Source organism: Macrosteles quadrilineatus, unplaced genomic scaffold (genome assembly GCF_028750875.1).
Source record: "Macrosteles quadrilineatus isolate MER2022 unplaced genomic scaffold, UCM_ALF_1.0 Scaffold_9__3_contigs__length_116548681, whole genome shotgun sequence".
NCBI classification, from domain to species: domain Eukaryota; kingdom Metazoa; phylum Arthropoda; class Insecta; order Hemiptera; family Cicadellidae; genus Macrosteles; species Macrosteles quadrilineatus.
This window is the reverse complement of record NW_026542602.1, coordinates 25,921,027-25,993,115: the sequence shown is the minus strand read 5'-3', so window position 1 is coordinate 25,993,115 and position 72,089 is coordinate 25,921,027. Positions and strand designations below refer to the sequence as shown.

Below are 72,089 nucleotides of genomic sequence, written 5' to 3'. Positions count from 1 at the left end.
CTTCGTTTTATAGCTATTAACCTGATCTACATTGTCTGAATAGGCTATGTTGTATAACGAATACTCATTTTTACACTCTGGCTCATCATCCGGGGAGTCGTCATGACTATTATCCGACTCCTCATCACACATGTATACCCTACCGCTAGGCCTAGGCTTATACTTATTCGCTGACCTACTCCTACACATTCTTGAAAGGTGACCCGTCTTTTTACAAGTATGACAACTATACTCCTTATACGGACAACTGCTGAACCCATGTCCCTGTCCACAACATGTACATTGGCGCGTAGGATTTACATATGCAGGTCGCTGGCCTGTTTCATTATATCTAGGTCTATACAAGTTTTTAGGCTTACCATTGTTACTGCCACTTAATATATTGACTTCACCAGAAGTCCAACCCCCTGTGTTTTGTGGATGGAGGCTTTTAGCATTCCTGTTTGCATCCTCCAACAATAAGGCAAGTTGAAGGGCTTTATCAAAGGTTAAAGAATCTCCCTCCGCCAGTAGCCTACTCTGTACATCACTAGATTTTATACCACACAAAAATTTATCCCTCAACGCATCATCCAAGAATGTTTTAAACTCACATGTGGACGCTAGGTTTTTCAATTGTATAGCAAATTCAGAGATGGATTCACCCTCTTGTTGAGTCCGTTTATTAAACATGAACCTTTCGTAAGTCACATTTTTCTTAGGAATGAAATGATCCCTCAAAGTTTTTATGATTACCTCATACGTTTTATCAGCCGGTTTATCCGGTAGTAGCAAATTCTTTAACACTGAATATAGGTCAGGTCCCATAATAGACATAAATAAGGGGACTCTAGCATTATCTTTTATATCATTAGCTTTCATGAAAAATTCAAGCCTCTCAATATAATTTTCAAAAGGTTCCAAGTCCTTGTTAAATTCTTGAATTTTACCAATAACTTGTTTAGCAGCCATCTCTGACAGTAAGTCTCTGAATAGAGATTATTATAATATATATACAACTTACGGTTTCTAGATCCAGTAGGTAGGCTACCCACGGTAGGGCTAGGCTAGGCCTAACATAGGCCTAGGATGACAAAGTACCTAACCTGCCAATCTAGGTATATCCTTAATATTTTACAGCTCAAATGTTTCCATAACATCTTCCATAATCATATTTCCAGGCTTTTCTTTAACTCAATTTCAAATTTCATATGAAAAATTTTAATATTTGCAAAATGTTTGCATGATTCGACAAACTTTCAGGAACAGACAAACTTTCATGAAAACGATGCCACGTTTTCATCAACTCCTAAATTGTGTAATATTCTCAACTCCACTAACATAAAATATCAATATGCTGAAAACGAAAAGAAAAAATAACTTTTTTAAACTCCGCACCAACAAAATAATGAAACTTTTCAATGCACGCGTATCGAAATTCAGGTTCGGTTAACTTGGCCTCGTCGCCATTATTGCAGTTATACTTAGACAAGAGAAGACACTTAACAACTTGCTTACTAACCTGCTGCATTACTTGAACTGTCGATCTCCTCGTTCAGTCCCATTGGTGACGTCATGGTTCTAGGCCTTCTAAATATAGTTACTTCGCAACATTTGGATGTAAGACGTATATAACAAAATCATAACTAACATAAATAACTTCTTGATCTATAACAAGTAACTAAACCTTTTGTCTTACACTTCACAATGATTACTACTCACATGTATTAATTTCACTTTTTTTTATTAAAAGCAAAGTTAAAATTTTATCATGGAGATTTTATGTTTAAAAGAGCTAAACTAAATAATGTTTAAAATTTAAAATAGAAAAATCCCAAGAAGTAACTTTAATTTAGTACATTAATCAGATTTTGTTCAGCTATTTGTATATTACTGATTCATGAACATTCTGCTTTATAGCAGCGATTTGGACCCAAGCCATCATTTTAGCACACCATTAAAAGTGCTGTGATAGGCTGAGAAGCAGTGAAGTCCAAGGGATCGCTAGCGAGTATTTGCTTGTGTAATTAAAAGAACAGATTGTGGTTTGGGAGAAGCGAACGTGAGCCTTGGATTGCTGATGTGATGAAAGTCACGATGAAAACAGAACTTTCTAGCGTTTTAACAATTATGACTAAGTAAATTATCGTAAATGTACACTTAATATACATTGATCTTAAAAGACATTATAGTACTACACGATACGTAATTATTTATAAATATAACATAGAAAAAAGTTTGAAATTAGTACCGTAAAACATATGATTTACCGCAATAAAAATCATAATATAAGTTTTAATGTATAAGAATAAAACAATTCTGATTGTCTTGTAAACGTAGTTGTAAAAAAATGTCTTATGACTGTAGGTCTTTTCCCAATTAACTAGCTTACACATAGCTAAATTGGTTAGATAGTTTCTTACATTTTGTATTTTTCTTAACTAAAAGTAAAAGCTACCTTATGCACGATTTTAAAAACCTGATAGGGTTAAAAACATATTTACGTAAACAAATTGAAGTCGGTACATACTTATTAATACTATACAGTATAAATATTTTTCTTATAAATGCTTTATACTTTGATAGTGTAATTTCTAATGTAAAAATATTTTTAAATTTCTTACAGAACTAACAAATGCATATACTAGCAAAATATGCTCAGTATAAAAGGTAAAAAGTGAAATGAGCTTATGGAATTGAGATCAAATAAACCCACCCGATAACATTATATTACCTTAAAAGCCTAAGCAGGCAACGAGACTCGTGTGGGGAAAATTGAATTGTTTCAACAAGAGACTGTTTCATTTTACCAAAACCTTTTTCAAACTCTAATTCATAACTGTATTTAAAAGTACAAAATCTCCAAATGAATGAGTAGAGACCTAATACCGATCGGATTTAAATGATGTTTCATTTTTTTTATAATGATTTTTATCATCGGAGATTTTTTGGGAGTTTAATGAAAAGCAAGATTGTAAATGCCACAATGTATTTAAAACAATGGTTAATTTTGTGAATGACGTTTTATAATTTAAATATGCGTATACATAATAAATTTTACGACTTTCATTGCCAATTTGATGAGAGTAGTTTTGTAAAAAATCTATTCCTATTTTAAAATAGTAGCTGTAATAAACATGGTTTAGTCTGCTTTTAAGTAAGTCTGCAGTAGTAGCCTAAGCAATTGAAACAACTGTTTCATGGTGGAAGAATAAGTATGATATTTCTGTAATACCAGTGTTGTATGAGGCCATGATTATGCAATTTAACTTATTACAAAACTAAATGTTTAGGCATTGCTTTACAAAGATAGTTTTTTAATAAATCTTGATTTAATTTAAAAATAAATTTTAAGCATTTATTTTATAATAAATGCTAATATGTTAGGTACATTGTGTAGGTAGACATTGTTTTAGAAACAATACGTCCACTATCAATATGTATCTAAACATTGCCAAACACAACATGAACAATGGAATAAGAAATGTAGAATATCGGAATGAAGATGATTTCCGTATTGAATAATCTTATCTGAATAGTAAATATATTTACGGGTTGAATCCAACTTTAACCTAATACTTTTACAAAACTTCAATTTTAAGTACTATAGAGATCCTGGATGTTGTACAATAAAGGTGAGAATCCCGGCCTTGACGACACGACCTACAATCTGACATGTTTAGCACACTTGAAGTAACTGTTTAGTATTCTACCGCAGCCTTTCGTGTTGTAAACAGCTTGCTGTCTCAATATGCATGCACATTGGAAAAATGCGATACCCAAAATCATCTCATAAATACACTGCTAACATCTCAAGGTTAAAGCTAGTTTGAAAACCTTCATATAACTTTCAAAAACCTAAATAATTATATTCTAATTTAACAGCACTTACGATTTATTTATTGACTACAGTGTTCATAATATAAACTTATCAATAAGTTTATAAAAGTCTTATTTAAAATATGACTAGCAGATAAAGTTCTTCACAAATAAGAGTATACAGTATAACATATTAATATTTTAAATTTATGATAGTAATGTATTCTAGAACCAGTCATCTTTATTTATTTACCAAACAATTTACGTAAATAGGCTAGTGAAACAAGGTATATTAATTTTAACATTTGCTTGTAAAAAAAAAGGTTTTAAGTGACATAACAACCACCTATACTACCACCCTTCACAAATTAGGTAATTATTCTTGTAAGTAAGATAGAAATGGAGTGAGAGTGATGGACAAAGACAAAGCGACTCTTGATGAAAAAACCCGATCAGCAAAGACACCTGAGCGTTATTTCCTTAGTCAATGGTTTAATGTAGAAAGGTAAAGTCATTGACTAAGGAAATAAAAGCCTTTTGTTTCCCTTGTCTGTGGTAAAGTTTAGTTGTATGTTGAATGTTTTAGGTTGTACGTTCTGTCTTTTTTTTCTACTGTTATACTACAACTATTTGTTATTGATATGAATAAATATAAAAAGAAAATGTTTTTTGAAGCTGGACTCTTATATTCATCCAAGTTTACCGAGCAAAACTTAGGATATTTTTACTTGGACTTGGTGTGTTTTAGGTATAAAGAAAAAACTAGAAAAACGTCTTGAGGTAGAAAAACTTTAAAAAATAAGAATAGGATGGGTATTATTCTATAAAATTATAGTTAGGTCAAAACTTAGTCATACTTATTTTAGTAATACAACGGTTAGTAAATATTTATTTACAGGTATATTAATATAAAAATAATGCTAGTTTTTGATAATATTGTAGAAAAAGCTAATGCAACAGTTATGTGAAATGTTTCTTTAGCAGTAGGCCTAGCTTTACGAACTTCCAAATGTATTATTTCAAGAAAACCTCGCTCATTTAAATATAACTTAAATACCGCACTTGTTTTACTTGTTGAAACCTTTTATTTATAAATGTTTTCCAACAGCAATAACATGATACTTGGTACATGGTAAACATGGTGGGGTTGATAACTTGACTACCCTGAACACAGCTGACTTGTATCAGGTATTATGACGGACAATCTTAATATTAGTTTTTTGGCTTAACTATTGGAAGTTGTATTCATTGACTTTTGAAATGTTCTATCGTTCTACTAAGCAAGTGATAAAAGGGAAATCATCAGTAGAAACTCGACGTCCACATACGAGGATACATCTATTTGTACTAAATTATAATCCAAAATATAAAGATTGCAACAAATGAAACTACCCTAACACTTATTTGCATTTTAAGTATACAATTGTTCCTATATTTGCGAGAGGTTATTGATTTTTACGCCTACGTCAAGCTTTTTACAAATACTCTTAGTATGAAGTTATATATTACTAAACCAAAACAAATTTAAGACATTCATATTTCTCAGTAAATCCTGTTCTAGAAGCGAATGAGATATTTTCATACACTTATCACAGTACTTCAGAAGCAACTTTATGTTCCAAGAAAACATTTCTTAACTCTCTTCTCCATGAACTTTTAAATGTGTGCATTTATCGTCTTTTATATATCTATCTGGGGTTTAATTGAATTTGTTATTGTGTATTGTTTTTGTAAAATAGAATTTTGTTCTTTGGAGTTGAAATGTTTTTGGATACCTAGTTAAAACGTATTTAAACCTCTGGTATTGTGTCATACTGATGTTCGTTGTAAAAAAATGTATATTACTGTTAATTACTATCTTTTTTGTAAACCAAGATGATTCAAACATTTTAAGCTTCGTTTCCAACGAAAATAAATATCAACGTTTATAGTTTAAGTAAATAATTGAAATAAATCAATAATAAATGTTGTGCATCATCTGGTAAAGATGTTAAATTACACGATTTAAGTTTATGTGGCCCTTAAAGAGTATATCACTAAGAAGTTGGTTAAATTTATCTCATATATGTTTTGTCAGAGTGATTGGTAAATTCCCAAATGATAAATATATGAACATAAAACCTTAGATACCCTGGGGATCATGATACAATCCTCACGATACGGTACATCTTGTGTTTTGTCCACAAAAAGACGTATATATCGTCATAACTTCAAACTGCAAGATAAAAACAAATATGTTCTACATTTGGGATAATTTTTAGTGGTAGGCCCTAAACGTTTTTTTTCTATAGTGATTTAATTAAAAACATCTTAGGAACTACGACAATTTAATGTTTACTAGAATATACAAGATCGGAAAAGAATATCAATTTAATAGCTTAATGTTGTTTAAAGGTTTATTGCGGCATTAGATTTATTGACATTTAATCACCATCATTAACAATGAATTTCAAACAAAGAATTAATAGCTTACATCCAATGAAAAAACTCATAGATTTTTAAAAGTCCATTTAACATTCATGGAGGCCATATGCATGTTAAATGGTTAGTTGAAATGCAGTAAATCTCTTTTGTTTAAAATAAGTCCCCAAACTCTGAAACGAGGCCTTAATCCAATATGTGGCGTTTGAACAATGTAGAGGACCACTAAAACCTAATGGTAACTTGAATACAATATAGGATTTGCTCATCCTAGCCTTAGAGAACAAAATTATAACAAATAAAAACCTACATAATTTGAAGAATTCTACGAATTTCAATTTTTATTCGAGAAAATATGATAGAAGAAAATTATATTTAAGGAAATAACATGTTTTTAACAACAAAAGCTTTTTTCAAACAATGTAAAAATTCACAATTACATTACTATTTTATCATGGATGACTGCTTCAACTTTAGAAGCCGATAGTTGGTTGTAAACCTTATGTAAATCTCTTAGGACTGTACACTACTCATCATCAGTAAATCATGACTTACATAATGAATACTTGGCATTCCAAGTACAGTTCCGTGGCATTAAGTGCATTAGGAGGTCCAAAGACTGCACCAACACTAACTTGGTTACGTTTAATTTATTCAAAACATCATACTCCTACGCTTAGATAAAGGAAAGCCGGTTTCGATAACTAATGTAAGAGGAGTCTTAGAACACCTATGCCTTCTTAAGTTAATCAAGTTGGCTTAATAGTAGTGATGGTTTTTAGTGGCAGCAATGTATAGTATTGCTGTGGCAATGTGTTTAACTGCCAACATATAATTTTACTAGAGTGCTACTCTCCCATAATCAGCGTTATTGATAATGTAATTATTATCATCTTTTTAGAATAAAATGATTAATTTTAAGGGTTTCATTAGAGACCTATAATTCGTAATGATATTTTTTCACTTGAAACATATTTTATTAAGTTACAGTTGATTTTTTTTAAATACAAACTACAAAAGTGTAAGTAGTTAGTTATTTTAACTTTGAACCTTTTTATATCAAACTTGAAATGAGGACTTTTTCTAGTGAAGAAAAAAGTAGCAATAAAATAGTATGCATATTAAACTACAATTCGTTTTATCGTAAAAATATATTATGATTTTTTTTCAAACGATCGTATTGTTCCAATAACAACAGCTAATAAAATAAAGCCACTTCTTTCTCTGCAGGAGGATTGTGTGTCTCCAGTTATTGCATTCTTCTGTTTACATTGTAACACCTGGATCTAATATAGCTTCGTACACTCGACTCTCATTTACACTTAGGTATTGTTTTAGTTCTTCTACAATTAATTGAAAACAAAAAGTTTTAAATATTCGCATTTATTAAAACGCAAAGAGATGTATTTGCACAAAAATTCTGAATCAAACACTTGAATTATTTTAAGGAATATTCTTTTGAATGAAAGATAATTTTAAGAGATAGGATATGTTAAACCAATAACAGTTCATTGGTTTTAAATGTAATTTGATTTAGTTAAAAGTGTAGCAGCCGTCACTTAAATTTAATTTAATCCATTTAATTTAACTAACAGCTGGTTATTTTTATTCAAATAGATCTTAGTTCAATGACATAGTAATTTGATCTTATGTTAAGGAAATGCTTAATTAATACATCATTGCTCCATTTTTCATGTAATGAAAAGTGTTTAACGTGTTGGTAGTTTGTTTTTCTTTACGTTTGAATGTGTGTTTGTCAGAATACCAAAATGTTGATTAATACAGAAAATTTCAACCCATACGGTTTGCAACAGAAGGTGCTATGTAGGTATTTTAACAAATTTGGAAATTAACCTCCAAATTCAATAAAGTTTACTTAGTATTCTTAGTTAAAGGATAACGCATAAGTAGAATTCACGTATACATTGTTCAAACGAATTGTCACACAAATTTAAAAACTGAGTTCGATAAAACAAACATATATTTATTCGAAAAACGGGTTTGAAAGGTTTTAGAACTCGTGAAATCGGAAAGGGAGTTATAAGGACTGGTGTAATTAGAGTAATTTAGCATAATGCACCATATGATTAAAAATATATGACATGCCTACAGGCCACACTACCATTTATTTTAGTTTAACTAATGGCGATAGAAAATGTTTCAGTAATCATTTAATTCATAATATCAAATATAAAAAAAAATTATTTATTTTATTGGGCTTTAAATGACGCAATACATATTGCATAGCTATATAAACATCTCTTTGTCCTTTTAATTGGAGTGATGATTTTTTTATTATTGAAATTCAATGTTGAATTGTTTGATAACAGTTACGTCCTATGTGACAAATTATTTTTCTTGACATAATAAACTATTTTAATTTTAAATGGGGCTAACAACTACTAAATTCAAATCTTAAATTATTATCTGAAAGTATACGTGTTTAGCTAAATAGGCATGATAATATTGTTAAAAAAGGTGGAAATCCAAAACATAATGGTACGTTTTTAACAGTTTGACATGTTTAGCACGATATGGTACTGTAACTGTTTAGTATTCTACCGCAGCGCAGCCTTTCGTGTGGATGCACAACTTGATACCTCAATATTCTTACTTTGCACAATATAAGGCTTACTTATACTCAATATACTGTAGGCCTGATTGCAGAGTACTGCATACACTACTATATGTTAAAGATGTAGACTACTTTAAAAACAACTGCTGTATTTAACGTACGATTTAATTATATTATAACTCAAATCTTAATTACATTTTAGACAACAGTCACTCATTTAAAACCACTAAAAATTGTAAATGCATATGCTAATTTTCACTCAGTCATTGAAGGATTGAGTGTTAGGAGGGCCTATAGTACGCAGTTCTAGTATTCTAAAAAAAAAAACACGGTCAGAACGAGGAGGTTTATAAACTCTGGATTATACATTATTTCAACTTTCCTCTAACTTATAAGTTTCAGAAACCAAACCTTTACAATATGTTCGTATTCAAAATAAAAGTAATTAACTATAAATAACAGCCATAGTGACATTAAAATGGCAGGCAGTTCATAACCTAAAACTCTGTAAGTACTTCTACTATGTTGTAAGCCAACGACAGATTGTGCTGACCGTAAAACAAAGATTTCTGTCCTACACAAACCTTTTTTGCCGAACCAAACTGATTGAATAACTGTGAGCTATAGCAATGGCTATCAACCATCTACTGCCATCAACTATTTTTTGACACTACTGTATTCTGTGTATCGATGTCACAGCTATGTCTTTTCAAATAAAACAGCTAGTCCATAGGCATGGGATGTATACTTCAGTATCCAGTAGTCAATTGTATTGCAGCTTATGTTCTTGAAGTTTTGTTTTAAACTTGTATATAAAAACATATGATCCCTCTTTTGCAATGTTATAAATTCCAATATTTGTGTGCACTACAGAAAGCACTGATATTTAAGTGTGTGCTGTTATTTTACTGTACAATATTTCTGTACAACTAATTTCCATTAAATATTACAGAAGTATCAAATTTTACCGAGAATGTCCCAAGTGTTTGCGGTTAAAGGATTCCGATATTGCTCGTAAGTTACAGAACAGGACATTATAGTCCCCAGAGTATCGGAATATCTGAAGGGCGAGCAAGTTGGATAACCGTCTCTGTTAAAGAATTATAGCAAACAAAATAATCTTATAAAATTTTGTTCAGGGGACGTTTTTCATAGATAGCTAAAAAGTTCCACGCAAACAAATGTAAAACGCTGCATGCGTATTACATAGATCGAGTTTACTTTATAAGTTAACAATTATAAGGACATTTTATTATTGCAATAATAAACGATAAAAATACTCTTTAAAACAATGGACAATGGAAATTAATATATTTGCAAGAATGATCCTGGTATGTGCATTTTTTGAGAATATTGGAATAAACTTTTTTTAAACCAAGGGGTTAAGGCTGGTACTAACCCCACGCCACGCCGTACTAAATCTGTATAATGATAGCGCTATCTAAATGTTTATTGTGTAATCGTACCACTTTAATCAGCAAAGACACCTGATAATATGATGTGTTTTTAAATTGTTAAATGATTAACCTAAAATAGTTACACTTAATGTGAAATTACGTTACATCCGTGAAAATATTAACGGAGTTCGTTCATTTTTAATTTTCAAAACACGGTTAGTAAGAAAATCAACAACTTGAATGGCAAAAATAAACAAAATAATACTTACTCCATATGTTATGTATAGGTAGAGAAAGTAAAAAGCGCCTCTAAATATGTTTTGTAGTACAGTACAGTCTGGCTGTTAGTCAAGTTCCTATGTTCGCAGCTGGAGTATTCCGGTCTGAAATGAAGCTCATGCGAGGACTGAAAGAACACTCTGGAGTAGAATCATTAGAACGTAATATGGTGAAATCATTTTTTGTCTTTAGGCGTGGTTTAAAATAAATAATATTTTCACAATATGTTACAAAACCAAGACTCGTGTAGATTATATTTTTAAATAATCATTATTAAAATCACAAGATATTTAACATCATTCAGCTCTTAGATAACTTCCTCATCTTACATTCATCAAATCCCAAAACTGATTACGATATTATAAAAAAACAAGAATTGGATTTTCATCCAACAATGTTTAGGCCCTATTTTATCGTAAACAGCCAGCGTTTTTTGTTTACTTTAAATCATGCGAAACGTTTACGTACCACGTATAGCGTAGTCAATTATTTCAACTAAAACCCCTAAATTGACCACTTTATCATGTTCATCAATTAGTTCTATTTATAAAACGTTATTTTCACAATCTTGTCATAGCAAGTCTGTAAAAACCAATGTAAACAAACACGTGTTACAGACTCAACAATGAACAATTAATAAATAATCTGCATTTGAACAAAGCATACAAATAGAATGTCATTAGGACTGCTGTTATGATAGTTAATCTCATCCTGTATTTTAAAGTGTACTATCCTACATTTGATATCGTGTTACATCTGTCAATATACTGACCAATTCCATAGACGCATCGTACAGTTTTATGCTAGGCTTACAGAAAATATTATTTGTATTCTAAACTAATAGATTCAACTGATAAACATACTTTTAGAAGTATATTAAAATTTACTTTAGGTGATAAAAAACAACATATTATGCTTAATTTATTAAAAGATAAAAAAAAAACCGGTAAAAATATTATAGACTTAAAGCATCACATTGGTTATGCCTTTTGTGGATTTTCCCTTTACAAATATGCAGTTTTTTTAGGAGTTTTATTAATGGAGTTAACATTCCAATAAAACCCGAAAGAGGTCGAGAAGCAGTGAAATCCAAGGGATCGGACAAGAGTAATTGCTTGTGTGATTAAAAGAACGGATTGTGGTTTGGGAGAAACGAACGTGAGCATAAGAGCGCTGAAGTAATGAAAGGGCGCGTAATTAAACGAAAGTTTTATTCATACAACTGGATGATATTCATAGTATTGAATAGTATGTAATTAGTCAAACTTATGCTTTATAGATTTATTAAACAAATATACTAAATAAACTATACAAATATATTATTAAAAAAATAATTAAGATGTAGAGTGCGAATTTGACTTTAACTTTTATCTCTTATAAATCCTAGTAGATTATAAAGGGTAGTGCTCTTGGAGGTTTTGGACGGAAGGTGAAAATCCCAGCTTTAACGACACGACTACGATATGTTTAGTCTGATATGTTTAGCACGCTTCAGGAGATTGTTTAGTATTCTACCACAACCTTTCTTGGGGATAAACAAACTGCTCTTATGCATGCATACTTTGTACACCATAGAACGCTATAGAATCAATTTCATAGCACTAGAAGAGTGTGTGGGCACGTCATTTAAACATGCCTACAAACGTGCCGGCTTTGTCATGGGATCATTGTTTGAACCGAAATCTTTTTAAGCTCAATAGCAAGTATACTGAAAAGTGTCGAGTCTCGACACATAAAATGCATGCGTTGCTTCTTTGTTGTCTCTCCTTTTCAATTCCTAGTAAATAGTTTATTCGTAGTCATTCAATGTTTTGTGACTGTGTTTAAAAACAGTGACGTGACATTATAAAGACGTTTAATGTGTTGCGCGTATCAAACTCTGCTTACAATTTAGGATTCACTTTTGACTCCTAGTGACACAAACGCTAGTGGTTACTTCACGTCATTCTGAAGAGGCAGTGTATTACTCAATAATAAGTCAAAATAAATTTTATGACAAATGTCACACAACCACCATGTCATACAACAAAAAATCGTAATGTCATGTCATAAAATTGTGTTGGTGTACAAATGCCCTCCTTACAAGCCTTAAAAGTCTATATTTGTATATATATTTTAAATATTAAACCACCGGGACTTTTTCCCACCATATTAAGTTCACATAATATAGATAACAGCAGATCGTAACATGTTTTTGTGGTAAAGGATTCCGATAAAGCTTTCTGGTTATAGGAAAAGAGCATTACAGCTCCAAGTATCGGGATATCTGAGGGGGGCTTGGAAATCACCTGCTGGGCTTGAGAAATGTAACAAACCAAAAAGATCTCATGAACAGTCTTTTAAAATATAAACCTACATCTTATTTTTATTATAGTAGGTTCGGGTGCATAGTTTTTTTTTACTTTTAATTATCATTTATATGAAAGTCATATATTATTAAATATAAAATTCCTCCTATTTTAGTCCAAAAGATTAACTGAGTGCAAATTCATTCTTGGAAAAAAATTATATTTAAATAATAAAAAAACTTAAGTTTAACTTTTAAGTCATATTATAATATTATTGCTGGAATAGTTTATAGACTACTTTTAATACACACACACTTTTGCTTTAAATAGGTTCTCAAATATTAAATATTTGAATTAAATGGCTAAGTACATTCCACCATAAAGCATATACATTACATTTAAAATATAGTGTTTTTAAGGTAAATCATTTATTTAGATTTATCATATCGGTGTTTATATATAAAAATTGCATTAGCATTATCAAATAAATACAAAATCTACGGCCAACGCATTATATACAAACTAAGTAAGTGTCAAATTAGTAAGTTGTGTTCGTTGAAGCATATAAACTATCAAAGAATGTAATACAAACACATTTTGATTAAACTTTAGTTTTTACAGTGAAAGTAATATTCACAAGCTTGAAATCTCAAAGTAAATTACATCCAGGTGGGAACCGCAGCTTTGGCGACAAGACTTTCACAGCGTAACCTGTTTATTTCGCTTGAGAGACGCTTGTTTAGTATTCTCCCGCAGTCTCTCATCTTTTGAGACAACAGGAGTATAAAACATATACAAAAACCCTGGTAATCAAGCATAGTTGAATGGATTGTGATGATAAATTACTTATAATATTTGTACGTATTACGATAAAAATATTATGAAGTGCGTGATGATTTTGACAGCTCTGGAAAATAGATTGTTGATATTGCTTTTACTATGATCACAGACTATAGATTAAGGTTCATTATGTGACAATTATGTTCTACAAATTAAAATTTAAACGCTATATATTTAACTAACCTATGTCAAAAGAAAAATCAATTAAAACTCTAAAACCTTTCCTAATGAAAAGGGTCCATCCATAAGTTATTTAAGAGTTTTTTACTTTAACTGAACTGTACTGAACCGGTAGGCCTTTTGAACGCTTTATTAATATGTGTAAGATATATATCGAAGGTACTAAAACAGGCATTCATTAAAACACTATTTACTATCCTTATGCACATTTATATTTGATTTGTTACTCTTATAATAAATACAAATAAAAGGAAATCAGTAGCGATTAGTAATAAACTAAGAAGGACCTAATAAGATGCGGATCCACCTGGTATCCGTTAGAAATGTTTTCATTTTGTTAGAAGTTAAATATATAGGTAGTTGTAATAAATGACATCATAAAGTATTAATTAATTGTTCTTTTAAATACATAATAGTCAATATTAGCAGTTACAATTATCCTACTGTTGTTGAAATAGAATAAAAATAATTTTAAATTCAAACCCGCTTTAGTTACTAATGATTATTCAATTACGTATAGCACTCTTAAATTAAGCCAAGTCACTAAAGAATAAATAGCTCCATGAGCAAGAGGTAACTCCTTACTGACGAGGCAAAACAATATTCGTCTTATTAAAAGGTAAAGAACGGTCTCTTCTAAAATTACTCTTATTCCCTAATTAAAAGTAACCAGAAAACAACAAAGAGTTCATGTTTGCACCCACATTAGCATAATGAACATGGACACTTCTATAAAAACCAGTGTCTTGCACACATTTTCATTCACTGTACTGTGACGTTTGTTGATGGCACCTGGGCATAAGAGGCTGATTTATCTTTGAAATAAGTGTGCAGTTATTTTAAAATAGAAAATATATATTTCAGCTAATTATTTACGATGTCGCTCTAATATTTAGTATATGGGAACTTTCAAATATGTTACGAGATGATGAGTTGTGTAGATTCATCTTATGCTGGCTTTGTTTAAAATCTTAGATAAAAAATCCTAAGATTATAGCTACAACAAAGTTTTTTTTTTTATTTCGTATTATTTCTGCTTAAAAACTTAAAGTTCTCTATAACCAACTATATTAAACAATGCCATAAAACCAACGCCTAAAGTACCCATCTGTAAAATGCTCCTTTAACACTATCAAAACCTAATACACCGGACTCTTGAAATTAAATATTCAAGATGAAACAGAGATGGAAAATTGCAATCAGTCAGTTAGACGAGATAATTCTGAAGCTAAACGGAAACTGCACTCCAAATGATCAGTAGACAAATTCCATTAACAAGGAGGTGGCATGGTCGGGAGGAGATGGGAGGTGGTGGGAGAAGTTGGGAGGGATTGCTAGCGACGCAAGCGTGCGTCCACACAAGAGACGGGGCTTAGTTACTGATGATCTGTCGACTGGGTAGGAGTGTAGTGCTGGTGGTGTGCTAGGAGGGTGTGTGCCATCTGTGTACTGCTCGGAGGTATATATACCAGGTACTTACATATATACTTGGTTTTGTTTAGATGTGTGTAGAGATTACAATTGTTTCTAGAGTGGTGTATTGTATGGTTGAGAAATAAAAGTTTAAATAATATAATTAAAATTAATGATTAAATTTTTTGTACACGATTATAAAATTAAAACACTAAGAAATATCTTATTGGTACGTGTAATCCATAAAAATCAAATCTGATGGTAGATATACTGGTAAATTACATATGTACCAGTGTTAAAATGTGGTGGGTTTTACAATTACTTGGGATTTGATGATGATAATATCTTTTTGCAATAAAAGGAAAATCTTAAAAAAAATATCTCATTAGTTTATGTTATCTATAAAAATTAAATGGGGTGGTATAAACAAAGGTACAATTAATACATACAGCCAAACCTGTTAGGTCTATACAATGCAAGCGTCTCTAGGGTATGATTGACAAATTATATATTTTCAACAAACACTAGCTGGTTTGTAATGATAATATTTTTGGGGTTTTCCGTTATAAACTGAAATTATTTTTAAATTGGAGTTTTGTATAGATAGCAGTTTAGAACTACTTTTTTTAAATATATAAAGAGCATTTTAATGATATAACAAGATAGGTCTATTAAAATTTTGTGCAAGTATATAGAAACCAATATTGAATGCTCGGTTACAATCCTTTAACCTAACGTACCGAAATGAAAGTAATATATTTCTGTATACTTCTGAAACTAATCAATTTTATTAATGTAAATATAAATAAAATTTGTATTATAAAGTTTATTGTTACCGTAATTTAACTTTATCCAAAATATCACGATTAATATATCGATAGTAGTATGGTAAGAGGTGTTTAATGTTCAAAAGATTATTGTGAAATTTGATAAATTTCGTGATGTTATCTCTATACTATGACTTGCCATAGTAGTCAATCCTAAGTTAAAATAAAAATGTTAATCCTAAGTAAAAAGATACCCCCGCCGCAGCACACTGCACTCTAATGGAATGTCCATTTACCTCGCTGGACATTAATTTTAGTGATAACTTAGGTTTGCTGCTACAGGGAAGGTGTTGAGGTTTGTTTTTTTTTTTATTGAATGGGTGATAGCTTAGTATGAAATAAACAAAACTTCCAAATTCGATTCAAATATATCATTAAACAAGCCAACTACAGGAGTTTATTTATACTTTATAAGAATGACACGGGAATTTAAAATTTCCGTTTTTAAAATTACCTCTGTAACCGTTAGGCATACAACAAAAACGCTTCAATATATATATATATATATATTGTAAGACCTACGATAATAGCTCATTCCCTATATAGTACATTTGCTAATATGCAATAATTACTTTAGAACAAAACAAATATAACATTGAGTCTTATATTTGCTTAGAAGTGGGGGCATTAATTCTGTGGCAGTTAGTTTTCAATTCCTAGCACATGCCTTGTGCTAATGATTTGTTCTAAAAGTGGTAATGAGTTTTAGTTGTCAATGAACAACAAGAAATAGTTGTCTGAACTTTTAATACGTCTCACAACTGTCCTCACAGTCCCCCATATTCCAAAAATGTCCTCACAGATTAACATTTTAATAGTTTACCAATAATTTCATATAATGGATTTCTGATTTCTACTTTGCTTTAGTTAAATGAGCTTACCACAGATATAAAAATGGGATGTTATAAGTAAAACTTACCTATGAAAATTATTATAAGGATAAATAAATATGATGCCCAGCATAAAGGAACTTAATGTCTCTTTTTGGCAAGTGTTAATATTATTTTAGTATTATTATTGTAACTCATACCTAGTCAAGAGCTAGTTTTAACGGTCGACTGATGTCAGAATCATTCTGATCCAAAACATCATTCTTATTGAGTAGAACCATAACAGAAACCATGTGTGGAATTGGTTGGCATCATATAATAGTATATTCAAATTTGTTGAATTTGTACACATATTGTAAGGGATTTGCATTTTATAATAGTGAATTCTAATTCTTTAGTTTTGGTAGATGGGGATTTAAGTATGTCACAATATGTAATGTACATTGAGACATACTTGAGCTTTTTGTAATATGAAGAAGTTGGTAATATTGCAATGTATATTATGTTTATTATATGTATATTATGTATATTATGCAACACGAAATTGCAACATACAAACAAAATAGTTCAACAAGTTTAATATTTAAAATGGATCTTACTCAGAAAATCATATAGCGTTTAGATCGGTGATGGTTACTTCATAAAAAACGAGAAACATTATTAAAATATCTTTTGGTTTAATATTGTGATCAAGGAATATTATAAGTTACAACATTGTTTTAAGAAAAGAGCTTTTCTAACTGCAAGCTACTATGTGAGTCTACATATTTTTTCCTATTTGTTTGTTCGTGTCAATATGAAACCATATCACAATGATCTCAGAAGATTTAGTTTAAGAACTGTATATTGGTACTTTTTCTCTCATATATCTACAGGTCAGTTTTCCTTCAAATAAACAGCCTTGTCAGTTGGTCTGTGTATACAGCGACTGTCACTGACAGTGGGGTCAAGGTAAACATTTCAATGTGGTCTTACCTTACATACCCAGCAGCTCTTATGAAATACGATACTCCATAGTTGTGGAGTGTTGTGGAGTCTGAACTCGACAAAATAGTTACAGAGTTACGTTGAAACGAGTTTATATGAAGTTAATATTTGGAATGTCAAGTAGACTCTACCATTAAATATTTAAAATTAATAGCTGTTGAAATTTTCTTGAAAGATACAATGTTTGGTAACAAATATTTGGGGACAAACGTTTTACAGACTATTATCCTTCTATAATTAGACATTTAAAGTTACAACTATTTGACGCACAAAAAAATAAAAACGACTACAATACGCGTAATGTAGTCGCAATACTGCCAAACAAATTATTAACTTGATTTAAATATGCAAAATATCTAATTAGTGTATTGATAATAAATTCTTGGGTTATTCCGTAGGCTATCATTCCGTAAATCATTATAATATAACATATTGTGTAAGAGAAAGATGTATTTTAAGTCATAACTCATCGAATATCAAGAATCTAAACGATTGTGATATTGTTTTTATCTTAAGCAGTCTATCATAGACAGTGTTTAAAACAATATTTAATGTGTATATATATTTATTTTTATTTTTAATTCGAACGATCATTGCTTTGTAAAATACAGAATGTAAACCTATGCATAAATTTATTTTGAATTTAAAAAATAAACTTTACACATAAAACTTAACATTTATTAGTGATTCGATGTAATTATAATGAAGTATTTTTCCATCATTCCCATTGTTTGAGCTATAAATGAACAGATTACACCTAGTTTTCAACTAGACGTTAAAAAATAAACTTTACACATAAAACTTAACATTTATTAGTGATTCGATGTAATTATAATGAAGTATTTTTCCATCATTCCCATTGTTTGAGCTATAAATGAACAGATTACACCTAGTTTTCAACTAGACGTTAACGAGGGAAGAGCATTGACACATTGATGTTATGAATAAATAAATAATAAAATATGAATTAACATTTAAATTCATAAATTTCTCAGAAACAGCCATTATAGAGTCATCAAATCTTACTACGTAAATTTAAGGGAATAGAGGCTTGTGTTTTCTATTGTCAACAAAATACTATCTTAAAGTAAATAATAATGTACCTTTGACAAAACTGAATTTAATTCCATAAACTATATTCGCACCGAAACTAGTTTGGTTAAATATAGAAATATATAATTTTTTTTACTCACAAACGCCTTATTTTTGCTTTGATATAATAGTAGCCTATATTTATCAGTTTAAATTTAAAAATTGCAATAAAGCAGGAGATAAAGTGAGCGAATTAATCTTTAATTACAACGGAAGTTGGTTTTAATCTGACTTAGCCGTTGAGCAGCTTTTGCAAGTGACGTGGCAATAATTTAGTTTTGCAACTGAAAGTTGTCTTTCTGTTGCTGTCCTGACTTCATTATAAAAGTTGTTGCAGATGTTTTACTCGAAAAATAAGTTCCCATTTTATATTAAACCTAGAGATGCATTAATCTTGAATTGATGTGACTTTTCGCCGTTTCAGATAACCTAGATACATTTCATTAGGGAGTTTAGTCAGCATCGCACCGTATCTGAAAAATGATAATAATGTTTTAGTGTTTTCTTCATTTAATTTTAAGATAACAAAGTTTGTATACCGTTAGCCAAAATCTCATTATTAGGCACAGAAGGTTGAAGACGCAATCGTCCTCACTATTTGGGAAATGTTTCTTGAATAATAAAAATACGATGGAATTGCCATTAAGATAATGATCGCTTTCGGTAACAGTTTTTGTTATCATCAATAGCATCCCATTTGAATTTATGTTTTTCCATCGCAATCCAAACAAATATTCATATTTACCTAGTTTTTTGTATTTCCCTTACCTAGCCTATTCTATTCAATTTGTAGAAGACTATTGTTTCCCCTGGTGACTTGTTTTTTATGAATTAAACATTACAAGAGAAACTGACAACTAAGTAACACTTTCAAAACTGTTCTTCAGACCACTGACTTCGTAAAACAACATTTTTTTATGAAATATAATAGCTAGTTTTAGGTTGATAAGATAAATAGATTAGAGTTTAAGTTTTAATCAACTTTCGTTCTTTCTTTTTTCTAGCTGTTGTACCCGTGCTTTGCAACGGGAAGAGGACACAAAATAGAAACATTTCAATCTTTACATATGTTGCATATAACAGTTACACATCCGCCTACGCTTTTACAAACAAAACTCAATTTTATAGCCTTAATAGAAACGTTTAAGTTATGACTTTTAAATCTGGTAAGTAGTGGATACGATACCACCATTTTGGTTTTGATTAATTTTAAATCTTGTGTAGGCTGATATGAGAAAAACTGACCAAATCTTTGAATTAAACTTTGACATACATGATTTACCTTCATCTCCCTTAATTACATATCTTTTAATTTATTATTAAAGAGTACTAAAACTTAAAGCTCTACTTTAAAACCCAGTAAAACCGTCTTTAGAGCCTTGTATTTCTTGGATGGTTACATTTTTATGAGAATGAACTACTGTATGTATATAAATGTGATAACGAATGCTTGTATCATCAGGTGCTATAACACCAATATGCGGTTGTCATATATGCATGTACTGTATGTAATGTAACAGACACTTTTTAGGATTAACGTCTTACTGCGTGAAAAGGTGAAATGAGCCAAAAACTGATATTGCTGTAATATTACTAAGTAATATCCACTCGGACAACGCTTATGTCGCGTTGACTTTTCGTACACAATGCCTATATCAAACATACAATCAATATTTAAATAAACAATGGGGAATAAATTATACCGTTCACTAGTGATTCAATGACATGTTGTTTTTTTGAAAGGGTGGGTGTACGTGTATTATCCGTGTCACAAGGTAAATTTTCTACAACAGATTCTAGCATATTTTTGGTAGGTTTCGATTGGTGTAATTCATATAGGTGCGTATTAGAGTAAAAAGATATATTTTTTTTTAATTCTTTTTTGGGAAGACACTTCTATTTTCCTATTTAATGTATCGTTTTCTCTCTCTTTAGAAGAAATATTATGTTAAAAATGTGTTACAGTGTGGAAAATATTTCTCCCACATATATATGGAAGTGTTTTAATGTAAAATTAGGATAAAAAAGATTTAGGAATATTGAGATTTCAATATTTAATACGCATGTTGTAATGTGGTGTTGATTAATTTCAAAGCGTACGGGTTTTTAGGTTTAGTTCAAAATGCTATGTTAAATTTATAAATGTAATAAAATACTATTTAAGAACTATGTAAAGCATACAATATATTATGGGCATCCAATAATATTAGTCCTAATTGCTAGTCCAATTGGAGTGGGCCTAATTGCTAATATACGTCCCTTCCTATTGGACTCAATATATCATTCGGTACTAGAGTGTTTCTAAGATTAAACTACTTTGTAACTATAATATCCAAATGCATAATACTATTTAATTTTATGCAGTCAAATATTTAGTAGTAAGAATGGATAATGTAAAGGTGAACAATACTTTGTGTATACTGCAGAAACAGTAGGCCTACTGTAACAATAACTGCAGTGCAGTACATGTATATGGTCGCATGACTGTAGGTCATCTGTGTTAAAAGAGCATTAACAAAATTGAAAGACAGCTCTGATGGCGTATGGTAGATGAATGTGATTGGTTTATATCATCCGCTCACCAGGTGTTCACGGACGGTAAATAACGCCGATGGTCCATCAAACACTAATCAGCTGTAAAAGATGTACTGCAGAGAGGTATTTTCTTATTTATCACTAAAATAAACAAGGTGAAAGTTCGCGTTTTTAGGCTTTAGGCTACAATGCGTAACATAATTATATTTAATCTACAGAAAGGTACTTCTCATTTGCCGTTCACAACGTTTTTAATCACCATACTTATCTGAAATATAAACGTAAAATCATTACAAAGAACTTTAAATCTTTAGTTTTATTATCGTCAGCACACAACATGCTTGGGGTGATGTAAAATTATTTCTCTCAGTTATAAGTTTCGTACGGTTCCCAAACGTTTTTGCTGCTCATACAACTTTACAATAAAACGCATTTGCCTAGGAATAAACCAAAATGTTTACTAGTAATGATGCCGGATGAAATATTGTTTTGAGATAATAAAAAAAAAAACAATCCTTGATATATTAAAACAGTTTTATTCACAATAAAATCAATGATCCTAATCGAGTAGTTTACACACAAATAACAGATAAAGAGAAGGTAGAAAAAACAAAACTCACAAACAATAAAAACGTCTCACCCTTAAAATTAAACAAACTCTAACTCATAGTAAAGATTTATTTCCATTCTTGCATGGTTTAGTTAAGCTACACATGTCCTAGTCGCAGCAATAAAAAAATTAAATTCACATTTTAACTTATTTAATTAACAACAAAAGAGGTCCATCAAGAATAATCCAATTACAATGTTAAATAGAGATGTCTCTATCTTAAAATAACTGTTGTTTCTTAAAACGACGCGGTGTTGAATAAATAATTAAGTCTAAAAGAATATACCTGTGGTCTGAAGGTTATTAATTGCGCTACAGTTGCACCGGCCTTGATTTATCCGTTGAGAATAGTTTTTTAAGTATATTCTGATAATGTATAAACGTGATGCTGCTTAAATATTTAAAGAATAACGAACAAATAAGGAAATTGGGTTACTGACTAATTTTTCTAATATGACCTTCCGTACAATAATTAAATGAGCAACAAAAAAGGGTAAACAGTTCATTCTATTTAGAATATAAGGACTTCAACAAACACATTGTTAGATTCAACACCTCATACTGCATAGTTCAATTTAAATGGTAATTGATAGTAAATAGTAGTAATAAACTAGCATTTGTTAACCAATTGAAATAAGAGGGTTCTCTATAAGACTCTGATAAGTATGTTGTTTTTCTCCCTAAATAACTTACAAAACTGTGTACAAACATATTGATAATTACAATTTTTCAATCACGCCGTTGTTTAATCCTTGTCACACGTTACCACAGAGTGCTGCATGGCTGAGCAGATGTTTAACACCAGCTGTGTAAAGATAGTTGTCGCTCAGACAACGTGCGATTTATTAATATACTATGACTCTTAATTTTAGTTTTCACCTAGGACCCATTTTTATATTTTTGTGTCGAAACCTCTCCAGCAAAGACAATGGGCAATATCAGAAGAATGGTTATTTTGGCATAGAAATGTATTACTTCTGAAAACACGTATTAATATAACGTAACAAGCCAATTTAAGCGGAAACTTAAGACAGGAGTAAATTTCTTTCACATCCCCGTTGTGTCACTCACTCGGATACCAGTCGTTCAAAACCTGTCGTATACTTATCTTTCAACTTTTATTGAACATCTCTAGCCGTTCTCGGCCACAATAACACCCCTCTTACTATTACTCTTACTCTTAAATAAGACTCATCTCCTTGGTAGAATGAATGTAAAACTTTAAGCATGGCAGGATTCAAAGAAAATTGAACTACTATACGGCCTCCTTTTATTACGATTCTAGTTGGATGGTTATTATGTTATGGACAAAGCTATACGAAATCAAACACGGCAAAACGTGGATAGGATGAGCATTAATTTGGTAAGTAATTTATTAAAAAACGAAAATAAATATTAATATTAGGGAGTTCATTACGAGACACAAAATTTACGAATCTACGGTACACGTCCGAGTATTTCTAATCTACGAGCATAATGAAAGGAGGTATAATTATATTAGGCCTATATAAGAATATACAATGGTCATTCAGTTAACTATGATTTTGAGATACGGATGAGATTCGACCCGGGCTCTAAACATCTCATCAGTGTACATACCGTAAACATATGTTCAGGGACACTCCCATATTGCTGAAGGAAAGATAAATACTCCCGCCGCAGCAAACCTGCCGTCTAAGCGAATTTCCATTTGGCTGAATTGATTTTCAATTGATCTATTTAAATAACATTAGGTTTATCGAGTATCTAGGTTTGCTGCCACAAGGAAACTAATAAAGTGTGTGTTTTAAGTAAAATAATTATTGCTTATTATAAAATATATATTTGCCAAGTTCGATAAAAAGATATCCATAAACAAGCAAACTACAACATTTTACAATATTCTCCTTAAGAGTATCATGGGAATTTTAAATTTACCATTTTTTTAGTTTTCTCCGTAGCCAATTAACTGTACAAAAACACTTTGATATACTGAATTGTTTGTTTTTTAAAGCTCTTTAAGAAGGTTTAGAGAACAATTGGGAAATTTTGTGTATTGAGGGTCAAAAGTGAGAAAAACCAATTTTTACCCCGTAAAACCCCCCATAAAACCGTGTTCCCATGATCCGATCATACTGGTTCGCGAACTCATTCAAGTTTATACCGCCTTACAATATATAAATTTAATAAATATATAATTTAATAATTTTATAAATATATATAAATTTGGACGAATGGTGTTTTTGGCCTCTGGGGACACCAAAATGAAAAAGAAAAATCGGTCCCGGGCATAAGTCTTACTATGAGACCCACGGTAATAGCTACTTCCCTGTAGGAAAATTCGCTAATAGCTACTTCCCTATAGGGAAATTCGCTAAAAGTAAAAATAATTCTGTTAGTTGGTACGATTTTATTATAATTACTTTGGAAGGCAAAACATAAAAATCAATCGGTAATGTATCTAGCATAAGTAATATGATCTAAAGTTCTGTAGGGTTGACAACGGGCCACTGTTTAATCTAACCGACTTTCAGTTACCAATAAGATATAAAAAATTACGTGGTAATAACAATACCCCCGCCGCAGCAAACCTGCAGACTAAGCGAATTTCCATTTGACTGATTGGACTTACACTGAAATGTCTACTTAAAAATATAACATTTATTCTTGATTTAAATAGAATTAGTTTAACAAGTACTTAGGTTTGCTGCATCAGGGAGAATAAAACTGTTTTTTTTATAAAATGTGAATAGTTAGTAAGAAATAAAAACATTTTCCAAATTTGATCAAAATATGTTCACAAACAAGCAAACTACAACAGTTTACTTATTCTCCATAAGAATAACATAGGAATTTTAAATTTACAATTTTTTGGAATTTTCTCCGTAACCATTAGGCGCATAATAACGCTTCAATATACTAAATTATTTGTTTTTTTAAGCTCTACAAAATGGTTTGGAAAGAAATTGCTAAATTTTATGTTTTTTGGGTCAAAAATGGGAAAAACCTATTTTTACCCCATAAAACCCCCCGTAAACCCCCGTTCCCATGGTCCGATCATGCTGGATTGCGAACTCGGTCGAATAAACGTAGGTTTACACGTTTGTACCGAATTTCATCAAAATCGGATAATTTTTGCTCGAGTTATCGTGCTGACGGACACATATATATATATATATATATATATATATATATATATAAATATATATATATATATATATATATATATGAATTTGAACGGATAGTGTTTTTGGCCTCTAGGGACCTCAAAACGAAAAAAAAAATCGGTCCCGCGTCCAGGTCTTACCATGAGTACTACGGTAATAGCTTATTCCCTATATGGGAAATTCGCTAAAAGCACTGTTTTCCAATTTTGATTTTGTTATTTGCTATTTATTTTTACAAGTATTGTCTCAACCAGTTTTAATAATACCAAAAAGCAACTTACCAACGCTAAGGGTCAACAGTTAAATTTATTCATTTCATTAGGTGGTGTAAGAGTAATTGCTATACCAACATCACTGCCTTTAGCAACCAAATGATAGAATCTTTGCTCTAAATAATGCCTGGCTAAATTGGCTAAATATTGCCTTGGTGCTAAATAAACATATGGCTACCCTTATTTTATAATATTAATAATGATTGTTAAATATTTAGTAATTCAACTAAGGACATTTAATAAAATATTTATTTAATAACATATGAACTATATACAGTCAAATATAAACAATTAATCAAGTAGTATTAACATTCAAGTCAAGTTTTTAGTTCAGTTATTGAAAGGATACAACAGCTGATATGATGACATCACTGTCCAAAGTTCACTACAGCACTTCGTACTAGTCAGTTCAGTTTAGACTCACCTCTCTCACAGTACACAGTGCTTACCTTTTGGTTTAGTTCATATTAAATATTTTAATCTCTCTTTTTCTCTTACCGCTCCAAGTGCATTATTTCATCATTTCTCATTTAAATATGGATTCCAAATTTATAGTACCAAGTGTCAAGCTAGGATCCAAGAAGATATTTTTATTTAAAGTAAATGTGTTGTAAATTTTCGTGTACAGTCCAGAATATTCATGAGTAGTGAATTGCTTTCTTTTTATTAATGAAGAAGAGTTTTAATTTAAATCAGTGAAGAATTACATACTACACAACAATAGTCATTTCTCAACATCATCTTTCATCTGTGGTCCTTCGATTCTCGTCACTCTGGCCAGAGCCATCGCTTCTCTGCTCATCTTGTTCCTGTTCTACCAAAACCCTAATGGATCTTCAGTTTTAGGATCTAAAGGTATTTCTCACAATTTTACCTCTTAATACCATATTTAACATGGTCCTTCGAGCCGGAAGTTTCCCAGCCTATGGAAAATAATCTACTGTGACTATTAAGTTTTGTATTTATTTGAACTGAATAAATTAATTGAATAAATCTGTCATCAACATTAAGTATCATTAACAAGAGGATTAAATATTTTTGATCACATTATTATCAATTTATTAAATTGTTGCAGTAATTTGTGAAATAACACATAAAGTTTTGTTGTCCCAGACAGAAAATTTTGTTCTCAGACTGTACTGTCTACAACTCCTGTATTTTCATGCATAGTTTGTCTATTCTCTATTGTGCATTATCGGGCTGCATCCTGTCTGCCCCCCTCTCTCCCCCCTGTAATGTGAAACAAGTTTCTCTCTTGTTGCTGAATATTCAGAAAATCATGGAAGTCATACCAACTTCACAGCTGATCAACACTAGCACTGCTGATGGATAGAAATGAAAACTTAAATGTCATTATGCAAGACTTTGTTTATGTTTTCATAACCTCAATTGTTTGCTTACACTTTTAAATTAAAGTGACAGAAGAATGTTTATTAATACGGATTGAACATTTAATTACAGTTTGTGTTTGAAATAACATGTTTTATTGAATTTCAAATTTATTATCTGGAAATAATTGCAGGTAGATATTTTCTGGGACTTAAACTTTTTATAGGCCTATACTATGGCTGAATATTTCTCTCTGATTTCAAGTTGACTAATATTAATATTTAATACAATGAATCCTGGCTGTCTTTAAATAAGTTTTGCTCATTATAAACTTATTTTAATCTGCATTTATTTTTATTTTGGAATTTTGAATTTAAGACTTATTCAAAATGAGGTTCTCAACTTTTGTGAAGCAATCTGAGCTTGTGCTAGCCAGGCTTAAGTCAATTGAAGCAAAAGTGCTTGCTATCGAAAAGGAACCTATCACTCCTCAACTTATAACAAAGCTCACTCTTTTGGATTCCACCGCTACAGCCAAAAATAATGATTTTGACAAATTAGTGAATAAGTTGTTCGGCACTGTGCCTTTCCCTGAGGAATTAGATGAAAGTGAAAATATCACTACAATTTCAACATTACAAGATGAAATAAGTGATCTCTATGTGTCTATTCACTCTTTGTGTGTGAACTTGATACCCTCCCCAAGCTCTAACCAGTCGAGCCAGCCAAACCTGGATGATTCCAATGCAGCTATCAGCCAAGTAGCTACAACTAAGGTTAGTGTACAGCTTCCTAAACTTCAACTTGGTACCTTCTCAGGTCAACATGAAAAGTGGATGGCGTTCAAAAATTTGTTTGAAAATACTATTCATAAAAATGATAGTATTTCTGGTGTTGAAAAAATGAGTTATTTGTTAAGCTGTCTTGAGGGAGAGGCACTTTCAGTTGTTAAAAACATCCCTATGACTAATGCTAATTATTTTATTGCATGGGAATCTCTACTTAAAAGGTATCAGAATACAAGATTACTAATCTCTCTTCATGTCAACAATGTGTTAGACTTACCAGTTCTTCACAATCCCTCAGTGAAGCAACTTAGAAGGTTTTTGTCTGTTTTAAATGAAAACATTGAAGCACTTAAAGCTCTAGATGAAGAAATTTCTCAGGAAAATTTAATTTTGACCTCTCACTTGTTAAGAAAATTTGATTCTGATTTTCGCCATCATTTTGAACAGAGTCGAAGTGATAACTCTGTAACTCCTAAGTTAGATGAGTTAACCAAGTACATTGAGTCTCACTGTGTAAATCTTGAAGCAGCTAATCTTACTAATGTGGGATCATCTCTTAAGGGTACCTTAGGCCACCACACTCAAGTAAAACCCCCTCAGCGCTCAAATAAATCGGCGCTTATTGCAACTCCTCGCACTGTTTGTACATTTTGCGCAGGTGCAGATCACAAAATCTATCAATGCAAAGGTTTTCTTAAATTGACTTCACAAGAAATGTATAATTTTGTTAAAGGCAAAAATTTGTGCACCAACTGTCTTGGCGATAAGCATAAGGGAAAGGAATGCAATTCATGGCGTACATGTTCTACGTGTAAAAGAAAACATCACTCTCTTTTGCATTTTATGGATTCTGAAAATAATCCCTCTCCTAATGTGTCTAAAGGTAACACAGACAAACGAGCTCCAAGTTCTGACTCAAATAAAAATGAATCTGGTTTTGTTGGTTTGACAAATACAGAGAACACAGTTCTTCTTGCCACTGCTTTAATTGTGGTAAAATCAAGCGAAGGTAAGACCCTAGTTTGTAGGGGAGTTTTAGATTCTGCTGCTCAGTCTACCTTCATTACTCAAAGATGTGCTCAGTCTTTAGGGATTAAGCGCTCTCATGCTAATAAAACGCTTATTAATGGCATCTCGTCTGCTCAGGTGAAAACAAAAGGGTTAACTCATGTCACTCTCCAGTCCCTTAGTGGATATGTATTGGCAAGCTCTCACCCTGTCTTCATTTTGGATAATATCACTCCAGATTTACCTCGAGCTAAGATCACTCCTGAAGTTCGCTCACAGATGCAACATTTAATGTTAGCCGATCCTACTTTTGATAAACCTGCTCCTATTGATGTTCTAATTGGAGCTGACCTTTTTGCCTCCTCTGTGAAAGGCCAGTTTTTGTCACTTGGTGAGAATATGCCTGTAGCAATTGACACCATTTTTGGATATGCGCTCTTAGGATCGACCCCTGTCGCCTCAACTTGCAAAAATTCATTTCATGGATTAGTCACACTCTTAACCACCAATAGTTTGGATCTTCACACCTCTATCCAACAGTTTTGGGCTGTAGAGGAACCCCCTCTTACAAGCAAGCAATCCTTAGCCGAAGAAAAATGTGAAAAACATTTTGTATCTACGCACTCTCGCACTCCTGAAGGAAGATATATTGTCTCTTTGCCTTTCTCAGACGATCCGTCAACATTAGGCAACTCGAGCAAAATGGCAAAATCCCTATTCTGGTCTCTGGAGAATAAATTTCGTTCTAATCCTGATTTCAAGGAAACTTATGTTGATTTTATGAGAGATTACTTGTCTTCGGGACATATGACACTCTGTCAGTCACCACGTCTTAAAAATAATCCTCATTACTACCTTCCACATCATGGAATTTTTAAAGATGGAAAATTAAGGGTAGTATTCAACGCATCAGCACCTACATCAACATCTCTGTCTCTCAACAGTATTCTTCATCAAGGACCAAAACTCCACAACAACATATGTGACATCATTCTCAACTTTCGCCGACATGCGGTTGTTTTTTCATGCGACATCAAGCAGATGTTTCGACAAGTCCTTGTAAAGGAATCTGATCAGATATTTCAACTTATTTTCTGGAGAGAGAATGATAAAATGCCTCTTCAAATCTATCAGCTAGCGACTGTCACTTATGGGCTCACATCATCGCCCTACTTGGCAAATCGTGTCATTCAACAACTCATTATTGATGAAGGAAAAAATCATCCTCTAGCCGCAACTGCTCTAAAGGATCAGATTTATGTCGATGACGCCCTATTGGGTAGTAATTGCGTAGAAAACGCTCTTTTGTTGAAAAATGATGTGGTTCAGTTACTCAAAAAAGGAGGTTTCGAGTTAAGAAAATGGTCTTCGAATAATCCATTACTCTTACAGTCGATCCCTGAAGATCACAAAGAAAAACCTATTGGTTTTCGAGCTCCCGAACAACCAGTTCATAGTGTTTTAGGACTTAAATGGATTCCTAATGAAGATGTTTTTTCTTATTCTGTAGGAACTCAAAATATTAAGGAAACTCCTACAAAAAGAATTGTTTTAAGTGTGATATCACAGATCTATGACCCGTCAGGATGGTTAACTCCTGTAACCTTCTGGTCCAAATCCTTCATGCAATACTTATGGACACTTGGTCTCGATTGGGATGAACCCCTAGACGACAGCGTTATATCAGTTTGGAACAAGTTCGCCAATGAACTTCCATATATTGAAATGCTCAAGATACCTCGCTACGTGGGACTTTCTTCAGCTAAAGATATTCAGCTACATGCTTTTTCTGATGCAAGTGAAGCAGGATATTGTAGTTGTGTTTACCTGAGAGTTGTAAATTCACAAGGAATTATATCGACTTATCTTCTGATAGCGAAGTCAAGAGTCGCACCTCTGAAGCGTATTTCCATACCTCGCTTGGAGCTCTGCGGAGCACACCTGATGTCTAAGCTCCTAAATTACTGTATACAACTTCTCTCACCTCACTGCAAGATTAGTTCATACACAGCTTGGTGCGATTCCACAATCGTGCTTTCATGGATTGGCATGCCCTCTTATCGACTCAAGGTTTATGTGTCAAATCGAGTTGCAGAAATACAGGAAAACATCCCACCTTCATTTTGGCAACATATTTCATCACTAGAAAATCCAGCGGATGTTGGGTCAAGGGGTACCGCCCCACAAGATTTGATTAACCACACACTTTGGTGGAATGGACCTGTCTGGTTGTGTAACTCTGAAGAAAATTGGCCAAAGTCTGTCTGTAAATCTTTACCTGAAGAGTCTATCCCTGAAACTAAGATTCTCACAGTTAACACTCTCTCTGCTGTTCCGGATGAACCATTTTCTCTCCTCACTCGCTTCTCATCTTGGACAACACTACTTCATGTTTCCGCATACCTGCTGCGCTTCATTCATAACACCAGAAATAAAGTTAAACAAATTGGGAATTTAACTTCTCAGGAGATAAAAGAGGCTCATAACCTGATTTGTAAATTGGTTCAACGAGAATATTTTTCTGAAGAAATCTCATGTTTGAAATCCAATAAACCTTGCTCTGTACGCATTAGACGCCTAGCTCCTTATCTGGATAAAGATGGCCTCATTCGAGTAGGGGGAAGAATAAACAAGGCTGATATCTCTGAAGATCACAAACACCCCGTCTTGCTACCTAAAGGTCATAGGTTAGTTGATATTTTGATTGACCACCATCATGTCTTATATTTGCACTCTGGTCCAACTCTAACTCAGGCTATGCTGGCAAACAAGTACTGGATTCTCAGTGCTAGAAGCTTAATAAGATCTAGGATCTTTAAATGCATAAAATGTTTCAGATGTAAACCTCCTCATTCTTCTCCACTCATGGGGGAATTACCTATGAATCGAGTTACACCTTCAAGGCCATTTTCCATATCTGGTGTAGATTATGCAGGACACTTCTTTGTGAAGCAACATCTACTAAGACGAGTTCAACCTATCAAGGTTTATATTTGTATATTTATTTGCTTCTCTACTAAGGCGGTACACATAGAAGTAGTAACCGACCTAACAGCGGATGCCTATTTAGCCGCTCTTACCAGATTTGTCTCCAGACGAGGAATCGTTTCAGATATTCACTGTGACAATGCTACAAATTTCACAGGTGCATCCGAAAAACTCAGACGCAACTTTGAAAATTTAATCAAGGATTCCACAGTACAATGCTACGCTGAGAATTTCAATATTAAATTTCACTTCTTACCTCCACATGCACCTCATCAGGGAGGCCTTTGGGAGAGGGCCGTCAAAAGTGTGAAATTTCACCTAATAAGAGTCATTGGACAACAGACCCTGTCACTGGAAGAGTTTTCGACTTTAATCACCCGTATTGAAGGAATGATGAACTCTAGGCCTATAACTCCTCTTTCTTCTGATCCCTCGGACCTAGAAGCTTTGACGCCAGGTCATTTTTTAGTAGGTGGTCCTCTTATGACACCTCTTGAACCTGACTTGCGTAGCATTCCTATCAACCGATTAAAACGCTGGCAAATAGTCCAACAGTTCAGTCAACATATCTGGGCTCGCTGGCAGAAAGAGTATCTGTACACTCTTCAAGAGAGAAATAAATGGGTCAACCCCAAGAAGAATATTGAAGTCAATGACTTGGTTGTCATTCATGAAGACAACTTGCCTCCACTCTCCTGGAAGCTTGGACGAGTTCTCTCCGTTTCACCTGGTACTGATGGAATAGTACGGGTCGTGCACCTGAAGACCGCAAGTGGACACCTCTCTCGTCCTGTGACAAAGGTGTCTGTCCTTCCTATGGAATAGTGAAGAGGAGTTACCACCCCCCTTTTTTATTGATTTTCTCATTTTTTGTGTTGTTTTCAGAACCCAGGGGTTCAGGGGGGGCCGGTATGTTAAATATTTAGTAATTCAACTAAGGACATTTAATAAAATATTTATTTAATAACATATGAACTATATACAGTCAAATATAAACAATTAATCAAGTAGTATTAACATTCAAGTCAAGTTTTTAGTTCAGTTATTGAAAGGATACAACAGCTGATATGATGACATCACTGTCCAAAGTTCACTACAGCACTTCGTACTAGTCAGTTCAGTTTAGACTCACCTCTCTCACAGTACACAGTGCTTACCTTTTGGTTTAGTTCATATTAAATATTTTAATCTCTCTTTCTCTCTTACCGCTCCAAGTGCATTATTTCATCATTTCTCATTTAAATATGGATTCCAAATTTATAGTACCAAGTGTCAAGCTAGGATCCAAGAAGATATTTTTATTTAAAGTAAATGTGTTGTAAATTTTCGTGTACAGTCCAGAATATTCATGAGTAGTGAATTGCTTTCTTTTTATTAATGAAGAAGAGTTTTAATTTAAATCAGTGAAGAATTACATACTACACAACAATAGTCATTTCTCAACATCATCTTTCATCTGTGGTCCTTCGATTCTCGTCACTCTGGCCAGAGCCATCGCTTCTCTGCTCATCTTGTTCCTGTTCTACCAAAACCCTAATGGATCTTCAGTTTTAGGATCTAAAGGTATTTCTCACAATTTTACCTCTTAATACCATATTTAACAATGATATTAAATTACTAAGCTAGGCTATATGTGAAATATTTTACATTGTAATATGGATTAAATACGTCTTCTGAAAATAGGGACTGCTCAACCATATGCACAAAATGCAACATTTAAATACATGTAAATTTTAAATGAGCAATTAATTATGAAGCCAAAGAAGCATAAATACTCGTATATAAACATAAATGGTGAGTCTCAGTGAAATCGTACACTAACGCAAACTGAACAAATATTAAGCTCAAAACAGATTTGAATTTGTAGCAAATTCAAAGATTATTTTAATGTTAAAATAGTAGTGTATGATTATTGCATAATGACGTGTAATGTGACGATGTATAATATATATATATATTTTTTTTTATAGTATAATATATATTTTTAATTTTACATTTATAATTAGACAAAATTTAATTCTTACATTAATTTTACAAATAAAATATTGTATAATATGTATAATATTATATGATATAAAGTGAAGACGTATGATGAGATGCATGTTGTATAATGAGATGATCATACAGCGTAATTTAAGGTATGAATTTTAACATCGTACAAAAACTCAACTTTTAGGATTATAAGAACTAACGTTGGATCAATAATTTAATTGGACTCATAATGTTTTGGTTTCATTGTTGTTAAAATGTGGATAAGGAAACTTTTCACGGTGTCCAATTCACTGGAAAGGGTGGACAAATCTGTATTGATCATTGACGTACCCGATAAAATAATGCATTACGTATTTGTATGCATATTTTATACGATGTTTGTATAAGTTGTGCCAATATTTGAATCAAGATTGTAAGCGTTTTATATTGAATATTAAATATAACTTTTTCTAACCTGTTTTATTGGTTCTTTGAACATAAAATATTCATTTATGGCATTATTTACAAGATGTAAAAAGACTAGTGCACAACAGTACATACCTAGTCTGGTCACACATACATTTTGTGGTGGAAGTGACTATGAATATGCTATGTTAGTAATACGAACGTGACTACAGCGAATATTCTTCCAGCCTGAATTGGAGTGATGTCAGCGTCTGCCATTTGTGATATTGAGTAGCGGGTGTAACGTTCTCACGCGATACAAGATACTCTATGTTGGATAAGAGTGGTAGATAAGATATATTGTCTCAATATTGCTATTCTCAAGCTAAGTTTGTGATCCCATGGTGATAGATTTTTGCATGCGTTAAACATGTGGTACCCTTGTCACATCAAATCTGTTGCGACTAGGCTGGTTGTTGTACAAATCCATGAAATATAAAAACAATAATCGTAAAGATAGTTCTTGCATTAAGATCTTAATGAACAATTATTGGACAGAACGTTGAACAATAAGTGTTTGGTAAAAACTAAAATGAAACCATTCAAGTTCCAAAATCATCCATAGTGTCTTAAAAAAAATACTCTTTTAATACTTGTAAAAAAACCTCCAATATATGACCCATTAACAATGACTTGCAGTTTATTAGTTAAACAGATCTCACAATCCCGTGGTTTACAAAGTAGGCTACATCTAGTTTAACCAGAGTAGAAATGATTAATATAAACTGCGAGCAATAAGAGAAGCCGTTTCGTATTTTGTGTTTTCCCTGAGATTGTAACGGAGAGAAGAGCTACGTTTCATTTCCGGACGTAGTGAATGCTATTTATCTTTGCTGCTACCATCGAACCGTCTGTTTGACAAAATTATACACTGATATTGAATAAAAGTATATAGTTTTATTATTGTAAACATTACATCTCTGTTTAGTTATTTACACTACATTTACAATCTAACACATATTTCCAAGATACACAATGCAATAATATTTTCTAAAATATACATTCCTAGTAATGAAAAATGTTTTGAGTGTTATTATTTTAATAAAATTCTCAATAACTCGATAGGATCTTTGATAAAACAGACGCGAGAATAACAATACATCGGAGTTTTCTTTAGGGAACGCTATTAAATTATAATGTTAATATGTCTACTGAAAACTTGGAGTTTAAAAATATTTATCTGTGTGATGTCAAGGTAATCACCAGGCCGTTAAAATAAAATACATAATCTATTTTACAAAATACTAACATCATTCCCATTAGTCATTATCATGATGCCATGAAAAAAAAAATACGTAAGCAAAATAATCGTAACATATGTTGGTAACAAGCCATCCAAAGTATACTAGCAAATTTAAAAATACAGTACAATTAAAAAGGTAATATGGATGAATACTATTGACCAATACAAAGGTGAGTATGGATAGTTGATTAACTTGATATCCTACCAAAAGAGAAGTGGAAGCTAAAGAAAACAAGGATTGCCTTTCTAACAATAAATGGCCTCGGAGAGGTCTGGAAACTCAAGGAATCCTAAGCTCTCGGACTGTCTTAATCCACAGTATAAGATCCACTCTATATAAACAAACTAAATGTATTTTTAAATATTACAATTAATTTCAATTAATACATTTGTATTGCTTTATTTCATTATCTTCAAATGGCATGAGAATTCCTTTGTATAATGGTTAGAGCACGGTCTAGCTATACTGTTTTATATTTTATAATACTTACTATAATAACACACTTGGGGAGCAAGCTGGTGTAGTGGTTAGAGCGCGGGCCTTCAGTCCCTGAGGTCTCGGGTTCGATCCCCGCCAAGTCACCAATGGATTTTATCTAAGTGATAATGCCGCAACCCCTAGGTCTAGCCTAAAGTAATGTGAAAAACAATCCCAGGCTCGTGCCTAGCGTCCTTAGGAAAAAAAGAAAAAAAAAACTATAATAAACAAAATGTAAGCCCTTTCAAAATAGTATAAAAAGGAGAAGGGAACAATTAATAAAAATTGGAAGAAAACTAAAAAAAAGCTGAATTTACTAAACCTTTAGTAAGACAATGTAACGTTAGCTGCGATTTTCGCAAAGTGGATACAATGCATGTGTAGTAAACTTATATTATTTTTTTTCCCGTAAAGTTTATACGTAAAAGGGTGTTTGGAGCAGAGTTGGTTATTACAAATTATTTGTTTCTGTAAATATTGGTAACATATCATCGGGGTTTAAATATTATATTTGAAGTTCAATGATAACGATTTTATGTTGTAACACGCTAACCTTTAAACGTTATATTATTTGAAATTTCGTCTTCGTTTTAATATCCAATGCAGCAGAGTTGAGGAAATGTTTTCACTAAAATTATACAGATTAATAATAGACAAAAACACCAAAATCAGAGTAATTATGAAAAAGGGTTGACTCCCACACTTCTGAGTGTTTATGAAACGTTCGTCCTTGGACGCACTACTGTAAACTTAATAAATTCCACTAGTAAAACTATTCTTACATTATCTTTGACTGTGCTTCTTTTTTATAAGGTAAGCTCCTACTATTAAGTCTCTATATAGTATATTTCATAATAATAACTTAAAAGTAAACCGTGTATGTATTAGTGTAACCATATGTTATGTTCTGTTTTGTATATATTGCTAACCATACTTTATTGAACGAACGATAAAGCACGTAACATGCCTAAGACATTGTCTGATGAAATAAGTCCTTAAGTTCAAGTTTACCCCAGTGTTTGGACCACAGGTATCCGAGTGACACAGCTGGGATGTGATGGTGATTCATCTGTGTCCAAAGTTACCGCCAAACTTGGTTCATTATGCTTTTGTAATCCAGCCATTCAATTACAAGCCTTTTCAGCGGTGTAAAAGATACAAATCTGGAAGCTATAGTTACAATTCTCATGGCAATATTGTCCATAATCTGATGGCAAACTCATTATAAGATCTCCATTTAGTATTTAGCCACCGCATTCGTTTTACATATTTGGATAAAATAATTTCTTAAACTTTTTCGGCCGATTCTTAATATATTAAGCTAGCATATGTCTTTAGATAAATGTATAATAAGCTAAAACTACGGGTCTAAACTTTAACATCTCAATGATATTTAATTAAAACTATATATATATTACATAAGGTGTTAAGGGGATTAAATTTAATGAGAACTTAAGATGAACTTAATGAGAATTTAAGAAATCCTAAGAACATTAATTAGGTGTATTGTATTATTAATGTATTGGCAATGTCTTTTTCATAATGTATGAAATTAATACTTTTTCCTACAGTTACCTAACAATGTACATGTTCTTTCACTGATTTGAGAAAGCAAAGTGGCCAATTTGCTCATCAGTGAGACAATGTTAACATTGTCTCACTCTAATTACTTTGTCTCACTCCAGATTTGCAACGTGAAGGCACGAAATAGTGAGCGCGTAACATGCAGGCAACGTCGTATGCGCGCGGAATACGTTGGCAGCACTGGATGTAAATCAGCTGGTCAGATGTTGTAATGTTGTATTTGTCACTTCACGTTAAATTTTATATTAAAAGTTCACTTCTGTGTAAAAATAGGTTATGTTTCTTCCCCAATTTATTTGTTTTATGGTAACTGTAGGAAAAATATAATGTGCAACTCGAGTTCAAAGTACAATTGCCTCACTCGAGAAACCATTCCTCACTCGCCTACGGCTCGTGAGTAAGGATTTCTCTCGAGTGAGTCAATTGCTCACTTTTCTCACTAGTTGCACAAATAACTATTACTTTATGGAAGCACCTTTTAAAATGCTAAGCCACACTACAAAACAAGTTTTTTTTTGCTTGAATGCCAATTTTGGGGTTCATATATTATCGGATGGATAAATTCATTCTTAAGGTTGTACACACCTTTATATACCTCTTAATTGATTTGTTATTGTTTTAACAGGATTAATTTAACTGTACTAATTTTACTATGAATGTGTAAACAGCACAAATATTGTTCGTATTATTTAATTTTTAACTATGTTAGATAGTAATTAGATAAGTGGATAGTTTATTTGTTGCTATAATAGTTACCGTATAAAAATTGGGGACATAAGGAAAGTGAAAATTTGCATAACTACAGATAATTAAATCGCATTATGATTGAAACATTATGTACTAGCGTGATTCTAATTGGTAAAATGTGTCCCTCTCTAGTCAAATATGTAACAGCCATGCAACACTGCGCAAAATAGTGTCGTCACGCCATAATTGTGATGGGAAACATTTTTCATTCAAAAGAAATTATATATTTTGTTCACAATGCATTGCAAGGATAAATAATATAAGAAAGTGAATAACCTGTCCTCAATAAATCTTATTGTTTCTAGTAAAACCCCATTTTCAAATCCATTGTCTTCTTCTCAAACATAAATTACCCAGCACTTGCCGTTGTCAAACTAAAAAATAATTCAAACATAACGAAGAAACATACTCAAAGAAACATTTACTTTACAATATCTGCAACTCGTAAGGCTGGCCAGGTACAAAATCAAACTCTGAGTCTGGTAACAATCCATCTATTTTAATTTTGATAAATAATAGGTTTTAATGATACTTATTTTTAGATTCAACAATAAGGATATTGACAAGAGTAAGGTTATATTGCATAGTCTTTCATATTGTGTTTGTCTTAAACTGGAAACGCTTTATTGTAAAATTCTTTATCCTACTAATGTTTATAATAATTCGTAAGGATGCAGCTTTTTAAACCAATGTATTGTTTAAAAATAATATAGGCTGAAATACATTCATTTAGCAAAATATCTTTCTAGTAATAAGGTTTTTTTTATCAAAAGGACTTAGCTTGGAAGTATAAAATCAGAAGAATGCTTTAGCATCAAAATCTGGGTGTTTTTCAATTGAGTTTGTTTAGTTAGGTTTCCTCTTTCAAAGAACTCTGCTTAATTATACAAACAGGGTGTTTTTTTTTTAAACTTGCTTCTCTATTTATGTAAAAACTGAAATATATAGAAACATGCAGTTTGCGAGAATCGTCTATTGACGTAGAGGTCACAATTGTTGTGAATTTAATGTGACTTTTCCATTAAGCCCCTTTCTCACCCTACCCTTAGATTAATATTTTTAAACTGCAAGGTACCCATTTGGCATATCAAATGTGAGGGCATGAAAAAAGAAATAGAATAGTGCAAACTAGAGATCTCTAGTCAATCCTATCAAAGATTATGACTGAACTGTCATAATTGTTTATAGGATTGAGCTAGGATAGTCCTTCAAAATGACTAGCTGGCACGGTTGTCCGAATAAAAAATCGTAAAAAACCGAGAGATTTTACAAATTTTTGAAGTATGGCGATTTTTGAAGGGCTAAGGAGTGTGATTTTCGGGAAACCCTATAGAATGTTTTGAAGAAAATTTAATTCCTGCCCGTGAAATGTCTTTTAAATCTTTGCTAGCTCTTCCGCTTTCGAGCTACAGTCATTTAAAAAAACGTGTTTTTCTTAAAAAAGGGGGCGAAAAATTCAAATTTAAACAGCCATAACTTTTACAGGATTGACGTTGAGACATCTAGGTCGCACCATTCTTTTTCTTTTTTTATGCCCTCACATTTTATATGTCAAAAGGGGTACCTTGCAATTTAAAATTTTTTATCTAAGGGTAGGGTAAGAAAGTGGATGAATGGGAACTTCACATTAAGTTCACAACAATTAATTTAATGTGGACCTACGTCGATAGACGATTTCCGCAAACTGCATATTTCTATCTATTGCAGTTTTTACATAAATAAAGAAGCAAGTAAAAAAACACCCTGTATAATAACTATTGGTTTGGTCAGAGTTTTATATCTTGTAATTTTTCTAGAAAATTGTCATGCAAAAGAATAAAAGCTATATGGTATATGCTTTATATAAGGTACTAGCTGGCCCGACAGACGTCGTCCTGTCCTGATGTGGTTTTATGTCAAATGCTCGTTCATTTTCAAGATGAGCTCGTTCGCATGGCTCAATCACGTCCTGGTTTAAGTTCGTTCGCTACGCTCACTCACCTTTAAGTTGGAGCTCGTTCGCTGCGGTCACATGCCTTCAATTTTGCAATTTTTGAAATTCTTTGTTTCTAAAAGACACAATATTTTATTTAAAGGTAAAGTTATTGAAAGATAGCGACAAACGATAACAAAGGTCTAAGGCCGGTCCAGCTGTAACCTTGTGTAATGAAGTCATCAATAACGTGAAGTGTCGATTTGGAGGTCACATTGTCTCGTTTATCTTCAGAATTCTTTATCACTCTCTATTTGTAGAGAAGCTTTGAGTTTAAGATAAGTCAGCCTTGTGTCACTAAATGAAGCTTTGGCAGATTTACATTTCCTTGAAATAAAAAATCACTATTTAAAAGTTTCTCAGCCTCTGAAAATTATATGTTTAGATGAACTCCTAGCTTAACAAACAGTTAACGTTATATAACAATAGAACCAGTACTGGGCCGTTTCCATAAAAAAAAAATTAAATTGTCAACAGCGTGAGAACATAATAAAAATCCCACCACCACAGCAAACCTGCAGACTGAGTGAATTAAATTTATCTGTTTAAATGTTGGCTAAAATATTTCCTGAAACTTAAAACCTCACCAAATGACATAAAAATAAAAATAAAATCGGTTCCGGATCTAAATCTTAATTCCAGTTCAATTGCCAATTAAATTTGTTTAAATTGTAAAATTACGTTTACTAAGCCAGGGATGAAATATGATACAAAATGAAATCCTCCCTATAGGTTTTGCGTTATATCCTAAATTCTGTTTGAAAGATAGTTTACAAATATCAAAGTTATTATTTCAGTTAAATCTGAAAAGGCACACAACTAGAATTGACATAAAGCGAGTTTCAGTGGACTGGGGCGGTATCAAAGGAGTACAGGGAAAGGGAATAATTTACATTTCCAAACTAACCCACATCATGAAAATATTTTCTGTCTTGCACTTCATTTATGCTGGTGAATGAGTATAATACTTCTTATCTTTAATCGTAACTATAATTGTTTTAAAATAGTAAAATATAGCTTACTTTAAATTGTTTTATATGATATATTTTAATATTATATATAGTTCTATAGGCCTATTCGTATTTTATACAAAACTACTGTTCATTAGAATATTTTAAAGTTTTCGTTTATAAATATGTAAATATTTTATGAATATTTTGTTTAAATTAAATTTGTGCTTTTTGTGATTTACTGCTTATCAGTAAATTAAACAGAATAACACATATTTCTTGAGTGTAGCAGATTGCGTGAAAATATAATTTAAAAAATTATTTGAATAAATATTGCACACGGAGTCGGAGAATATTTCTATATACAAGTTTAGGTTTAGGGTGTTTACAAAACTGTAAAGATGTTAAGGTTTCCAAACTATGAAACACAAAATGTAACACCATAAGTAATACCAATGTAAAGTTAGTACACAAATCGCGCATAATAGTATATATTTTGTATCTAGGTCAGTGGCTTAAGGAATGGAAAACGTTATAAGGGATTTTCGTGGAAATGGTAGGCATTAAACTCATCTTTCTCGCACTGAAGTCCGAGGAATACACCAATCGAATAGCAGCACAATCAACATACAAACTCTTCGAGTCTATCACGCTATAGAGATAGATAGTTGTGACTACCAGTTATTGTAACAAGCATAATATTTATTACAGTTATAACATTTAACACATTTGAATAAGTAAAATATATTGGAGAATGAATTAGTTTTCTGGTTCTGTTGCAGACACGTCATGGTTGATCCAGTGACCTCACCTCGTCTACCATGGTCGCCGTGACTCTTTGTGAGTCATCGGACAAGAGATCCTGGACCGTCGACAAACCTAATCACCGATATTCAAGACTAGCCTTCAGAAAATTCGTTATTTATTTCACTCTCTTAGTTTTGTTCAATGATTTGTCACTGATCTTTGCCAAATCCATAAATAAACCAGCAAATTCATTTTCGGAAGAAACCACACATGCCACTATTAACGACAGAGACAACACATTTTCTAATATATTCTTTACTCCTGGCACTAAGTTGAAACAAGATGAGTTTGAAGAAAATGAGACGGATCAGTTTACAAAATTCCATAGAACATTGCTGTCAGTAAAAAATCCTGAGAAAAATAACATAACGCTTCCGAATAGAAAAAGAACCCCTTATGAACATTTTGACGACCATTTTGTTTATGATGACATTGCCTTCGGGAATCTTAAAACCATGTCTTCCTCCTTTGAAGATGTTAACCCTTTTGACGATAATCCGCTTAAAAATTTTACCTTGTACGAAAATGGCACTTTGGTCAACTCGAGCTTGGAGTCGAACGGTACAGCTGTGGAGGATGAGTCTGATGCTATTTTCATGGGCATCATGTCCGTGGTTCTCGGCATCCTCATCTTGGTCACTGTCATCGGTGAGTACGCTGCTTTAATGTTCCTGTGTGTTTTGTTAAACATTCTACTAGTCCTTCCCTGTTATTAGTATGGATGTGGAAAATCAATAGGATCCTTCATTTAATTTTTTGTAATGGCTAAAACTATACGGTGTCAACTTTATATGTTCATATCAAATTTAATTTAGTACCTATGTTCAGTTAATATTAACACTTGTGTATGCGGTTGACGTAAACCAAGAAGGTAATTGATTGTGAAATTCTTATGTTATTTTAATTGAATATTGGATCTCCTTGGTGAAAAGATCTAACAGCAACGCAAGAAAATCCATACACAAAAAAGATCAAAAAGCTTAGGTTCAGCATGGGTAGCCAAATGAGGTAGCAAAAATAAGTACGAGTACGAAATAACAGATTTACGAGATACAATATGTTTGAATATTTAAAAAAATCCGCCATTTAAAATCTTTTTTTAAGGAAGTCAACACTCTTACCATCTAAGTTAACACTCTTATTCTTACCACATTTAAGTTATAACAGTAAACTACCTGTTTCGTTGTTTTTATTAGCGAATTTCATTATAGGGAAGTTGCTATTATCGTAGGTCTCATGGTAAGACCTGGGCCCGGGAACGATTTACATTTTCATTTTGATGTCCCCATTAATATTTAATAAAAAACACACCTTATTAGTTTCCCTGTAGCAGCTAACCTAGGTACTCGCTGAACATACATGTAAATAAATCAATTGAAAATCAATCCAGGCAAATTTAAATTCGCTTAGTCGGAAAGTTTGCTGCAGGGGGGTATTTTTATATTCCCGTATTTTTATTTTTATTTTTAGGTAGTTCTACAAATTTTTCGATAATTCAAGGCCACTATCCACATTCTTTCCAAATTTAAAGTCTCTATCACGTTTCTGAATGGTTCAGAAACAAACACCGAAGCCAGCCACTTTCAAGTTGATTCAGCATAAGAATAAAATAGGAGACTGTTATAGCCTCATAACAGTGATAAAATCATTCAAATTTGACATAAAACTGAAATTTTATGGGTTAATGAGTAAGGTAATGAAAAAAACATGTTAAGAATAAAATTTAAGGTTAACTAAGGAGATTACAAAGCATTAAAAAATATTAAAAAAATGAAATTTCTTATGTAGGAAAGAGTAGCGAAAACCAATAAAATTTTTAAAGAAATTTAACAATTTTTGAAATTATGGCGTTTTTAGGGATGAAGGAGTATGATTTTCGCAAATCGCCATATAAAGGGTTAGTAAAAAATTTTATTCCTGACCGTAAAAAGTGTTTCAAATCTTTGCTAGCCCTTACAGTTTTCAGTAATAGCCTATTTGGAAAAACGTGTTTTGTCGTTTTTTGATGTACGTCATTTTGGATTTTTTAGAGGTTAAAATTTGAAAATGGGACTTTGGCAAAGTTTATCGTTATTTTAAGGTGATGTTCCACATCCTTTTCGAATTTCCAGTCTCTCGCACGTTTCTAAACTATTCAGATGACCATACCAAAGTCTTTACATTTCAATGTTATTCTCCATAAGAATAGCATTGGGCTCGTAAAAGTGTTAAAACATTTATAATTTTGACACTAAACTTAAGTTTTTTGGGTCAAAAAGTAAAGTCACGAAAAAAACATGTAAAGAGTTAAATTTAAAGTAAACAAAGGGAAATACAAACCATTAATAATATTTGAAAAAAAAAATACTTATGTAGGATAAAATAGTGAAAACTATTACCAATCAGAGAAAAATATACCAATTTTTTTTACAGTAGGGCGTTTTTGGGGGTCAAATGGTGTGATTTTCGGAAACGCCTAAGAGTTTTGTAGAAAATTTAATTCCTGAACGTGGAAATTCCTGCAAATCTTTGCTAGCTCTTACAGTTTTTTACTATACCCGTAATAAAAACACCTGTGTTGTCCTTCTTATACGTCCGCCATTTTGGATATTAGTGATGGTTAAATGTTTAAAATTGCAGTTCTCCAAATTGTTGCAATAATTCAAGAGCACAATCTATATCCATGCCAAATGTTCAAGTTTCTATCACGATTCTAGATGGTTAAGAAACGAGCACCGAAGTCAGCCAGTAAAGCTCATTCCCCGTAAGAATAACATGGGGAACTGTTATAGTCTCCAAATGTTGACATTAAACTTAAGTTTTGGGGGTCAAAGACTAAAGTTATGAAAAAAACATGTAGTAAGTAAAATTTAAAGTAAACAAATATATATACAAAGCATTGATAATATTTGTAATACAAATTACTTAAGTATGAAAAAGAACGAAAACCGTAAACAATTTGAAAGAAATTTTAAAAAAAAATTGAAAGAAGGGCGTTTTTTGAAGGTAAAGGAGTGCGATTTTCGTAAAACGCATATGATGTCTTGTACAGAATTTAATTCCTGACCGTGAATATTCTTTGAACTCTTTTTTAGCTCTTACCGTTTCCGAGCTATAGCCATAAAGAAAGCGAGCTAATAAAACGTTTAAAAAAACATGTTTTTTTTAGATAAACCCCATTTTGGATTTTTTTTTTGGGGGGGGGGGGTTAAAATAAAAAAATGGGACTTTTGAAAATTTCACCGTTAATTTAAGATCACGTACTACAATGCTGCCAAAAGTCTCTAGCATGCTCCTAAATGATTCAGGTGAGCACACCAAAGACGGCTACTTATCATTTTATTTCCCATAAGAGTAACAGGGGGGAACGCTAAATTTAAGGGGGGGGGGTTAAAGTTAAGAAATGCAATTTTTTAGGATTTTTTGGGGTTTTGGGACCAAGACCTACAATCGTGCCAAATTTCAGATGAGTAGCTATTCTAGAATTGGGTAAACATATGTATCCCCAGTCAGTGAGTGAGTCAGTTACACATGCGGCTGGATATATTTTAAGGAATTCAACACTTTTAAAATATTTACCTCCGAAGATATGGTTTATGCTATAAACTCTCGTATATTTTTAAACGATCTAAACAAAGGGTGATCCAAACACTCAAGGTATGTAAATAAAGTAGAGTGGTTATGTTACCTCTGTACTAACAATTGTACAGAATGTGTACACAAGGTTCCATTGTCTGTTAGTGTTTTGTAACATTGGAGCTCGCCAAGTCCAAACACAGGGAGAATGTGTCGTGAGTAAATAAATAAACCTGAGTATACTCCGTGCCCAAACAGACAGGGTCAACATGCTGCTGAAAAGAGCTGGTCATTGTCAGCTATTAACTACATTGATTTCGCTCTCTGGTGGAGTGGTTTTCAGTTCGTAAAAGTAAAATTTATTCTTTGCCGAGGAATTTTACATTCCTCGAAGAAATATACAGATTTAATATTGAGCATCTATTGGCGTTATGTGTTGTTACGGTAAAAATAATACTTTTCTATGGTGAAATTTACAAATATGATTTTGTTTATCTAGCTATTGGCCATTTCAAACTCCCTTAAGAAAAAAATACTACATTAATTATAATACTTAAACAATAACACCACGTTAACTACTTAAAATCGAAATAGTAATTCATTTGGTAAATTACATTAGTAGAATCCTTTCAAATTCACCTTTGACCCATAATTTGTTTTCCAAACCCCCAAGACTAATATACAAAATGCTCCTAACTTGAAAGACATTCTTTCAAAATCTAAACTACCTCCCACTTCCCAACCATCACCAAAACCTTCGGACTGTAATCAATGCAACAAACCACGATGTGCCACTTGCAAATTAATCATCCTATCAAAAACTTTTACAAGCAGCCAAACAAAATATATAACATAAATAGTAATATCACTTGTGATTCTACTAATGTAATTTACCAAATTTCCTGTAAAAATTGTCCTAAAGACTACATTGGCAAAACAAAAAATGCTCTTAGAGTTCGTATGAATGGCCACAGATATGACGTAAAACATCCTGATAAACAAAAACCTGTGGCTATTCATGCGAGAGAGCATTCTCAAAATTTTCAACAATGTTATTCATTGAAAGGAATATGAAAATTGGCAAATGACGCATCAGACTTAAAATTAAGACAGCTTGAGCAATCTCATCAATTAATACTTAAATCTAAAACACCTTCCGATCTAAATTTGTGATGGTATATAAAACATTTTTTTTCTTTCTATCAACATTTTCTTTTTTAATTCCTTATATATTATATGTATTTTGGATTTTTGCTAAAACCATCTGATACAGAGTGGTAAACACTTATAATTGTTATTGTTTGTTCCTGAAGAAGGCTTAAGCCGAAATAACGAACTTACTTAAAAAATGTGTGATCAGTTCATTTTTAAATCTACATTGCTATATTTATTTAATTGTAAGTTTGTATGGTTAATCTTACCCTAGGATCATAAAAGTTTATAATAATACAGATGTGTTTCAAAAGAGATTTATCAGTTTGACCTTTAGCGGGAGCTAAAAAGACAACTACATTATTCAGAAACTTGTTAGGGAGCTTTCAATATGGTCTTTACAAAGATTTGGCAATTTTGCAGTAGTTGATCATTAGATATTTCACCCAAAAACAAAAGTTACGTACCAGTCAGGTTAAAAATTAAAAAAACATATAATTTTTAATAAATTCATACTGTTATATAATTATTTTTCGTCTAAGGATTGACTATCATTCTTTAATTGAAATTATAATATTTTCTTTCAAATTCATCCATCCTGGCGTTTAATTATAATATTCATCATAAATAGGACTACAGTATTAAAGGTGGATTCGGATTTTATGTATCAAGTTGCAAAATATCAATAAAATAAGTCGAATATTTTTGAAATTTTGCTCTTCGTTTTTTATAGTAACTATTTTAATGTTATATAATTGTATATGCTTGACTTATACAGTATAGGACAGTGATATTGAATACGTATATACTATTATTTTTTATTCCTAAATACTAGAACCCAACAATGAGGTGAGGTAGGAAGGTATAACACGTTGATATTCACGTCACAGGGGAGTAGCCAGCGGCCGTATTGTGTTATTGCGGCTTTGTTTACTTTACTTAACAAGTTTCATGAGAGAAATACGGATAAAATGCTTGACAGTTTTTAAAAGATCAAAGTTGCTCTAAAATGACGAGCTGTGACTTAAGAAAGGCGAGTAGATTATTAAATGAATATTATTTTTCAACAATTTAGTTTATTATAATAAACTGCAATTAAAACCCATAGATTGAAGTTATAATATGTATAAATATAGTCATGTATTAACTTTACCAATACGCGTAGCTATACAGCTTTATGACAAAATACTAACTTTTGAGAGTTTTTTTACTCCATTAGAGGTACATTTCCTTTTTTTAAGCTTTTTTTTACATACAAAATCTGTCTTATTTGTTTGAGCGTATTGTAGTAATACTATCTTTCACTGTAATAAACTATAAAAAATAGCTATTTACATTACAAGTGTAGTAAGAGCGTTTTTATATCACGCAGGTGAATGTTGTGCAACGAGCGGAAGCGAGTAACAGTTATGGCTATTCAACTTAATAATTTGCTCAGTTACGTACGCAGTTGTGTGCTAGTAGATTCTTAAACTATACGGTACACGTATCGATACGTTTACAATTTTATATTTACAAACCCAAACATCTTAAAGGAAATGTACATATTTTTAGTCAAAGCACATTTTTGAACGCCCCAAAGTTTCCACTAAGATAGATATCGTAATGATAAAAAAAAAGAATATTAACCAAAAGGTATCTCAATCCTTCCTAATACAGTTTACTAGCCTATACTAAATACGTTACGGGTTACTATGAAACTTTTTATTTCAGTTTTAATTTTGATCGCATTCAATTCAAAAAATAAATTAAAGTAACAAAACATTTAGCTCGAAAATGCTAGACAATTTTTTTTTTAATAATAATATTACTGTATACGCTTTCATTTGTATTTGCAGGTAATGTGTTCGTGATCGCCGCCATCTTGCTGGAGAGGAATCTTCAGAACGTTGCCAACTACCTTGTAATGTCTCTTGCTGTGGCAGATCTTATGGTCGCTTGCTTGGTAATGCCACTCGGCGCTGTCTACGAGGTAATATTGAGCTTACAATGAAGTTGAGGATACAAATAATAAATACCAAACATACCCCAACGTAGCTGTTTTTAATATTTTCTCCATAATCAAAAAATCATTGATTGCTCTTAAACGTATGTATTGTTGCACACTTACAAAATTTTGATTGTATTTATGTATATTTTTGTAGTATTCAAATGAAGGCTTACATCCATACTTATAATAGTAGCTATAATTGACACTACATTTTATTTAAATTGGCAAAATTTTACTGAGAAAAGACTTAATAACTTAATTAAAAATATTTAGAATCCATGTTTTAGGATATGTTTAAATGAATATTAAGGACTTTTCCTAATAGGAAAAATATATATTTGACTAAAGTCAAGTGTAGGCTGCAATTACTATATGAACAACATTATAATACACCTACTGAATATAATCTTTATATTAATTGTAAAGAAAACCATACTGGATAGTTTAATCATAGAAAAAAAGTAGTGCGTACGCCGTAACTACACGGCGCTCTCAGTGGTGGACACCAGAACCTGTGCTAACCGCAGCACAGGTGACGGTCTATATTTAATTCTTTTTGTTTATGGTTTAATACAGGTTTCCCAATGTAGCATTAACTAATTGTCGTATCGTAACAGTAACCAAGTTCTGTATCATAAACCATGTGTATGTTATAAAGTAGTGTGGGACAATGACTAATGTGGGACTAATAGATGGTGTGAAATACTAACTTTGTTGTAACAAACGAACTGTAAATTCCTTGCGAGAGACAGAATGTGAATGTATTAATTAAACTTGTTTCGCTCTTTTGCTTCCCTTGCAGACTCCTGTTAGTTCATTTATATCGTCTTTTGTTAAGTACAGTATATTTTAAAGAATTTGCTTTGGTATATAAAAATATGTTTAGGGTTATAAAAATAGTTTTCAAAGTTTTTATCAATAACAGATTCGTGAAATGGGGCAAAATTTAAATCGCCAATTTGATATTATACAAACTTTAATATATATTATACATTATTTAATTTGTCCATAGTCATTTAATGGAATTGTTATACATTTCCATGAACGGACATTTATGTACAGTACTATACAATTTTTGTTTGTTTTTAACTGTTTTATTATTATTATAAATGAGGAAAAATGGCATAACATTTTAATTTTAGAAAATATTATATATTTTCAAAGTTAGACAAACATTATTAGGTACTAGATAATTTATAATCAGCTGATAAATATAATTTAGTATCCATGTGTGTAATAATAGTGAGTTAAAATATAAGCATACAAAGTTACATACGTGTTTCTACTAGATTACAACAACAGTTTTAATAAATGTTTAACCTATAAAATGTATATATTTTTATTCTTTTGGGGCATAAAATAAAGACCATGTAATCCTCAGAAGTGTCCAAAGGATAAACTGAGTAGAGAGCAAAGGAAGGAAGGAGAGGTAGAGCATCTGAGATGTCATCCCCAGTCATCCTCTGATATTGAGCTAGAAACAAACATTCAATTGCACACAGGAGCTAACCTACATATTCTTTTTCTGTACGCTTTATATGTTAATGTAGCAGAGGTTTTTTGATAACAAATTTTATATTGATTTGTTTTCTTCTTAACTACTTGAATAAAGTATTTCATAAAAGGATTTAAGGTAAATTGTAATAGTCACACAAAACTATTGGCGATTTAATGGGTCTTTTGATGAAGATCTAAACATTGTAAGAGAATGAAATGGTGTCCTGTAAAAGAGACCCTTAGTTTCGTTGTTCATTGTATTTATTATGTTTTATAGATAAGTAGAGGATGGATCCTGGGCCCGGAGTTGTGCGACATGTGGACGTCCAGTGATGTCCTGTGTTGTACGGCTTCCATCCTTCATCTCGTAGCCATCGCTGTGGACAGGTAAGAGTAATTTTATGAAGTTCATTCTTTGAAAATTTTCTGGGAACGTTTATTATGACTAATTACTATTGAGAAATGGTAAAGAATACAATCATATTTTAGCAACAAATCAATTTATTTACTGTTTAAATGTTTTTTATACATGCAACTGAGTATACGCAAAGATTGAGTGTAATATGAAGTAGGACACCTGGTTTGAATATTTTATAAGGACTGGCTCTGGGAAACATTTTCAGCTCTGTTTATAAGTGATACTGACTTAAAGACTCAAAATTAGCGGTCAATATCTGAAATACAAGTAACTTTTATCTAATCATATGCATGTATGAATATTTTGCATGGTTACAAATGTATATTTCTGTTTTTAGGTACTGGGCGGTGACCAACATCGACTACATCCACACCAGAAATGGAGGTCGTATCATCGGCATGATCGTCGTCGTCTGGTCCGTAGCACTGGTCGTGTCTTTGGCTCCTCAGTTTGGCTGGAAGGACCCTGATTATCTGGATCGTATCAACAACCAGCAGCGATGTCTCATCAGTCAGGACGTAGGATACCAGATATTTGCAACCTTCTCCACATTCTATGTTCCACTGCTAGTCATCCTAGTGCTCTACTGGAAGATCTACCAAACGGCTCGGAAGAGGATAAGACGAAGAAGAGCTCAAAGAAACGCAGTCTTAGAATCCTGCAAAAGCAAGGAAGCTCCTCAAGAGAAAAGCAAGGGGTTAGGTTTTCTTAAAAAGAAGAGATTTCTCCGAATGAAATCAAGAGATTCTAAAACTACTACTGAGGGCTTGGCGGCGTCCCTGGTTCTAATTGAGGGACAGTCCACTTGCTCTACTGTTGATGCTGTCGAGGAGGATGTGTCTCGAAGACCTAGCAACGTAGACGCCCCAGAAGCTACTACTGCCTTCACGATCTCCACCAATCACGCTACGACCCCCAGCAACTTGTCACCAGAGAAGACCTCGGACCCAGCCGCTACCACCAACAACGGATCTGCACATACGTCAGAACCATCCAAACAAACCCTGTCCAACACCAAGGACTCTTCTGCATCCTTAGTGCCTACCCCCATCCTGAAACCAGCCAACCATCCACCAAAGCGAGATAAGACCAGAGACCTCGAAGCGAAAAGGGAAAAGAAAGCAGCGAAGACCTTAGCCATAATCACTGGAGCCTTTGTCGTGTGCTGGTTACCTTTCTTCATCATGGCACTACTTATGCCACTTTGTGATTCTTGTGAGATTAACCCTTACCTCGCCAGCTTTTTCCTTTGGCTAGGGTACTTTAACTCTACCCTCAACCCTGTTATTTATACAATTTTCAGTCCTGAGTTTAGGATGGCGTTTAAGAGGATTCTTTGTGGTGTTAGTAGTGCTAGAAATAGGGGAAGAAAACTAAGATAATGCAACCGAATAAAAGTTACCATTAGTATTGTTATAAAAATGTTACATTTAAAAGACATTTAAAACCTTTAAGAGAACATATTGAGACATTTTAATCCTTTTTTTGTGATAGGCTATTTTACGTATTTAAAAGGTGCTTTAGGATAAATATAAACAGTGTCAAGACTATAGCTTAATAAACGAGATTTCCTCGAAGACAAGATAAATGTTTGAGCCGATTACAACAGTTTGTTGTTTATGACATGAACTACTCTAATTTAGTCGTAAAATAGTATACAAGGAATGCTAATTGTTAAATAGGTTTTTAATAAATTTTGCCATATATCACCCTACCGAGAAGAATTTAGTGTTGTGTATAAGTGATGTTGTCATATATTTTTCACTTTGAAACTGTACATATTATGTATATTATTATTGTACATTGTAAAGTTTATTAAAAGTTACGATTTGAAATATTTTTAACATGTTATAGAAGCGGACTAATACTTTAAAACTAAGTTTATTTTGAAGTTCGGAGTGCTTATGGGTATATATAATATAAATTGCGTGTTTGATTTAGTGTTTTCCGTGACTAAGTGTACATCGTGTGTATTTACTCTTGTCCCAAGGAGGTAAGCCTAGTAAGCCCTACATTGGAGCCTTGCTCCCAAACATTACTGTTGTAATATACTAATATAATGTAATAAATATGTATTGAAATGTAAAAAATAAACTATGAGACTTACTATTTAAGGAGTGTACTTTTTTTCGTATGTACTTTAGTTTGGGTTATCAATCGCTACATGCATCTACCTACCCTATAACCACCTACTGATATCAAGCCTAATAATAAATGACGTTTTAGGCCAAAATTGACCTTACTTGGGCACAGAACAGTAACCTTCACAATTGATAGGTAGCACAATAACTCTTTAATCTCTCAAATGTTTTGCAGTTTAATAAACAGAAAAATAATAGAGCCCTAAGTAGTGAGCGTATCAGTGAATCCTTCGAATACATTATTACTGTTTGCAATAATATAATAATAAACAATACATTCATTGCAGTGTATAGTGTCAGTATTTCAGCAGCAATGAGCAAAGGCTGTAAAGGTGATGGGGGTTGAGGAGTGGCAACATATCTGATGGATGGGTTTGGAATTAATGTGTTTCGCACCTTACACACGTACCACCTGTAGCCATCGTTATCTTTGCTATATAAAACTACACCGTATAGCTGCTGAATATACACATTTACTCTTGGACATTTTTATTCTTCTTTTAGGTTCAATTGTTTGTTATACAGATATCCGCTTTAAGTAATTCTATCATAATTTAGTGTTTTATTCAATGTAAAAATGTATAATTGATAATGCCATTAGCTTTAAAGAATATTGCAAATTTTTAACCAACAGGATTGGTAAAGACTAGTTGGATTTGAGGGCAAATAGTTATGTTCTTGGTGTAAGTAAACTATACATAACATTTTAGGCTTTGGGCCTCTTCTCGCAATGTAATAGACTAAAGTGAAATAGACTAATCGATTATTCATCGATAGTTTAAACAGGAACATTATCTGTAGAATAGAGTTTATCTCTGGAAAAATCTTTTGAATTGTGTTAATATTTATTATTATTTTTTAATTAGCAAGGATTTTACCATACAATAAATAATATAAAGAATTCCGATGTAAATACGAGAGAGCGGTATTAGAACCAATATGTCCATAGGTATGAGTTTCGAAATATTACCTACCCAAACAAGAGGTTGATAAGTGTTAAATTAAGCACAGAAAATACGCATTCATTTAAATTCCGTTATAACAGATTTAAATTTCCCTGGTGAATCGTCTATATAATGCTATGTAAATAAGCAGCTACCACAAACGACTTGTCTACTCACTTGTATACCATTATCAAAACATTGACATGGTGTAATTACTACGACATTTGATATGTGTTCTACAAGGATTGCTTGTAAGTTTGTTCACTTGACCACGGAAAGTGTACTCCTTTTCTTGTTTTTGCAGAATCAGGCCAAGCCGTAGAACAAAGAGTCTCGCAACTTAAGTGGCCATTGTAGACACAAACCCGTGGCTCTTCATATACCATTGTCTATCAAACCTTACTTGGTGGTTTATCCGCTACTGAGGACAAAGTGAATTGCAATTAGTGTGACTATAGCATTAGTATTGGTTTAGCAATGTCTGGTTAGCTTTACCCTACAACACTACCATAAATAGAAACATAATGACCATTTTACTGTAACTTATCATCTTGACAGCCTAAGCTAGGTAATAGATGAAAGAGTGTAATAATAAATGACAATCTTACCTTTGATGAGAACATTACATATTTCCGTTTCAGTATGATGTATTTTATGTATTTTACTTTACAGAAAACATGTTTTATATTCACTTTCAAATTTACTTAGCTTGAGGCCAACAATTAATAACAACACTTGCCAAAGGAACGTTATATGAAAAAAACCCCGATTAGAAAGGCATATATTTTGGTTGAGTTTTATGCGAATCAGTCAACAGACGCACATTTGATAGTTTTAAATATGCTCTCATGCCGTTATTGTCAATCGTCAAGTTCCAAAAGTTGGTCCAGATGTAAGCTTCTGTTGTGATGCGGTTCAAAAAGGAGGCGTCGATATGGAGGTCACATTGTCTCGTTTGAGAGTTCTTCAACACTAGCTATTAGTTGAGATGTTTTGTGTCTTAGATGAATGTATCATAGTGAATTTGTGTGTGGTTTTAAAACCGTCAATTATAATCCAATCACCAAGGGTGATACTGATAGTTACAGTAATACTTTATTCCCTACAAGAAACATTCGACCATTCCATTTGCTAAGTCTGTTAAATTTATAACGAAAATCCGAATAAAAGAAAATTCAGGAATGACCATACAGGGTGTTTAGCTTCCACAAGGACAAACTTTATCAAATTATTCGGGAGTGAAAAAAGCAAATATTGCTATACAACATTAATTTGTCCTATCTCGAACCATTCAGCGTCTGTTTGTATGCGTTAAAAAACACTTTCAATTTCTCAACGATATGTGCTGCAGTGTTAAATCAAATTTAAATTGTAAACATTCTATGTATCATTTTTTAAATGGAGAAAACCGTATGCATTGAATAATAAAATTAATTTGCCAGTTATTATAAAATCGTCAGTTATGTCGTTAAAATCTGTAAGGTATTTACCAAACATTACTTATCTTGGATTGTAATTGTTGTGTGAAATTAACGGTTTTAGTGTAATTTGTTATACATTTTCTAAAAGCTGACAATTTGGAATAGTTCAAAAGTTGTTATTCACATTTACTCAACGTTAGTTGCCAAAAAGATAACCATTTTTGCTCAATACAAACGCTGGAAGCTCAAACCACTAAGGAGTAAAATGTTTGCCAAAAACGCATACAGACAGACAGACAGACGCTGAACGGTTCGAGATAGGACAAATTTTGTATTACATTGTTTGCTTGTTTTAACCTCTAGTATAATCTGGTGTAGTTTTACCTAGTAGTTTTACCCTGTAAAAGAAATCAATATCGTTAAAAAAGAACCACGTTGAAACTGTTAACTACATGCTTTTTATCCGTGCTCAGGCACCGTTAATTTAAGCTTTGACTACAATTCACTATTATAGCACGTCCATGAATATTCATGTGCTGCTGGCTTCATAATTAGTCAGTTAACTTTCTATTTACAGGTAAATGCGGTGTTATGTACTTTTATCTGAGCGTTCCAGGTGGTCAAAAATAAACAGTAGTTGTATTATGGTAATGCATAATAATTACCATACGGCCTAGTATTGCGATAAAAAATATTATATATAAAAAGAGTATATCACAATAATGTAGCAATGAACAAACCAATCGGTCCCGGGTCTAGGTCTTACCACCAGACCTACGGAAATCGCGTATTTCCTATATTGGAATTTTTCTTAAATTAGCGTCAAAACCTCGATAACAAATCACTTTATCAAGACTTTTTAATTTGGATACGTAATTTAGGTATCGTTGAAAACAACTCTACTTTTGGTCCTCGTATTACCCGTTATTACCCATAAAAATTAATAGTAAGAACGATAAAACGGCTGTACAATATTTTATTTTAAGATTGATTTGAAGTAATTATTTAAGGCCATCAGTTTAACAGATAAATTAATACGTTTTTACATGTAATTCGTCTAAATTGATTTAAAACGAAAGTGACTGCACTTGATGCTATAGATCCAATAAGCTGTTGTCGCATACATCAATATAACGTAATCGGAGCTTTCCAGGCTTAACTAACGCCATTCTGCGTGTTAATGGTGAAATAGGCCGTAAGCTACTGTTGCTACAGTATGAAATGAAACGAAACCATATTTATGCGTACGGACAATCTACAATACGCTATCGGTTCAAACTGATCTAAAAAACATAAAACAAAACCATTAGTGAATTTAAAATGATTTAAATAAATTATTTTAAAAGGAGTTAATTTATGACGTTATTTAAAATCAACTAAAGTGACGAAAATTTGGTACGTTTTAGAGTAAATTATCTCTGAAAGCAGTTTTAAGATGTTTGTAGTAGTGGAACCTTGAAATCTAAACGCACACTAAGATATTTGTGTGTGTCTCTAACTTTTGTTAGGATATAAGTTTATAATGCAAGTAAGAAAGATTTTGCCTAAACTGGAACACAGTTCAACCACTCTACCACAGTATAGTTGCATGCCTGAAGGTCATATGTGTTATGTGTTAAAACACACAAACAAAATTGAAAGACAGCTCCGCGTGATAGCGTATGGTAGATGAATGTGATTGGTTTATATCGTCCGCTCACCAGGTGTTCACGGGCGGTAAATAACGCCGATGGTCCATCAAAAGCTAATCAGCTGTAATAGGTATACTACGATAGAGTAGTTTTTTTTCTTTTTAACAGAGGGCAGGGCTTACAAGTGACCATGGGATTGCATCGCGGCGCGGTAGGGTAGTTGTCACTACTAGTTCTGCATTTGATATTTCATACAACAATCAAAAACGGAGTATATATTTCAAGATGACCAATTAAATATGTTTTTTAACTCCTCGATATTCAATTATTTATTTTATATACCTTATGTGTACAGTAACCATCATATAATTAAAATGCTTGAAATAAAAATTTTTTGCTTTATACAAAAAAATCCCCAAAGTTTGTAATATTATATTTATCTATAAAAATATTGATTTTTTACACGTTTTTAGTCCTTGACATTTAAATACAAGCCATAATTATATTTAACTTTTATAATAAATAATGTATGAAACCCTAGTTTTTGGCCAACAAAAATGTATCCCCATAACATTAACACTAAATTTTAAGTGGCATTACCGCCAGCATGCAACATGCTTGAGCTGATGCAAAGCTATTTATCTCTTTGTTAATATTTTTGTATTGTCATATAGCTTGACAATGACATAATTATATTTTCATTAGTAAATTACTAAAATATTCTACAAAAGTATAGAAAAATCTTCAAGAAAAACTGATAATATTGGATGAATACTTTGAGAAAACAATAAAACAAGATTACATAGTAATATTTTTTGAGCCAAATAAATGTGTATGAGTAAACGTTAGACCAAAGATAAAAATTTAAATACAATCAGAAAAAATAATGTTAACAGAAAGAATAATTAACAATGATATAAAAAGTATAGTTTGACTACTTTTACAAATGGTTTGGGCCCACACGCATATGATGTGATGGAAGTGTCTATGCATGTGCTATGTAGCCCTAATACCAAGTTGCCGACTGTGTAATCATCATTCCTAAAATTGGAGTCACATCACCATCTGCCATTTGTGATCTATTGCCACTTGTTTTAAGTTACAACAATAATCTATATTGGTTAAGGATATATGTAAAAAATATACTGTCTCGCCATTGTTCATTATTATTAGCTTTGTGATCCATTGGTGCCCGTTTTTTACTACTTAAGAAATAAAAATAACGGGAGCCCCACAATAACCGCTAATATTAAGTTTTGTGACAGCTAAGCTAATGCATGGGTTAGAGATTTTTGCGTTTAATGGTCTCTTAATCAAAAGCATTTTCTGTAATTATAAGTTGTTCACACTATTCATCTTTTCTAATGGATATGACATAAAATATAAATAATATGTGAAATCTATGCAATGTTTGTCTTGGGGTGTGAAGTAATAAATAAAACAACGCTGTATAAAATATAAATTACAATTAGTTAAAACTCAAAGAAATATTTACAACATATTTACATTGCTAAACTATTTTTACTTATGGAATATGACATTCCTCATATGATGTCTACCGTCATCCAAGCATGTTTCCTATCTTTTTGGAAACTCGCGCCTGGTGTTGAGGGTGTTTATATATCTGTCAAAGGCTGCTTCTAAACCCTGTGTTACCATTAAAAATATGCAGGGCTCTCGTTTTTCAATTGTGACAGTTATGAAGTATTAATTATTATCTGCAAAAGGATGATCCTACAGAACTTTCGGAGAGGGTTAAGCATTTTGAACGCTACCTTATAAAAAACATGTTTAATGGGTATTGTTTGAGGTCATTAATTTAAAGACATTGACTTTACTTTGGATACCTCAACAATACTATATATTACTCCCTCCCAGCTTTGTGAAATAAGATCTCGAATTAATAATGCTTATAGTTAAAAGCACACATACAGTTATATTAGTTACTCTATGTATGACCCCTGAGTGTAAATAAGGCATTCTAAATTAGTGAATTTGTCATAATTAATTATAATAGTGCATTTAAATGAATCCAACTAAACTGAAGCTAATAACACAACTTGACAGTTGGCCGTTTAAGCATCCAAAGAAGTTGTCTATTTGACTGAACGACATACATGTTTACTCAGCTGTTGATGTACATCTGCTAACATTACTCGAGTCTGTACGCTTATGTGTCGAAGATCTTTGCTTGAGGAGTCTCTCTTTGGCAACATGGTTATTGGTGGGATGAACTTACCGTATTTACCAAATATGTATAATACATGTTCGTGTCACAAACATAATGTGTCTTGCTTAATTCCGTTTATGTTTACTAAATTAATTATCTTCGTAAATTTATTTTTTTAGTTTTAGCTTAACTCGCTTAATATCGACGATTCATATGGTTCTCATAAACCAGTGCTTATATTTATAGTTTTTTTAGCTTGTACTATAGTTAACTATCAAATACCGGTCTCGTTTTTTTACTGGTACAAATGATTGAGGCATATTAGCAAAAACAATACGCTCGTAACCTTTTCTTTGAACTCTTGTTGTTACATTTTTATTTGGACCGTTAATGTTTATTTTGCCAATTATCTGTTTGAGTGTTATGATAAAAATTTTAGATATGTATAATTTAGATTTAAAGAACTTATATGATTATTAGAAGTTGTGATTAAAGTATCAGTTTAACGTTACTTGTAAAAATGTAGTTGAAATGAAAATTATATTTTGTTGCTTTATATTTGTCATCTCTATTTGTTGTATCCTCAAATATAAGCACTAGACTAAAAAAACTAGCAATTTGAAATCGTAAAAATATACAACTATATATTTTGTACAACTAACTATTGAAATCCCAATAACATTGCCAACTACATTTTGTGAAAACAAACAATCCTTCGAAGAAGTATTTGATATTATGTGATGATTATTTCGTGTACTGTATGAACCAAATATTTCTTCTTTATTGGCGCAGGCATTTACATTGAACATACAATTTTGTATTAAAACTTAAAACAATTTTATAAATATTATTAAATACACCAAATTGAGTTACTTTTTATTATAATTGTATAGTAGTTTACACAACGATCACGTAAAGATCGTCTTGAAGACACTAGGCGAGTGCCTTCAAAACTTCTACGAGTAAGGCGTTCATTGATAATGAAACGGAACGTACGTTTATATTTATGTATTTGCGTAATGTATTCGTGCAGTTCGCCCATTTCTAATAAAATAGTATTCTAGGTCGTAAATAGTTTACCCAAAAACAACTAACTCCGTTACCACGTTTATAACAATTACCTCTTTGTATTATTAGTAAGTAGGCCTATAACGTTTTAGCAGATAATATTAAGTTTTACTTAATAAAAAACATGAAATTTACAGTTAATATTATTAGGTTCATAATTAAATTTTTTAATTAAACCGTAAAAAAATCACCATTTTTGGGAATTAGTGTATTTATTATTTAATCTGTCCTGTTTTTTATTTGATTGTAAATTTTCCTTGTACTTTTTTCAAACTTACCAACATTAAAATATTTCATAAGGCTATAACTACTTAAACTGATGTACAACTGTAAAATAATATTGCCATAATACATTCATTGGATCGAAATAATGTTTCTTTGATAAACAGTTTTTCTAATCAAAAGAGCTTTCAGACGGGATTAAGCCTACAACCAGAAGGTTTTAGTCTTCAAATCCGAGTGTATATTCAAATGAGATTGTTTCATTAGGTTTTCCCTTTCAAAGAAGTCTGTTCAATTATGCATTGCAAATGTCAGTTGGCTTAGACAAAAGAATTTATCATGTTATATTTCGCGCAATACGTTTTTCATCAAAATAAATGTTTTTTAGTAGTTTATGCTGTTAGTTTTATTAGTAAAATATTAAAGCATAACAAAATAAAATATTAAAAAAAATTATATACCAAGGAATAGTGGATTGTCTACTAAATAAATAAACCTGAGTATACTCAGTGGCCAAACAGACAGGGTCAACATGCTGCTGAAAAGAGCTGGTCATTGTCAGTTATTGACTACATTGACTATGGTGGAGTGGTTTTCAGTGCGTTGGATTAAATACATATTTTACCAAAATCAGTTTGACAATTCACTGGGATTTCTGAATATTGAGCATATATTAACGTTGGTTTGTTCACACTAAAAACCTCTAACATCACGCAAAAAACATTCACCTTTAGATTAATAGACGTGATTAAATAAATAATGATAAAAGCAACAACAGATTTTTTAAATCGAAATTAAAATATCGAAATAGGATTGTGTTTGCAAGAAATATTTCCTAATAAGTATTCAGGTGTTTAAAAGTTTTAGTAAAATCATGGCATATTTATTAGTTAAAAAATCCATCAAATTTGGTACATGTGGTTAGGGATAAAATTCCAATAATTTACACCAGTAGGATCCTCTTTAAATGTATCCTCAGTATTAAATCTACAAGAAATGGCTTGATATTGCCACAAGGTCTAACTGTAAATTGGTCGTAAGCTAGTCTTATTAGTACTAGGTCCAAGAAAGTTTTAGTATTCAGATGTGTTTCAGAAGAAGTTAAACCGTTTCACCTGTAGCGAGAGTTTTAAAGACCACTAAATTATTCAACAACTTGTAAGGGGCCTTTCAATATAGTTTTAGGGAAGATTTAGCTATTTTGTATTAGGTAAATATACTACTTATTCCATTTCTGAATAAGCGTTTCGTACTATAGTTCAATCAGAATATTTACATTTTACAATTATAATATTTTGTTTTGAATAAAAATATAGCCTTTAATAGAACAGTATATTACTGATGAGGCTATCATAGGTAGGATATATTATTGGTATGTTTCTAATTGTGCATTTTTATGCATTATTAGTATCTTTATGAAATAAGTAGAATACTGATTGCTACTTTGCCATATTTTAGGTAGTTACCGTTATTTCACTCTTTAAATTTGTATATGTCTCATTCATATGGGTTGTGCATATCACAAATACATAAACAAGTACATTTAAGATCATTTATATGCATATATTAATATATATATATATATATATATATATATATATATATATATATATAATTATGTATATATTTAATATTGCAGTTGCTTTTCGCGTTACGAGAGAGTAGCCAGTGGCTGTGTTGCACATTTATTGTGACTTTATTTGCTTAACCAAAACATTTCCATGAAAGTAGTATGGAGATTATTCTCACTAAATTTAAAAGATGAAGTCCAAATAAAATAGCGTTAAAACCAATCGTTTTAGCTTTTATTATTTTCTGTAGAGTTTATCATACGTAAAAGTAGTTTTATTTGTTATACGGAATTGCATTATAGCCTATACCCTTTGAATGTAGTTTTTGTTTATATGAATATAGTGGTCAATAAGATGGCGAAATGGTATATATTATATTTATCAATACGTTTAGACTAAAAGCTCTCGTTACTGATAAATAACAAGGATAAAATAGTTTCAGTGGACTCGTTGGAATAGCGCTGAATTTATTAAAATAGCTTTTTATCCATACTTTTAAATAGAACTATACGATACTTAAGCTCTGTGGATACTTTGAAAGACTTTTAAAAATATATCCCTTCCACCGTAATAGCAAAACAAAAGAATCTTTTCTTTATAATAAAATGTATGGTTTGTACAGTAAATCATTCTCTTAATTGTACTTATAATGCAATAACCGGTGTAATTTCTCGTACTATAAAGACTGTTTGTGCTCGTAATACACACAAGATTTTTCCTACCACCATAATTAACGTATTACGACACACAGATTAACATTGTAGATGTATGTAAAATGTTTTATTTTCGGTTATGTTTCAATTATTTAAGTTTATGTTATTTCCTTACCAGTTATTAACAAACGTACTAGATCCGCAGCTGTGGTTGGTCTAGAAACGACAACAGTGAAATCAGCTGATTATCGGGTGGGACTGATCCATTCCCGCTCTAGAGTGGCAATGAGATATTTTGGGTACTGTTTTCAGATATGGCAATGTGGTCATTTTCATGCAGTTGTCGGAAAATAAATTAACTGATTGACATTATAGCAAATCACTTATTTTGGACCACTGGAATATTTTTACAGCAATTAAGAATGATAAACCATTGGCATTTTTTAACATCCATTAACACCTGGTGAGCGGAGGATATAATCCTCTCATAATCCACCATCTGCCATCCGCCATCCACTATCCGCCATCCGCCATCCGCACTCCGCCATCCGCCATCCTCTATCCGCCACCACGCAGAGCTGTCTGTCTATTTTGTTTATGTGCTTGTATCCCAGATGACTTTCAGTCATGTGACCGTATACTAAAAAGGTACAAAATTCTTATGCAAACCCACCTACTTTCAGGTACCATAAACTTATAATAATACTTGTTATTAATTTGACATTTTGGAAAAATTTTTACATTCACATAATTTATTTTTCAAAGCATATCTTATCTCCAAAATATTTCCGTGAACCACATTTTCTTAAGGTTTTGATGTTTTAAAATATTTTTCATTCTAAAATTTTTCTATTGCTAAATCTTTTACTGGTCTCAAACAAAAAAACAAGTTATTTAGAAACATAGTTTATTGGCCTTATATTACCGACTGCGTAAATAGTTTGTTATGTACCAAATAAAACCTTTAAGAGATTTTGACATCAATAAAATATTCAAGTTTTGAAATGTATCAAAGCTACAGTTTATATAACAAACGTTCAGCATGAGATTAATATCATAAATAAGTTTTCTACTAGGATATATTTTCTATTTTATAGTTTGATAATGTGTAAGTAAATTATATCAAATACATTTTAAGAATAAAAGGTTGCTTCTCAAAAGGATGGATCATGGAATATTAAAGTTTATTTTGATTAGCTTATTTTTATAGCACAATAAAAAGAAATATAGGCCTAGTCTCTTATATTTGATTCAAAATTTCATACTTTGTTTACATGTCGGGTTGTACGTTAGTTATAGTCGCCACTATGGGTTTGGTTTTGTTATTTGTAGATTTTAAATACCTATTTAATATTTATAGAGGACAACACTTTTGCTTATATTTACTTAAAGTTTTTTACTACTCATTTTCTTAAAATTTTTCATTTAGTTTTTCATGTTGTAGTGACAGTAGGTTTTGGCCAATTTCACCATTAACACACAAAATGACATCGTTAAGCCTGTAAAGCTTCGTATACGCCACATTGATGTATGTGACAATAGCTTATTGGGTCTATAGCACCTGGCGCTACAATCATTACGACAAACCTTATCATCTTTAAATAAATAGCTCATTATCCAAGGATATATTGTGTACATATATCCATGAAATACAACGAATACTCGATTATTAGTTAGGAATTGGGTCATTAGAACTTGCAAGCCTTAACATAACATCCATAATCATATTCACTTGTTAGCGTAAAAACTAAATAGGATATATACAATTTTCGTATAATTTTATTGTGTGATTCTTTTAAAAGTGAAACCAGTTGGCCACCTTTCATTCATACACTTTTGATTTCATTAAAGTTATAATGTTGTTACGATAGTTAAAGACTCACACACATACACACACACATAAAATATATATCTATATAAATAATCAAAGCTATTTGCCTTGATTTATGAAAACACACAACTACTTTCCAATAAATTATTGTTTCGTATCAATCTATTTACCTATGGATTTCAGATAAATATTTACAAAATAATTTAACTATTAATTGTTAATTAAAGATATCGTCTCAAGAAAAGTAACTATACAAGTTACTTTTGTATAGGGGCTTATTTCTAAAATCATATGTCTGACATTCATCATTACTGGTAAAAAGGAATATTTAAGATTCCCAATTTGTTAATTTGCATAACTTGTTAACACAATTCATTAAAAAAAATTTTTTTTACACACAGAATATTTTATAAAAACCAAAAACAAATTTATCCTTAAATATTTTTTTTATAAGGTGGACAACTGCTCAGTCAGTTTAAATAAATCTACAATCACTCAATTTCTTAGATAACTCACTTCATGTCCTGCATGACTGAAACTTTAAAAGTTACCTAACTTAAATTTAAACCATCATTATGAACCTCTTTGCACAAGTGGCGTGTGTTTGTGTTATAAAACTTAAAAACTAAAGCTATTAATAGTTTATAAAAGTTAACTTTATTGTTGTCAATCAAAATTCAATATATTAACTGTATTCCTAAGTCTTAAGCATAAATGTAATATTAAAACTTTAACTAAAAAATAAAATAACACTTGTACAAAAGATTGCTTCTTTCATATTACACCGATAATCATAAATTGCAATACAAAATAATATACAATCATCGATAATGGAGAAAATAATAGGAGTTATGCGGTAAAGCCTGAGCCATCAAGTAACCAATATTAATTTGTACATCAAACTTCCAAAAGAACAACTTAAGACAACTTCAAAAATAAAATCATCCTTTAAAATGTCTTCATTATATCTCACACAACTATTAAGTATTAATTACAAAATATATCGAATCCTCATAGATTAAACACTACAATTAGATTAATCAGAGTTGACATGATTTATATAAACTGTGAGCAATAAGAGAAGCCGTTTCGTATTTTGTGTTTTCCCTGAGATTGTAACGGAGAGAAGAGCTACGTTTCATTTCCGGACGTAGTAGATGCTATTTATCTTTGCTGCTACCATCGAACCGTCTCTTTGACTAAATGCTACCTAAATATAATTGATTTGTATTAGTATAATAAAAAATAATAAAGCAATTTCCATAAATATCAAAACATACTTAGCTATTAAACTTAGTCATTTAGTACATGGGAATAAGTAAGTGTTACAGTTGTATGAATCACTGTCTTAATAAAATATAATTTATGAAATCTTAATAATAAAATAAAATAAAATTATTTTTATTATGTTTTATTTATTTTACTGTTACTTAAGCTACTGTTCTGTGGAGTGCAATATATTTTTAATTTAATTCCTAATTTGGAAAAAGTTAGGCTCCAACAAGGCTATATACACAGCTCATATTTTTGCTACAAGTTCCATGAATTAAGTTTCTGTGGAAACCAAAATTCTAATATGAAAGCAAAACAAATAATACCAGTAGTAATGTATATAAACGTTGTGAAATCATTCTAACCAAGCGATGAACACTTTATATAAAGATAAAAGTCCACAACACACCACTTTATTTTCACTAGACCAAAACTAAATCTTTTAAGTTGATAGCGGATTGTTAAATAAACTAAATATCCTTCTAAACGAGAAGTGGTAGCCAGGGAAAACAAGGATTGGCTTTCTAACAATAATCTCTGAGAGGTCTGGAAACTCAAGGAGTCCTAAACTCTCAGTCCATCTTTATCCAAAGTTCATAGCCTACTGTCTGCCTAATAAAATACCTAAAGAAAATATTCCAATGTACTTCATTGTTTTTTTATCTAAATTTGACCCTTTTCCGCGGTTGTGTATGGAAATCGCATTGTCTCCCCCAGTGATGGCAAAGTCCTGAATATTCCCCGTGGTAACAGAAACACCATTACCGTAAAATATTGTTAATTTACTTTGGAAGTGTAGACATCGTCATTGTCTCCAACGCGATCACGGCAAATCCCTGAATAACCACCGCGGTAACGGAACATAATCATCGTCTTCGCCGTTCGCAACAAAGTTTGACATTACATCCATAAAAAAAATATGCCAGGGGGGAAGGTCACCTCCTTCGCCCCTCCCCACTGCATCCACCACTATTTCAAAGTAGGTGAAAAATGATCTGTGAGTGTGGGTGTGTATTAGAAAAAAACGCGCCTTCTTTTGGATTTAAAAGTCTAAACAATCTTAAATAATTCGGCCAAAAAAGTCCTATGTACTGATTGTAACTGTAAGATTTACGCAATTGTTGGCATTATTTGTGAGAAATGTATAAACAAATACAAATTACGGACTCAACTTATCCAACCAAAGCAGCTTAAATTTAAAATCGGATTAATTCACTCCCCTGCAAACACAGGGAAACATACGCAATTTGCATCTTTGATACCATTACTTTTAACTTTGCAAACTTTTTAAAAACTATCTACCTAAAGTACTGGCTGAATCATATTGTAACGTAAAACAAACTTTCAAACAGTGTAAACAGTTATTTAAAACATACCTACTTTATCTGATTTTAATTTCAGAGTAAGTTCTAAATCGCTAAGGTACTGTGGAATGAAAGTTATAAAAATATTATTGATATTGCACTGTTAAAAATCATTTGAAGTCCATGCATGCCCCATGTTCTGGTTTGCCACATGTTTGTACCACAGGTATCCGAGTGAGTGACACAGCTGGGATGTAAAGGAAATTCGTCTCTGTCCAAAGTTGCTGCTAAACTTGGTTCATTACGGTATTGTGATCCGTAGCAAGTTATATAACAAGTTTATAACAAGTTAAAGTATTCTATTTTCACGAAGATACAATGCTATACACATACTTACATTGTAAATTCTCGGACTATGTTCGATTATTTTGATTCCCTAAATAGCTTTAAGACGTTAATTTGAAAGTTTTACATGAAGTGCTTTGTATCCAAGGCCACTTAAAAAGATTTACAGCAACTAATGGTATAGCAACGCAACACTGTAACTTATTATCACCAAGTTTATACTAGACAATTCAGCGTAAAATTATATTATTATTGACAATTGGAAAATAATAAAATAAATGCAAATGAAACCTCAAAAACTTCGGACATGATTACGTATATGCTATCCTCCCAAAGAATTATTTAAAGACCTATCGTTAAGGATTTATCGTTACTCTTACTCTTACGTAAAAGAAAAAGTGTTTAAATCTATCATAGGAAACAATAATAATTGTTATAGAAATTTTTTCTGACAACCTTTATTATTTAGCCATCTTTTAAATATGTCATTAAAATAATATCTATGTTATTTTTATAAAAAATTTTAGGTAAAGTAAAAAAGCATAAATAGCATAGCCACTTACTTAGTTACTTTACTGTGACGAGAATACCTACTCACTCTACTTCTTACATCATTGGGCCTAATGTTTTGTTGTTGAATTTGGGAATTGACGGAATTAAATATACTAATACATGTATATGATAAACTAGTTCTTCTACCCGACCTTTGTAATAGTTCTACAATATAAAATTAAGGATAACGCATTTCTTTAAATTTATTGTAAATAGTTAAACCCTTCATTTATCATGGAAAGAAAACTCAACCGAGCTTATTGATTTATTACTAAACTTCTATTTTGATCTAGGCTATTTAATTGAGATCTATGTATTTGCTATGTATTTGCAAGTATATGCATAACGGTAGAAAGCTGATAATTACTTCATTGTAATATGAATAAATTATAGCTATAATACGATTAAGAAGCTTAACTTAGGGTAAACGTTAACAAACAATCTAATAGCTACCTACGGCAATTTTAAATATTCTAAATTTTATTTAAAACAACGTTTCAATCAACCCTTTTATAACTTAAGATGCGCATGTGTGCTTGAAATGGTGTAGACTATGTAGAATTCTGCTGATAGATACAACCTAGGGGTTACTCAATGAGGTTTTGTGCTCTTAACTACGTATAGTGTGGTACGTGTACTATGTAAACTACGTGTACTATGTAAACGCAATGGTCGTAACTGAAAAATAACTACCAATACACAAATTATGTACATACTAGCAACAGAGCCCGTTGTAGTTAAATACAACGGTCCCTAGAAAGTACAGTAGTACATAATATATGCCCTTGTAAGTACCTAAAAATTTTTTAAAGAATGAAATTGTTTAGAAAATAAACTGATTTTCTAAAAGAGTAAAATAATGAAAAACAAATAAAATTTTACAAAAATATTTTATTTACAGTATTTCTTTGTAAACAACATTCTTTGTAAAGACTTCATCTGATTGTTTCAATAATCTTCCTTGTTCTTTGCCAGGGGTAATTTTAATTTTTATGTCTTCAAACCTTTTAACCCTTGATATTGCAACATACAATTGTCCATGGCTGAATACTGGTGCTGGAAGGTATATCCCAACTTTTTCCAATGTCTGGCCTTGCGCTGTGTTTATTGTAATAGCAAACGCTAATTTTAAATGAAATTGCCGTCTTTTTAAAACAAATGGTAAATCTGTGTCCGTCTGTGCTAAGTCAATCCTTGGAATGAATACAATTTCACATGCTGCTGATCCAGTTAAAACCTCTGCAATTATTAAATTGGGCTTGAGTTCTTTAACAATTAATCGTGTGCCATTACATAACCCCCGTTTTGTGTTAAGATTTCGTAGCAACATTATTACAGCTCCAATTTTTAAATTTAATTTGTGTATTGGCATTCCCAATACACAAATTAAGGAGGTTGAGGAAGTTACATCATCTCTGAGTGAAGTGTTGGTCAGACTATCTTGTTCTGTTTCTTTTTCATTTTCTGGGTCTCCATCCTTTTGATTGCTTGATAAAAACTTTTTTACCCCTTAGAGTAAATCTTTATATATACTATAATCTGGTTTCTTCAATTTATTTTTATGAGCTGTTGATTCACGTCTGCCAGAACTTGTTTTACTTTTTCCATTTTTTGATGCACGGCCACGTTTTGATTTTGGTAAGATTATATCCTCTTGATTCTCAGGCACACTATTGTCTATCAAAACATCGTAATGCCCAGCATCCACATTTCCTGAGAATCGTAGTTTATAGATCGTTGTGCCTTCACCAACCGTTACAAAATAATCCAATTTCTCACCATATATTTTGAATTGGCAATCAAAAACTCTTGCTGCAGCTTCGATTTCGACATTACCGGCGTATTCCCCATCTTTGGTCATCAAATTTCTGTATTCCGTCGCGTTTTTTACTTCTAGTCTATATGTCTTATCCCCTACGATCAAAGGACAATAGTAGTCCCAGTTATTGACGACTTCATCAACTACCGTGGATCGTATATAACTGTATCTGGATTGAGATTTATGGCATAAAAATGAGACACTTCTAAAGAATCAGTTTCCATCACCAACCATGTAGTGAAGAGTAAAGTTATTCATTTTTCAACTAATGTAAAATATTGAGTTTATAATTAACAGTTAAAAATAACGAATATTAAATACTATTTTAAACTGTGAATTATAAATTAAATTTGAATAATTTATAATTGACAGTTTAAAATAATAATTTTTGGTTATGAAATCCATACATCACTTAACTTACCAATACTTATTAATGGTACAGATTAAAATCATCACTTTAGAAACACACTTTACGGACCTCAACCACCAATTCAAATAGTAAACAACTAAATGTAAACAAAGAAAAATCAAGGAAATAACAATAAAACAATCAGCTGTTAAACTATAGGTTAATACATGTGTTCCATATGATCAGATGATGCATACTGGCTAACCCATTATTACTACCATAAAATTTTTTAGATTATTCATACCGGCAAACGTATTACTACCATAAATAAATAAAACTCAAACTTTACTAATTATTTGGAAATCTACACAGATTTTATTGACCTATTAATTAATAAAATCGGTCCAGTAGAACTGTAGATTTAGTTGTAGAAAGTTAACAAAAATCTCTCCAATTCAATATTTTTTCACCACAATAAATTAGGAGGTTGCTAAGCTTTTTTGCAAATAACTCTTAAACGGTGAGGAAATCGACCAAAGTGGAAGGTGATATTCTGAAAGAAAATAAAATTTGCTACAAAGTACTTTTATGCGTTTTTTGAAAATATTCAAAACAGGCAACCTGAAGTTAACTATAAATTGAAATTTTAAAATATTAACTAAACAAAAAAACAGTTTTTAATGTATTTTTGCTTTTTATTCTTTATTCACCACAAATATTTAATAAAATCAAACTTTCATAATTATTTGCAAATCTACACAAATTAGGCTTTCCAACGATACATTAGTTAACAAAATCGGTCCAGTAGAAGTCTAGATTTAGTTGTACAAAGTTTAACAAAAATATCCCTAATTCAGTATTTTTAACAACTAAAAATTTGGAGGTCACTTATCTAATTTGACAATAACTTTTAAATGGTGAGTAAATCGTAGTAAATGCACGTGATATTCTGAAAGAAAATAAAATTTCCTACAAATACCTTCTGTGTATTTCTTGAAATTATTTAATAATGGCAGCCAAAAGCTGACTACAAATATAAACTTGAAAATAAAAACCTGAAAAACAGTTTTTTAATGTATTTTTGTTATTTTTATTTTTCCACCACAAATATTAAATAAAATCAAACTTTCATAATTATTTGCAAATCTACATGAGTAAGGCTTTCCAATGACTCATTAATTAACAAAATCGGTCCGGTAGAAGTCTAGATTTAGTTGTACAAAGTTCAACAAAAACATCCCAGACTCAATATTTTTTCATTATTATAAATTCAGAGGTTGCTTAGCTTTTTTGCAAATAACTTTTAAATGGTGAGGAAATCGACCAAAGTGGAAGGTGATATTCTGAAAGAGAATAAAATTTCCTACAAATTGATACCATACACTTCTTGGAAACACTAAAAAAGGCAGCTAAAAGTCGCACCCAAATAAAAAGTATGAAAAACACCGTTTTCAATGTATTTCTTATGGAAAACATGTTTTTTTGAAATTTTCCACCATAAATCATAATAAAAACAAACTTTCATAATTATTTGCAAATCTACACGACCTAAGCTTTCCAACGACCCATTAATTAATAAAATCGGTCCAGTAGAACTCTAGATTTAGTTGTACAAAGATTTTTAAAACTGAATTATATATAGAATAGATGAGGTCAATTTTGGTAAATATTTGATTAATAACTTTTTCAATAGCCGCAGAAAAATGTATACTAACTCGTTTACTTCCCTTTACTAATAAGCAAAATAATAATGGTACAACCAACTAAAATCCATCAATTCAAATTACGAAGCTTTATCTTTAGTTAAATTAAACTAAATCGTTCTAGAATTAAGACCAAAAGAATTAGCTTTGTTTTCAAAGCGATAAATCACCTTTTGATGATAATTGCAATTACCTTTGTAACAGAGAGGAGGGCCGGTAAGTGCTTTAAACAACGAAATATAAAAAACACAAAGGGTTTCTAGCTTGTAAAGTAAGTGTTCCATGCAAATTAATTACAAAAATAATTAACTTAAAAATAATAACAGTTAAATGTTAGACATTTAGGTGTGATATTTAACTTTTATTATTAAAAAAATACTAGGAAAATAAATTAAGGAAAATAGATAATGAAAAATTACGCATATTTTATAATTAAGGGGGAAAATACATTTTTTTTAATTAAACAACTAAAATTATAGTTTTCAATGTAAACGCAATGGTCGTAACTGAAAAATAAATCCTACCTGCCACTCAAATACGAATCACTGGCTGCCAACATCAAATTAAATCTCTGACGAGGTTTGCACTTTTTCAGCAAGTTTTTGCGAACACGACCAATCTTGGAATCATTATTATACTGTATTATCAAAAGTATTACAAT

General features: G+C 31.7%; 2 protein-coding genes across 3 annotated transcripts in view; one reads left to right on the top strand and one right to left on the bottom strand.

The window, feature by feature from the left end:
• Positions 1 to 1,556, bottom strand: part of LOC129003294 (uncharacterized protein K02A2.6-like) — a 4,754-nt gene extending 3,198 nt beyond the window's left edge. Inside the window, exon 1 of the mRNA XM_054431584.1 lies at positions 1,502 to 1,556. Within this exon, the coding sequence (XP_054287559.1) occupies positions 1,502 to 1,556 (55 nt within the window). The remainder of the gene's footprint in view (positions 1 to 1,501) is intronic.
• A 13,613-nt stretch (positions 1,557 to 15,169) lies between these two features.
• LOC129002364 (5-hydroxytryptamine receptor-like) lies at positions 15,170 to 52,546 on the top strand. 2 transcript variants are annotated; one of them, XM_054430108.1, is made up of 5 exons: positions 15,170 to 15,250; positions 41,796 to 42,468; positions 48,366 to 48,499; positions 50,292 to 50,401; positions 50,770 to 52,546. In XM_054430108.1, exons 2-5 carry the CDS (start codon positions 41,835 to 41,837, stop codon positions 51,812 to 51,814), a joined length of 1,923 nt encoding a protein of 640 aa, XP_054286083.1. In that variant the 5' UTR covers positions 15,170 to 15,250; positions 41,796 to 41,834; the 3' UTR covers positions 51,815 to 52,546. The 2 variants fall into 2 exon arrangements, with proteins under 2 accessions (XP_054286083.1, XP_054286084.1); XM_054430109.1 differs by having other exon boundaries at positions 15,175 to 15,237.
• Positions 52,547 to 72,089: the final 19,543 nt, after the last annotated feature.

Excerpts from the sequence above, each read along its gene's own strand:
- LOC129002364 (XM_054430108.1), top strand. The coding sequence starts at position 41,835 with ATGGTCGCCGTGACTCTTTGTGAGTCATCGGACAAGAGATCCTGGACC. Across the intron at positions 48,500-50,291 it reads CACTCGGCGCTGTCTACGAG|ATAAGTAGAGGATGGATCCT; the intron begins GTAATATTGAGC and ends TATGTTTTATAG. Across the intron at positions 50,402-50,769 it reads GTAGCCATCGCTGTGGACAG|GTACTGGGCGGTGACCAACA; the intron begins GTAAGAGTAATT and ends TTCTGTTTTTAG.